The sequence below is a fragment of the Nannospalax galili genome, unplaced genomic scaffold (assembly GCF_000622305.1).
Source record: "Nannospalax galili isolate Female #2095 unplaced genomic scaffold, S.galili_v1.0 scaffold196, whole genome shotgun sequence".
Taxonomy (NCBI): Eukaryota; Metazoa; Chordata; class Mammalia; order Rodentia; family Spalacidae; genus Nannospalax; species Nannospalax galili.
Genome location: NW_008337421.1, coordinates 2,731 through 61,195, shown reverse-complemented (window position 1 = coordinate 61,195; position 58,465 = coordinate 2,731). Strand labels below are relative to the sequence as shown.

General features: G+C 40.0%; 2 protein-coding genes and 2 pseudogenes across 2 annotated transcripts; 2 read left to right on the top strand and 2 right to left on the bottom strand.

Annotated features, from left to right (window-relative positions):
• The first annotated feature begins 1,930 nt into the window (after positions 1–1,930).
• On the top strand, positions 1,931–4,190 carry LOC103733678 (annotated as a pseudogene).
• A 31,536-nt stretch (positions 4,191–35,726) lies between these two features.
• LOC103733677 (olfactory receptor 4K14-like) lies at positions 35,727–39,705 on the top strand. Its single transcript, XM_008832572.1, has 2 exons — positions 35,727–36,644; positions 39,625–39,705. The coding sequence occupies exons 1-2, from the start codon at positions 35,727–35,729 to the stop codon at positions 39,703–39,705; spliced, it is 999 nt and encodes a 332-aa protein (XP_008830794.1).
• Positions 39,706–39,794: 89 nt separating this feature from the next.
• On the bottom strand, positions 39,795–40,628 carry LOC103733676 (annotated as a pseudogene).
• A 9,839-nt stretch (positions 40,629–50,467) lies between these two features.
• On the bottom strand, positions 50,468–51,502 carry LOC103733647 (olfactory receptor 4K15). The gene has a single exon (XM_008832535.2). The coding sequence runs from the start codon at positions 51,461–51,463 to the stop codon at positions 50,486–50,488; it is 978 nt and encodes a 325-aa protein (XP_008830757.1). The 5' UTR covers positions 51,464–51,502; the 3' UTR covers positions 50,468–50,485.
• Positions 51,503–58,465: the final 6,963 nt, after the last annotated feature.

Below are 58,465 nucleotides of genomic sequence, written 5' to 3'. Positions count from 1 at the left end.
AATCTGAAAATCTTATGAGTTATTAGATTTTCTGTTATTTTCAATAATAGGATGAGTTTTTTGAATGATCAGAATAATTTTTCTTAATTGTAACCATTATAATAGACCATAGATAATATAATGGCACACTTTTCTACAGTATAATTTTAAGAGTATATTTCCTGTAAATTTTCCTCACAGGAGTCATTGATTCCAGTTCATCATGAAATGGTATTAAGTGAGTTTTCACTGGGAGGATTTGATGCCTCAAAAGCCAAAGCCTTCCAACTGACTAACACATTAAAATTTCATCTTCAATAAAATAAATTTTAATGAATTTTCTTTCATAATATTTCACTTACCTTTCCTAATGCATAGCTAGTACAAGGGTTGGAATATTCAAAGGCGTATTTACAACTGAAGATTTTAAATAGGCTTTTTTCTGTAATGGTGTATTTCCCTCTGCAACTGGTCTTTCACTTCCTTTAACAATATGCCCACTTGGCAGGGGTACATTTGTGTGAGGTCTGGGAATCCAAACCTCTGTGGGAGTAATTACAAACCAAGGTGACTGCCACTGTACCCTGACAGAAATGTATGCATTTAATTCTGACCCTGTAACAAGCTGTGGTTATATCTGGGTGGTACCTTGATTAAAACAGTCATGAAATTCTTGACAGATTGGCTGTGTCACAGTAACTTTAGGTAGATTTTATTTAAAGAAATTTCCTTTCCCTAACACCATTCCAAATCTGTCCTGTTAGCTCCCCCTACCAATTTTGTGACTATTTGTATCTGTAAGCAATATTTAGTACATCTTCAACACAAATAGTTTACATAAAATTTATTCATATAACATATATAAGAAATGAAAATTTTGAAAGATAAAAAATTGTGGACTAATACTGGAAGCATTGTCACACCCAAACTCAAGCCTTGATATTCTGTTCTCTACATGGGATGCTTGGTGGAGCTTTCCACTGAAATATTTATTTGGATTATTGAATTTTTTATATCGGATACAATTTGTTTTTCTTCAGTATTTTAACTTATTTTCTATATTCACATTTTAGCAAACACAAAGTTGTGCCTCTATAATTGCAATTTTAAATTATTCAACAGTTATTTTTCTTAATGTTATTGATTTTTTTCATTGGCAATTAAGTAAATGTATAAAATATTCTGATTACTGTAATTTCCCCAACTGATTCCTATCCTTTCCATCCCCATCAATCTCCCTTATCCTGTACAAGTCCCTTGATTATATTCATTTATTTTGATTATTTCATGGCCCACTGAGTTTAACCAAGTCAGTGTGTGACCATGGGTTTGGAATTGTCCATTGGAGCCTTTTGGTTTCACCAACTTGAAGACATAGATGTCCCTCTCTCAGAATTCACCAGTAGCCAATAGTTCAACAGGGAAAGATGAGGCCTTTGAGCTCCTGTCTGATTGATGATTGATTGACGACAGGACCATTATCCAGGTCCAGCACAGGCAGCCTCGGCTGTTTTGACATTATGATTGCAATCATGCCCAGAAAATTGCACTTCACAGCCTTTCTGTATATCTTCTAGATCTTACATTATTTCCACCCTCTCTTCTAGGACGTTCCCAGAGTTTTAGCGGAAAGGGTATAAACGTCTTGTTTAAGGCTAAACACTCAGTTATCACTTATTTTAAGCATCCTTAACAACCATGTGTCTCTTTATTCAGTGTCATTTGCTGAGAAATGAAACTCCACAGAGCATAGCCGAGGAGAGCCCTTGTCTAGTAGTAAAAATATTGTATAATTAGGCCCCTCCAGCGCAGCGTGCAATGCACAGGGCAGCAGCTGCCGCCTCGTGGCTCGGGAGCCCTGAAGGAGCCGAGGCAAGCCTAGCTGCTCCCGGCGGCCTGCGGTGCCTCTCCAGCCAAGTCAGCACGCGCGAGCCTGGGTCCACCTTGAGGCATGTCCATGTCCATGAGCTTTGAGGACGACGACTATGAATCGGAGCCGGACCAGAACCGGGCAGTGGGTCGGCCCAAGGGCAAGCTGGGCCCGGCTTCTGCGGTGAAGCTGGCTGCAGGAACTTGCAGGCGCTGGATGCGATGCCGCACGTGCGAGGCCTGCCTGAGCGCCTCTTCTGCAAGGACGTGAAGAAGGTTGGAGGCCCTGGGCGCATGGAGCAGAGCTGCATCGTGCCGCAGTGCATTGCACCAGTGCTGTCCCACACCGCTGTGTGCCTTGTGTGGCGGGGCGGGGAAGGAGGACACAGTAGACAGGAAGAAGGCAAGTGTAACCTCATGCTCATGGAGTGTTCCATCTGCCAGGAGATCATCCGCCTGGAAGCCTGAAGATTAAGGAATGGTCAACGCCTAGCTTCCCAGCTGCTGGGAGTGTCCGAAGTGTCACCACACCAGCGAGACCAGGAAAGCCGACCAGCAACACCGTGGCCCTGGCTTTGAGGACGCCTCCAACCTGCCCGGATCCGCTCAAGGAGCAGAAGATGAGCCGGGACAAGGACGGGTTGGAGCCTGCCAAACGGAGCGGTGAGTGTGAGGAGACGGCCTGGCGCAGGTCAGACGAGCACCCCAAGAAGGTCCCTCCTGATGGCATCCTGCGGAAAGTCTGAAGATGTGTACCTGAGAAGGAAGCGGAAACAGAAGCCCCAGGAGCTGAGTGGAGGAAAGCGAGCCTCCTGTTTCGAACGTCCCCGGTTCCTCCTCTCTCCTCTCCCGAGGCCGCCCTGGACAGCAGCCTCAGCCCTGGGTGGAGATCCGGTCTCACTTGCTTCCAGCAGCCGCGAAAACCTCGCAAAGAAGATGAGCTTCTCCGGAAAAGGTGAGGTCCCGGCAAAACACCGAGGACCGGCTGGCACTGGCCAACGAGCCCCTTCGGCGCTTCCAGCAGGAACCAGAGGACAATCTGCCTGAAGCCCCCCAAGGCCCGGGAGAGTGACCACTCACTTCTAGTTCACCCACCGCTAGGCCCAGCACTGAGGGAGCTGAAGGCCCAGAGGACAAGAAAGTGAAGATGCGCAGGAAACGACGGCTTCCCAACAAGGGGCTGAAAAGAGCTAAGGAGCTCAACTCTGAGATCCATAAGACACAGAGAAGCCTGGCCCATGAAAACCACCGGCCCATCAAGTCAGAGCCCAGAGTGAGAATGAGGAACCCAATCGACCCCAGAGCCACTGTGAGCAACCGCATTGCTTCAGTAAGGGCCTCAACAGCACCCCACCCCCACCCCAGCTATGGCACTCACTGGGGCCCAGCCTGTGCAGCCCACCCCGTGTCATCTCCCAGCCCCCACCCTCTGCATCCCCACCCAAGTGCATCCAGATGGAGCATTAGGTGATCCGACCACTCCATATCAGCCCCCTGACCTGACCCACTGCCCCTGGATGATGGGACAGCCCACGTCATGCAGAGAGAGGTGAGTATGGCCATCTTCAGCTATGTCAGCCTTCAAGACCTGTGTGTCTACATGTGGGTCTGCAGGACCTGGAACCACTGGTGCTGCGATAAGTGGTTGTGTACCCACATCCACCTGAACCATCAACCTGCAAATCTATCACACCCCTGATGCTGAGTGGCATCATGCTACACCAGCCTGTCTCCCTTGACCTCAGCTGGACCAGTATCTCCAAGAAGCAGCAGAGTTGGCTCATCAGCCCATAGCCTGGGCCCCAAGACTTGGTGCTGTCTGACTGTTCTTGGATGACTGCCTCAGCCCTCTGTAGCTCCAGCTGTCCATTGCTCAGGAACCTGCATATCCAGTGGGTAGAAGGATGAAAAGATGCCCAGATGTGGGATCTCCTATCTCCACCTACAGTCAACACCACCAGGTCAGACGGACAATCAGAGCAAGTTCTGGAACATTGTGGAACTGTGCCTAGCTGGTCTGGACATCACAGATGCCTCCCTGACTCTAATCATCTGCCACATGCCCCTTCTCTCCAAACTCCACCTCAGTGACTTTAACCATGTCACCAACGAGTCAATCAACTTGCTCACTGCAGTTGACAACACCCCCTGGACTCTGATAGAGATCAACCTGTCACACTGAAATTAGGTCACTGATCAGTGCCTGTCCTTTAAACGCTGTGCAAATAACTGACCTCAGGTGCTGCAAGCAAGTCACCAAGGAAGACTGCGAGCAGTGCATAGCTGAAATGTCTGTGAGTGTCCAGTTTGGGAAAGTGGAAGAAAACCTCTGCAAAAATTAAGTCAGTCCCAGGACAAGTATGTAAATATGGAGGGTGGGTTGGGGGAGGGGAAACAGCCTGAGAAGGGAAAGACTACAAAAAAAGAGGGCTTTCCTTTCCCTTTGGAATGTGGAACCACAGACACAGGACACAGTTCCATTTGCAGGTCTTGCCAAGGGAGAAGCTTTTCACCTACCCATTTGGGGAAGAGTGTAAGCCAGATACTTTATTCTGGCCTTTCTACATCATAACTGCACTGCTCTGGACCATTTCTAAGCAGCCTTTAGAAGAAGGCATTCGGGTTCGAGAGAAGGCTAGGCTTTGGAGACGTCGTCTTAGAAGCCTGAGCTTTAATTGGTGGTGTTTCTGTTTTGGGCAACTTGTTCCTCGCAATGCCAAGGCTTCTGGTGTCAACACAGAGTGGACCACACACCCCCATATGCAGCCGTCTTGACATATTATGTTTAGTTAGTTTTGTTACATCTTACATAATGCAGAACTATTTTTGTACAAATTTTTAAAAAAATATTTATGCAAGATTTGAATGCATACCAGTGTTTTTATTGTTTTGTTTGTTTGTTTGTTTTTGGTCTTTTTGTGACAGTATCTCTCTGTAGCCCCAGCTGTCCTGGAACTCACTATGTAGACCGGGCTGGCCTTGAACTCACAGAGATCTCACTGCCTCTGCCTCCCAAGTGCTGGGATTAAAGGCGTGTGCCACCACGCTCAGCTGGTTTTTGAGATTGCCAACTTTCCTTCAGGTAGGAGAGAACTTAACTTGTACTTCATCAACACAAAGAGCCCATCAGTAGATGTGCCCAGATGTGACAGGGAAGGCTACAACCTTCCACTTAAGAGTGTGTTTTACTGAGTATTGAGAGCCTACTTTATATGTCAAGAAGATACATATGCATGTTGTGGAAAAAAGTAAATTATACTCAAATCACTTTGCTAAGTTTCTTCAATAGAGTTCACCTTTTCCTCAAAATTTTATGATTTAGACTCCAGCCTTTGCACTCAGGAGGGTTTTGGTCCAAGCATGGGCTCTTGTATTCTATATAGATCTAATTCAAACCATGCCTCAAGTAGAATAAATGTGCCCACAGCCTTTCCTTTCCTTTTTCTCCCTCCTTTGAAGTGTTAGTTGAGTTCTCACTTAGGTTTGTTACCTGGCTATTTCCTAGTTGTCAAGTTCTGCATACATAGTGCCATTGTTGTACAGTGCTGTTTCCTAGATCTTCCCTGATGTAGTTTACCTTTGTTGCCTTTGTATAAAAAATTATACAAAAAAATCCCAAAACAAAAAATACCCCCAAAACAAATTGTATAATTACAATATTTAGGAGAGAGTTGACACTGAGATCATTTGTTTTCACAGTCAGTTTGACATAATGTAGAATCACCTAGTAAGGACACCTCATTCAGAAATTTCCTAGATGAGGTTGTAGTGTGGGCATGTCTTTGGGGGATTATATTAATTTTGATAACTGATGTGAGAAGAACCACCTACTAGTCATGGCACCGCACCCTACACAGGGTGTTCTGAGCTACGTAAGAATGGAGTCTAGTTGAGCTCAGGCATGCATGAATCTACTGCTCTTTTCCTCTAACTGCAGCTGTAATGTGGCCAGCTTGTCAAGTTATAGACACTGTGACTGACCTGCTGTTTAGGACTGTACTCTGGAATTGTGAACTGAGATTAAACTCTTTCTCCTTGAAGTGGCTCTTATGTGGGTATTTTATCAAACATAGCAACAGATACAGAAAATAAGACAAAAAGTTGGTATTAGAAATGAGGTCATTGCTGTGATGAACCTATGGTATTTTGTTTTTGGAACTCTTGTTCCAAGGGTTTGGAAATTTGGACTGGAAAAACTTGAGTACTATGAACAGAGCCTAATGGGCCATTCTTGTGTGAGTTTGGAAGCAAAGAATACTCGTATCAATGCAGCCTCTGGAGGAAAGGCTTGTGAGGGTTCAGAAGGAATAAAGAACTCTGTTGGGAACTCGGCTAGGGAACATATGTGTGATATTTTAACCACAGTTCTGGCTTAATCCTTCTCATACCCTGAGAACTTGAGAGAAGTGGAGATTAAATACAATGGAGTAGTTTGGAAGAGGAAATTTTAGGAAAAGAGAGAATTTAAGCTGGTACTGTGAAAGTAGCTGTGATTGTTGAAGAGATCACCACTGATGAAAAGTCTTCTGTGCTGCACTGGGACAAGAAAGAAGGTGATGTCCTAAGGGCCAAACTAATACCTAAAAGGTTTTATGCTGTGAAGACCCAAATTTATTTAAAGAAAAAATCCTTACGCTAAAGGAGTTTACTGATCCTCAAAGCCACTGCTTAGGAAAGTGGTTTGTTATTGTCAGCACATGAAAAATGGTACAGCTGCTGTCCAAGGGTGCAGCTGGGCTACATATCAAGCTGGTAGCAGAATATGACAGTATCATAAGTGTCGTCGATGTGGCACTTGTTTGAAAGGCAAAGATGCATGATTGAAATGGTCATAGAGAGCAGCTGAAGCCAGAGAGTGTGACAGGACGGAGTCCCAGCGAAGAGTCCGTGAGAAGCCATTACGTGAAGCTGTGAAGGTGCAGCCATAGGTGCAATGGAGACACCGGGATCCTGGAGATGCGCACACCACAGAATATTTGATAAAGAGAACTGTAGCTGCAGAGTGGAGTCAACCTTGGACTAACAAAGAAGCTGTGTGTGCTGAAGGTGTAGATCTGGAGGCGTGGGATTACTCAAAAATTTGAAGCCCAGTTGATTACATTATAAACTCGAGATGCTGGTCATAGAGCTGCAGGATTTGGTGTTCTCCTTTCTGGATTTTTGGCTTGCTTTGGTGTGATTGTTTTATGTCAATCATTCCGATCATTCCCTGTTAGACTAAGAATGTTCTTTCTGTACTGGGATGTGACTGACTTGCTTTTTTTTAAATTTAAATTTTGTTTTATGGGAACTCGTGGGTAAGTTACTCTGGACTTTTAAAGTATTGGAACTTTTAATGACTTAAGGGACTTTTGGTGTTTAATTGAATGATTTTATATACAGGATGATCATGAGTCTATAGGGACAAGGAGTAGAATGTTATGGCTTAAAGTGATTGTGTGTCAAGCTGACAAGGGTTTAATTCTGATGATGTGTTTTCATTGTCAACTTGACACTATCTAGAATTGTGGTTGTAAGCGAATCTCAATAAGAAGTTATCTAGCTTAGGTGCCCTGTGGTTCTGTGTGTGAGGAATTATCTTGATTATGTTAAGTTGATGTAGGAAACTCTACCTCTCTGTATGGCACCATTCCCTAAGTGGAGCATCCTGAACTGTACCAGAGTCGAGAGGGTGAGCAGAGCACATGTGTCCATTGCTCTCTTCTTCTGGCTATAAATGTAATGCAGTCAGCTCTCAAGCTCCTGCAACAGTGAATGTAACTAGGAAATAAATAAGATTCATTGTTCTGATATACCAACACAGGATGATAGATAAAGAAGGTTACTTCATACTAGTGGGAAGGGATCAGAAGGACATTGTCATTCGAAACACATATGCAACAAACACAGGCACATGCAATTTCACAAAACAAATAATATTATTTAAAGCCACAGATTAATCCCAACACAGTTGTGGTCACCGGCTGTGGCTGGTCTCCTCAGGCTATGGCCGCTCTCCTGCTCTCTTAGTTCCTCCGATCAGTCGTCTGGTCTGGACTTCAGAGCTGGTGAGGAGTCTGCACCAGTGTGGCCGCATTCAGACACAGGAGACCAGGTTCAGTGACACAGGTCTGCTTTATTGCAGGAAGGCACAAGCTTATATAGGGGTAGTGATCCAATCACAGCACAGCAAGTAGGATACCTTATTAGCATAACAGACTTAGCATGCTATTAGCATAACAGACTTAATGTCCTATCACAGAATAGCAGGTAGGATGCCTCATTAGCATAATGGGTTTCAGATTACAGAGCCTGGATTCCTGGAAACCATGTAACCCTGACTCTTGCAATATCTAAGTGTTGCAGTTTTGGATTCCAAGGGTAGTGATTAGGGAGTGGCGAGCTCTAGGCATCAATCTCATGATCTGCCAATGGGAGCAAATGTCACAAGGCGTTTCTTGTGGCTCCAATGGTTGGGTCATTTCCTTGAGCCTGCTGTATGGCTGTCAATAAGACTTTCACCCTAGGCTCAAGCCTTTCTCCCACATCTCCCCCTTTTTTTTATTTTTAAAGGTGAGGTATAGTTTAAAATATGTAGCATATTGATATCAGTCCAGATACATCAAGGCAAATTAGAATGGCTCGGGGGGTCATTGTATTAAGAGCTCCCTCCCTCAAGATGGTGAGTTTCCTTAAGAGCAGATTGTGCCAGCTCCATGCCAACCAGTGGGAGTCGAGATTCTTTGCTTTGGCATTGCTGTCTCCACCTCAAGTGTCACCCAGCATAATGGACTGTGCCTGTCTTAGGTTGTCCCGTCTGTTGGGATCTTACCCATCATTGACTACCAGCCCTTGAAGGGTGGGTCCTTTTGTGTGGTTTGGCAGAGGGAGAGGCAGTACATCCAATATTGGCTTGTTTAAAGGCCTCCTCAGGGGTCAAGAATTTGTTGAAACCCATCAGAGGCCAATTATAGGTTGGTAATGGCAAGGAACAGTGGTTCCTTATTTGCAGAGACATGCCTGGCAAGATCTGGAGGGTGGGCAACAGCTAACTGCACCAGAGAAATGTGAGTTTTAACAAAATTAAGGAGACCCTTGACAATACAGTGTCAAAAAATCAGGAGAAGAGTTAATATAATAAGGGGGCCAGCTAAGGCAGACAGGAGTGTGGTAAGCCAAGGGGAGATGGAAAACATAGATTCGTGCTATCCTTGAGACTGATGTCTCAGTCTCTCTCATTCTAAGAGTCTTTTTCTGACTCTATCGAATGATCTTTCTACAATTCCAGAATTATTAGCATAGAAACGACATACTTCTCCCAAGGCTACACATTATCCCTCTTGTTCGAGAAGTAGGAGATCAAGGCCTCTCCTGTTTTGTAAAACCATCTCAGCCAGTGAAGACAGGGATTGTTATAAATGGGAGACAGAATTTAACATAAACAAAGGTTTTCCTCTAGATTGAGGACATAGCTTAGCTAATATCTCTGTTTGTGGAGTGAGATGTTCGAGGTCTCCCCAGGTTGGTGGCTTTCACTGTCTGCGATGTTGGGTCGGTCTCTTGGTGGTCATTTTTTCCAGGGCCGTCATCTCTGTGGTCAGTGGTTGTGGAGGGAGGTTTTCTGTTGCAGACAATTCTGATGTTCTGGGCTGGGATACAAATGGGGGCTGAAACATTATCTGGAAAGACACAAGCATAGCCTTTCCATTGTGTTAATAATAGGTGTGGACCTTTCCATTCACTTGTGAGAGGGTCCTTACATCACACCATGGGGGCAGGAATGGGCTGAATGAACTCCCCCCAATGCTTTATTGCTGGTGGGAGGCCATTGGAGTCAAATTTTAGAAAATTTAATACAAATAGAGCTTGTTGTATAACAAAATTGGGGTTCTTATAGCAAGGGCCTTTATCATTGTCTTCCCCTATTTTCTGTATTTGTTTAATGAGTGGTAGGAACGTTCAACAATTCCTTGACCCTGAGGATTGTAAGAGATACCAGTTATATGCCTAATGTTCCAGTCAGAGCAAAAATGGCTGAAGGCAGCAGAAACACAACAAGGGTCATTATCTGTTTTTATTTGCCAAGGAACTCCCATAAGGACCATGGAATATTTGAGAGTCCTTATGGCATGAAAAGCCATCTCACCAGAGCAGGCCAATGCAAAATGGACATTGGAATAAGTGTCAATAATATGATGGATATACTTGAGCTTTCCAAAAGGAAAAAAATGAGTGGCAACCATTTGCCATATCTTATTTGGGACAAGACCTCTAGGGAGGGTCCCCGCAGGTTGTAATGGCCCCACAGATAGAAGAGGAGCACAAGAAGACCATGCACAGACCAAATTTTTACAGCTCTGAATTGGCAAGGTAGGGAGGAGCCTAGCTTGGGGAGAAAGATGAAAAGGGGCGTGTAAGTCTCTAGCTTGTTGAATTTGGGTGGAATCTAGAGAGGCGCTCATGACCAATTAGTCAATAGTGGCATTGCCCTTTGCCAGAAGCCCAAGAAGATTGGTATGAGAGCACAAGGGTTGAACATACCAAGGGGTAGAGCGCTGCTCCAGCAGTAGTTGTAATGAGGAGAGCAGTAAATCAAGGGGACTCTGCCGAGGCTGGAAGGCCACAAAATCCAGATGTTGTAGAGTCTGAACTACATAAGATGTCAGAAAAAAATATTACAGGGAGTTACAGGGAGATCCTGAAAAACTTGTAGTATGGCCGAGAACTCTCCAAGCTGTACAGATCCTTGGAAAGGGAAAATCTTATGGGAGGAGAGTTGTCCTTCTTGGTAAATCACAACCAATTTTATGTTTACTAGAATCAGTAAAGATTAGAGGAGCTTTAGGAGGAGGATTACGTTTTGGAAATGCCTGGGGAAATGCCTGGGGAAGCTGACATTCCTTGAAGGAGTTTATGTTTAAGATAATGATTGTTGTATTTTCCCTGATAGGCTAGCAGGGGAGTTTGGAAGCCAGGATTATCAAGGAACAATGACTGGAGCATGGGAGTGGAAGGGAGAGAACCAGGGATTCTGGGTCATGGCCATACAGAAGGCGAGAGGTGTGAACAAGTATAAGGGCTAGCATAGCCCATGCCTCAGTATCTGGCGTGACTTTATGAAATTGATTCCATGAGGAGTGGACCCATATCGGGGGACCTTGGGTCTGCCAGAGCGCTCCCAGAGGGGTGTTTTTAGTAGGGATTACCAGGGCTTGGATAGGCAATTTTGGTTGTATTCCATTTATAACTTCCTGGGACAGGTGTGAACTGATTGTTGTAATAACACACTGTGCCTCTGGAGAGACCTTATGGGGAATGGAGACCATATCAGTACCCCACAAGAGGTCAAAGAGTGGTGTAAGCTCTTCTGTGGACATGGGTAAGAAGGCCCGTATCCAATTTATATTGCCACAGAGGGTCTGGACCTCTGAAAATGTAATCTCATCTGGCAAGGTAAGAGCAGGAGCTATGGGGCAGATGCCATCTTAGATACAGTGGCCCAAAAAGGTATAAGGGGCATGTAACTGTATTTTATCTGCCACAATAGTAAGACCCAATGCCTGGAGATTTGTCTTGAGTTTTTGAAAAGTTCCAGGCAAGATCTTAGGATCCCTATGGGCCATAAGAATGTCATCTATATAATGTAAAATATAAACCTCAGTCAGCAAAGGTCTACAGTCATGCCCACATAATGTTGGCAGATAGTAGGAGTATTTTTCATGCCCTGGGGCAAAACCCTCCATTGATAGCACTGAACTGGAAGATTATGGTTAGTAGCAGGTATAGAGAAGGCAAAATAGGGCTTATCATCATCATGAAGAGAAATAGAAAAGAAACAGTCCTTCATATCTATAATAATAACTGCACACTCTTTGGGAATAGTGGTGGGGTGAGGCATTCCCATTTGAAGGGTCCCTAAAGGCTTCATATGCTAATTAATAGCTCTCAGATCATGTAAAAGTCTCCACTTTCCTGATTTCTTTTGTATAACAAAAATGGGAGAATTATGAGGACTAAGTGAGGGCTCAAAATGACCCAAGGATAACTGTTCCTGGACCAAGGAGATCAAAGGAACTAATGTATGTGAAGGAAGAGGCCACTGCTCCACCCATACGGGAGCTGTTGTGTTCCATGTTAGACTGATAGGGGGCAGCTTGGGCAGAGGAGCAGTCCTGTTAGAATTGGGGGTGAGGGTGGGGGGCATTACCAGACCGTTGATCTACAATGCAGTCGTCATAGAAGGCCTCATCATTGGTAGTTATAACAACCTCCATATTGCAGAGGATATCTCTCCCCCACAGGTTATGGGGAAGCCCTGCAGCTAGGAGCAGTTTAATAGCTCCTGTATTGCCTTGTGGGTCAGTTCAGACCACGGGACATTGGACCTGTAAAGTATTTCATAAGCCCCCAACATGTTATATAGGGGGTCCAGGCTTATGGTGCCAATGAGACAAGGCTTCTTCCTATCTGATTACAATAATATTGGCCCCTGTATCAATCAGGCCTTGAAATTTATGACCATCTAGTGAAAATGCATCCTAGGATTGTGCAGGTCAACAAGTACCCTCCATTGGACGTGGGGGTGTATTTCCTTATTTCCTCTCTTTGGGGTGGGGCTGAGAGGTGCCCCATTGCCCATTTAAAGGCACCTTTTGTGTGGGTTTACCATCTGCACCCATCTTAGACCTGCACTCTCTCGCCCAATGAAAGACCTTGCGGCATCTCAGACATTTTGAAGGGGGAACCTGCCTTCTTTTGGTCTCCTTCATAATCTTATTAGGACAGGTATGTGACCAATGGCCCTATCCCCCACAGGCCCAACATTTGCCTTTGTCCATCTCAGCCTGTGGCTGATGAGCTGCCAGTGCATCAGTGAGAGCCATGGCATGAGCTCGAGTGGTCCCCATATCCCAACAGGCCAGAATCCATTCAGAGACACCCTTGTGTCTAACGGATCCTATGGCCAGGAGACACTCAGTAGAGTAGCCTTCATATATAAGCTCCTTGAGCAAAGCATCTGCAGCCTCTGATAGCTGATTTTCCTATTAACGCTTTGTTTGCACCTTTCAATGAAGTCAGAGAAAGGCTTACCTTGTTTTTGTATCAATCTGGTCAATTTGTTATCATTACAATTCGGCATACTTTGGAAAGCATGGAGCATGTAATGCTGCACTTGTTCAAAGTAGTGAGGAGGTCCCTGTGCCTGGGCTTGTGGGGTTTCAAAAGTGCCATGCCCTACCAAGGCATCAAACCCAATGTTTTGGACATTGGCATTTCTATTTTGCTCTGCCTGTTGTTTGCATTCATCCTGATAAGCAGCCTTCCGTAAGAGAAAAATCACATCCCTGTAGACAGGCACGGGCAATATTCTGCCAGTCATAGGGAGTGTTGGCAACATGGCTGATTGTACCTAATAGTGGACCAAACCAAGGGGAATGAATGCCATCCTCAATGGCTGCCTTACGCAGCTTTTTTAAAGTATCATGAGAATATGGATTCCAGACATTAGGGTTCTGTAGCCTCTGATTGATGGTAACTGGGAAAAACTGGAAAATCACCCATTGTATCATAGGAGAGGGGCCTAGGCAGGAGGGGCTTCCAGTCCTCCTCTGGAAGGGAGGGGTAGATGGACTGCGGGGAAACTTCTGTAAAGCTGGTGCAAGATGGCGTAAACTAGCATCACCCCATAATGGCGGAGTGGAGGCTGCCTTAACTTCCCATTATTCATCAAAGCCAATACAAGATGGCGGAGGGTAGCCACCACCCCGTAATGTTGGGGCAGGGGCGATCTTGACTTCCTGTTCTTCATCAGGGGGACCTTTGGACCCTAATTCCTCATTTTTTACCTCATTATCAGCAGTCATTGTTTCTTCATCAGAAGAGAAATCAGTTAGTTTGGTTTTGACTGGAAATGCCTGGGACAGGCCATCCCCACCATCCTGTTGCTTTATTTGTTTATCTATGTTTTTTAGTATGAGATTGTTCTGCTCAGGGGCATCAGGGGGAACTACCCAAAGCAAGGCCCAAATGGCAATCACAATGGGGTAGAACAGCCCAGATATTGGATACCCCTCCCTGACTTCTCTTTTTCTGGCCATGAATAGCACACAAGCCCATTGCACCAGATTCCAACAGCAGGAATCTGTAAACCAAGGAGCAAGAGCTAGCACTTCATCTAATACTTTAGTTGCTTCCTTCTCTGTTACCCTAATTTGCCTACTCCTGAGGAGAGAAACCAGTGCAGCAGCATGGGAGCTGGCAACAACTGAATGACTGTTCCCCATACTGGAGGTCACTCACCCTGCAAGACGTACCCAGAAGGATGCAGGAGCCATTCAGGAAGATGATCAGTGGAGACAGGAACTACATGCCAAACTGCGAGCCAGAAGAGGAAGCTCAGGAGAATGAAAGCGGCAAGCACCCACGGAAGAATCACTGGCAAAGGGAGCATCAGGAGCCCCAAGTGTTACAGCTCCAAGTGTTACATCTCAGAGTGTTACAGCTCTGTGGAGCAGGAATCTTCGTGCCCCACGTTGGGCGCCAGCTGTGGTCACTGCCAGCAGTGGCCACTCCTCTGTACTCTTGGTTGCCGCTCCTTCGTTGAGGCTGCTCTCTGCTTGCTCTGGGCTGAGGCCACTCTTCTGCCTGCCCTGGGCTGTGGCCACTCTTCTGCTCGCTTGGTGCTGAGGCAGCTCTTCTGCTTGCCCTGTGCTGCCTCCTGTCATCATACTTCTGTCCAGTCCCGGACCCCAGGGCTGGTGAGGAGACTGTGTCAGTGTAGCCTCATTCAGACTCAGGAGAACATGTTCAGAGACACATGTTTGCTTTTTTGCAGGAAGGCACAAGCTTATATAGGGGTAGTGGTCCAATCCCAGCACAGCAAGTTGGATACCTTATTAGCATAACAGACTTAGCATCCTATTAGCATAACAGACTTAATGTCTTACCACAGAATAGCAGGTAGGATGCTCATTAGCATAATAGGTTTCAGATTACAGAGTTTGGATTCCTGGAAACCACGTGACCCTGACTGTTGCAATATCTAAGTGTTGCAATTTTGGATTCCAATGGTGGCGATTAGGGAGTGGTGAGCTCTAGGCATCAGTCTCATGATCTGCCAATGGGACCAAATGTCACAAGGCATTCCTTGTGGCTCCAGCAGTCGGGCCTTTGCCTCAGGCCTGCTGTATGGCTGTCAATAAGACTTTCACCCTAGGCTCAAGCCTGTCTCCCACAGAAGTTGATGAGGTGGGGCTACAAAATGAGTCAATGAACTCAAATCATTGTCCTCAGCATGGAGAAGAATCATAGGTATGGGATAGTGTCCCTTCCTCTTGAGCAGAGATGAATGAATCTTAAGGGGCAAAACAAACCAGAGGTAAATATGATTCCCTCAAAACCCCATGAGCAATTCACATACAATGTCTTAAAATTAGTGCATATGTATACCTCGGAGCTGTTGGCAAGGAACACAGTGCCAGACAGAAGACACCTCTGTTTGGGTGGTTGGTGAGGTTTGTTTAGGAGAATCCCACAATAACACAGATTATTGCCAAACCTCTTGGTTATCTCCTAGAACTAGTAGATAAAACCCTACTGCTGAAGACAAGTCATACTTAGGATGCAGGACTTGGAGCAATGGGGCAGGAACTGACTTGGAAGCCTTCTAACTGAAGTTCAGTTATCATAATGCTAGATGATGGATGATATGCAAACTGCCGAAGGAGAAAGTCAATCAATGGTCCAAGCCAGTCCTAAAGCCTAATAACCATAATGACCTGCATGGCAATCTACCTCTATTGGTACAGTAGTGGCACTGTTATCTGGGGTTCAATCCACAACTATTTAATTGAACTTAAAGCCCTCTCAATGGGAGGGCACTTTAAACTCAGCCAAATACATTTGGCAGGAGATAACATAGATCCTGGAGAAAACACTTTCATATTTCTAGACAAATGAGTTTTGTTGTTGTTGTTGATTGCTTTTTGACAGGGTCGCCTTTGTCACAGCCCACCTGGAAGTCAGGATATATATGAGGGTGAAAGTCAGGACGGGATCCACCTGCCTCTGCCTCCCTGATGGCTGGGATTAAAGGCACATGCCACCATGCCTGACTGAAATTTCTTACTATATGCTAAATATTAGTCCTTACATTTACAGACAAGCATACCATACACTATTCATCAAAGAAGATTATTTTTGAAACTGATGGAGGCTACTGAAGAACTGCACATCTGCTTAGATACAGAGAACATACACCTGAGAGATGTCCTGTTCTAGGTGGCACATCTACAGTTGAACCTCTATAACGAAGACTCATGGAACATACCAAAACAAGGAGTGGAAAGGAAACTAATGCATCCCTCAACTCTCACCAGTGAAGCTTCCTTATACAACAGAGTGTGATTCACACGGAAATCCACAATTGGCCAAGGTTTAAAGAATAAGAGACTATAGAATGTAGGGTGGGACTCCTGTATGGAACCTCATTCACCACAGCTCAATACCATTGCGGTTAAGGGGGAAGAATGATTGTAAGAGCCAGGGCTGATTCATGAACACAGAGGCTTCCAGGTCACTGGAAGTTTGCAAATGTGAGTTTGTGGCAGTGGTGGCCAACTCACTTAAACAAAGGCTCAAAGGGGAGGAGAGAAATAAGTGGTGGGCCAGCACTAGACTGAGAACTGGAGATAGATTGCTGCTGGGTGAGGCAAGGTATGATTTACATATGATCTCTAGGTGGGCTGTCTAGACTCCAGTGGGCGAATTACACTGAAGGACATTTGGGTATGAATGCCTGAGTGGATAGGACTTAATATGTATGGTGGAATACATGAGGTTCAGTGGGGCGATGGGGGAAGCATAGATAAGGGAGGGGTCTAAATTTGGTGAAGAACTGTTATATGAAATTACAAAAGATTCCCCCCCCCATATATATACACATATGTATGTGTGTGTGTGTGTGTGTATATGTGTGTGTGTGTGTGTTTGTGTGTGTATCCCACCAAGGTACTGAATTCCATAAAAAAGAAGACAGTATGTCTAAGAGAGGATAGACTATCAAATTAAGGGAAATAGTGTTCGGAATTTAAGTTAGAAGAACACTATCTAGAAGGTGGTTTCATTAAATGAGAAAACAGAAAAAATACATATTATAAATATTATGAAAACAAGTTAGCAAATGTGCCGTATGTGTCACATTGGAAGAATCAGGGTGGTAGGTTTATCTAAGGTAAATCAATAAATTGCTCATCTCACTACCAGTGGGTACCTGTTAGTGTCCCTTGTGTGGAGCATCTCAGCAAATGCCGTTGTTGAGAAACAGTTTCAGTTCTTTCCTTCAGCTGTGGTATAGAACGCAATAGTAACAGACATCTTGAAAAGCAAGACTGTATGGCCACATGCAGTACTAAATCTCATGTACGTACATACATACTGTATACATATATATTTAATATTATATACACACATGTTATGTATGGGTGTGTGGGGGCGTGTGTGTATGTGTGTGTATGTGTGTGTGTGTGTGTGTGTGTGTGTGTATGGTGTCCACTGACAAGGAACCTAGATGTTTCCAGCTCTAGAAAGATCAGAGAGGGAATGCAGAACATACACATATAAAAGCCCTGTGAGGCTGAGACAGATGTAAGAAAAGGTACCAGAGACAGTAGGAGGAGGAGTGAGCTGGCAGTGTGCTGTTCCAGGCGTACTGCAGTAGGAGAGAACCTGGAGAGTTTCCTGTGGGAAGCACCAAATTGAGAGGCAGTTGATCTATGGTAGTGTGAGGAGAAGGAACCCTGAGGAATTCCCGACTGGGAAAGCAAGTGGCTGTTTTGCAGGTCAGAGACTATGAGAAAAGAAGAAAGGCGATTTCTCTGTTTCAGGTAGTTCCCCCTCAAGTTACTGTTCATAAACATTAGCAAGTGCAAAGCGAAATTACTTTAACTAATGAATATACTTATCTTAAAGGTTCCTCTTTTATGTATCTTATATAATATACTCAGACCTTTATAGCTTGTTTAGACACTCAAGCTTTAACATTTACCATACAGAAATTCTGCAATCGCATCCCTGTTCTTTCAAACTTCTAGTATTCCATGAGTAAAAACCCACATTAGAAGGAGAGAACAGATGCCCACAAGTTGTCCTCGTTCCTACACATATGTTCAGTATCATGTATACACACACACACACGCACGTGCACACACACATGCACACACACATGCACACACATGCACACAGGCACACACACATGCACACACACACAAACCTAAATAACTGTAAAAATTTTAATTGGAAGATAATGGCAGTGTACACTGAACAGAATAATGAATTCCAACTACTGTACATTGAGATCGGGTATAGTAATCTCCCCTGCGTTGTTATTTGTGCTCAGGGTTGCTTTGGCTCTCCGGGGTCTTTTGTGCCTCCATATGAATTTAAGGATGCATTTTTCTAATTCTGTGAAGTATGTCACAGAGATTTTGATTGGGATTGCATTGAATCTATATATTGCTTTTGGTAGGATGGATCTTAAAAAATTAAAAATAAACCTACCCTATGACCTCGTTATACCACTCTTTGGCAAGTACCCAAAGGACTCATCCTATTGTAGAGACACTTGTACAACCATGTTTGTTGCTGCTCTTTTTGCAATAGCTAAGAGATAGAAGCAACCTAAGTGTCCCTCAACTGAGGAATGGTTAACAAAAATGTGGTATATTTACACAATGGAGTTCTATTCAGCAGTAAAGAAAGATGAACCAATGAAATTTTCAGGTAAATGGATGGATCTCGAAACTGTTGTACTAAGTGAAATAACACAGGTTCAGAAAAACAAATGACATATGTTCTCCATCATATGTGGCTCCTAGCACAAAATCCTTTAAAGTCCAGGTCCTTTTAATAAGAAGATGCTATACAGCAGTCTTTTCTGCATGAAATAACTACCATCATCATGACTTCGGCTGAGCCTGATCGCTAAACAGTTATGTTGGGCAAAACCTGAAGGCAGGTCAAAAAGTTAGAGACTGCTATTTCCATGAGTTCAGTTGATTTGAGATTTTTACAGGCAAGTGGGCAAGCCCCTGCTTTTTCCAGGTGGCTTGACTGATTGAGTCTCTTCTGTGCAGCTCAGAATATTTAAGAGGATCCTCAGCAGTCCTTAAGGATAAAATTCGCTTGGTGAGGGAGAGAGTAAATAACCTGATAGGTTTCAGAGACTTTCTAAAGCCTTTACCTTGTTTACTTCCTGAACTTTATGAGCTTTCTTGCAGGATGGAATATTTCACCTTCAATTAGAACATCCTATGTCTTTTTAAAAAATATATTTTATTTATTATTTTTATTTTATGTATATGAGTGTTATGCCTGCATGTAGAATCATGCACCCATGTTGTGCTATACCCACAGAGGACAGAAGAGACTGTCAGATCCCCTAGAACTTGACTTCCAGAGAGTTGGTAGTTGCCATATGAGTGCTGGGATTTGAACCTGGGCCTTCTGCAAGAATAATCAGTGTTCTTAACTGCTGAGCCATTTCTCCAGGCCCCCATGTCCTTTTTAAACAATAGTTTTACTGGTTCATTGAGAATTTCACACCGTGGATTTTGATCAAATTTAGACCACCTCCACCACCTCCTCTCAGATCCACCCCATTGCCCTACCCATCCTCACTTCATATTCTCTATTTTTTGAGACCTAATGAGTATAATTTATTTCCTCCAAATATTTTGGAGTGTGGGTTCACTCGCTGTAGTTTAATAAGCTTTAACAGCATCACACCATTAAGGAAAATGATTCTCTCTCTCCCAGCAGCTATCAATTACCAATAGTATGGGTTGGAGATTTAGTCACAGGTCCCACCTTCATGTCAGGAATTTTCTGGCTTGGGATTGCATAGGTCCTATGCATGCTGTCACAAGAGTTGTAAGTTCCTATGGGAAACTGCCCTGCTGTGTCCGGGAAGTGCCATCGCCTTGTATCTGTCATCACCGTTGGCACTTACTATCTTGCCACTTCCTCGTCCTCAGTGATTCCTGAGACTTGGGAGCAAGAAGTGGAATATAGGTATCCCATTTAGGGCTCATCCCTGCACAGTCTTATTATTTGTATGTGTAAACCAGTTGTTGGTCTCTGTAGAAATCACCATTTGTTGCAATAAGAAACTTCTGTGGTGAAAGTTAAGAGATTCACTAACCTACAATTATAAAAACCGAATCATAGGGTGTCAGTTTAATATTAAGTCCATTTAGCTGAATAATAGTACTAGGCTGTCACCTACATCCCATTGAGCTATCTAAGCACAGATTCTTAGCCAGATACCTGCTAGGTGTGGGCTCTGATAGAAATGAGAAACTCTCTGAGGCAAATGTCTCGCCCTAGCCCCACTGTTAAGAGTTAGCCACAACCCTATCAGGCCTGATGGAGTGCCACAGCTTCAGAAAATTCAGACAACCCTCTCTTCCTGCCAGTATGTTTCTCTTCTGTCCTTGTGCCTTGTTATCAGCAAGTCATAGGAGCTCAAAACAGCTTCTTTGTTCTGGTCAAGCAAGCCGCTCCAGGAAAAGGGCCCGAGGACACCTTAACTCAGACCGCACAACTGTGCTTGCTCTCTTTAAAATGTACCACCACACCCTCCGATCTTCCCATAGCTTGCTTTTCCTGAAAGAGGCTGTTGCCAACTCACTGAATGAATGCTGTTCAGTTGGCAGAAAGGTCTGTCTCTAGTCATTTGTCTAAACATTATTCCAATCATAATGTGGAATCATAATATTTACACTTTCCAGCACTATAAAAGATAGCCAGTAGAAATGAAACTTCTCTGCTTTTTTCCTATGACCCAAATATGTGTTATCTTTAGCATTAGTCTGCTGCCATCAAGTTCTGTCAGGTAATTAAGAGCAATTATAATAGCCACTATCGGAGCATGGTGGTGCAGGCCTTTAACCCAAGCACTGTGGAACAGGGGCAGACAGATCTCTGTGAGATTGAGGCCAGTCTGGTCTGCATAGCAAGTTCCAGGCCAGCTGGGGCTACAGAGAGATACTGTATCAAATAAAAATAATAGATAGTAGCTAGTATTTTTTAAGGCACTATGGGAACCCACTGGTCAACTACTCAAAAAGCGGGAGACCATTCTTTGCAATGTAATTTATATTTACTAATCTATAGTGTATAATACGTGCATTGTGTATATATATATATATATATATATATATATGAAGCTTCAATGGTATGGATGGGGGACTTCACAGGTCCCACCTCTATAGGAACAGCTTGGTAGGTTTCTATATGACTTTTTGGAAGGCCTTCAGTGTTGGTTATTCTTCCCCATATCTCCCCATTTACTCTTCTCTGACCTTCTCCATCCCAATTTACCCTTCATAAAAAGGTCTTGTACAACAAAGCATACCATCATTTGATGAAAAGGGAGCCTAGAGAACACCTTTACCAGCTACACATCTCACAAAGGGCTGGTACCTAGAATATATGAATAACTGAAAATCCCTGAAGACTGAGAAAATAAATGTCCCAAATAAAAATTGGGGCAAGGAGCTGAACAGAAACTTCTCAAAAGAGGAAACACAAATGACTGAGAATTATTTTTTTAAAGTGTTCAACATTTTTAGCCATCAATGAAATACAATTTAAAACTGCTTTGAAATTTCATTGCAACTCAGTCAGAATGACCAATAGTAAAAAAAAAGATGATAAGTGCTGGCAAAGTTGTGAGTAAATCAGAGCAATTATTAACTGCTCTTGGGAGTATGAACTGGTATCGCCACTATGGAAATCAGTGTGGAGGTTCCTCAAGAAGCTAGAAATAGATTTATCACATGGTCCAACTACATCACTCTTGAGCTTATACCAAAAGGACTGTGTACCCTACTACTGTGATATCTGTTCATTGTTCATTGCTGCTTTATTCACAATGGCCAGGAAATGCTAGTAGCCTGGATGTCCATGAACTGATGAACTGATAGTGAAAAACGTGGTCCATTTACAAAATGGAATATTGTTCAGCTCTTAATAAAAATGAAATTCTGAAATTCACAAGTAAATGGATGAATTTTGGAATACCCTAAGTGAGGTTACTCAGACCCCCAAAAATAAAAAGCGCGTGTTCTTCCTCATAAGTGGATGCTAGCTTTGAACCTTTAGATACGTGTGTTCACCTGGAAAATCCGTAGATGTCAAGAAACTAATAATGGGGTCAATAGGAGGTGTTTCATAGGAAAGGAGATAGAATGCATTGGTATAAAGAGGGGAGAGGACTAATGGAACATCATATGACTTAAGAAGGTTCTGTTCAAAAAGCAAGATATTATTTCAGAGTTACCAGGTAACACCTCTGTCCTCTCTCCAGCTCTTATATTCATTCTATAGCTGCTTTTCCAGTGGTTGCTGAGCCTTAGAGGGTGACATAGGGTTTGACTATGACTATATAATCTAGTTTGATGCTTAAAACTTTGCTTTTGGGAACTTTCTTTTTATTTGCCCCCCTATTTCCAGAGTACACCTGGTGGCAAATCTCAGTATTATTTCTTTTGTTGTTAGACACAAGTAAGGAAAAGGAAGAAAATGAGAAACAGAAAAATATCTAAGTTAATACTGATGGTCATTTATAAAAATATACCTAGTTGTTCTGAGTCCAGTTTGATACTTCAATGCTTTTAAAAGGACTGCCACTGTCACAATCAATTCTTTGAGGATATCCATATGCAATACTTAGCTCACTGAGACACTTGATCACAGCCTAACGTGTTGAATTCCAATGTTTGTAACATGCCCGTGGCATTGTCTGCACAGGTAAGGGCATATTTGCCTCTCTCACTGCCAAACATAGACCCTATGAAATCCACCTGCCAATTTCCCCCAGAAAATGTCAAATAATGTACATGTCCCATCAGAGCATCTGTTCACTAGGAGTGTAATTGGAAACAGGCCTCATGTTGAACAGATATCACAAGAATGGGAGTAGCCTTAGCTATTTTCCAACCTATGTTGGCTCCCATATGGCTAGGCTTTATAGAGGCTAATTGGTCAGCTTCCAAGGCTACCTAATGGAAAATAGCCTATACATTGTGTAAGGGTGCCTGTCTCAGGGAGACTTCAGGACTGTGGGCTGCCTCACGGAAAACTATCAGCTCTTATTCCTGTTGAACACTGTTATATATTTCTCCCACATCTATAGTGCCCACAGCAGTTGGCCCAGCATCTGAAAATCCTCCTTTTCTCACTGGATCATCCATAAAGTGAGACCTCTGAATACAGGTGAATTTTCAGTACAAATTGTCACAGGCCAAGTATCATGAGTTACTACTCCCCATACCACTGTAAACTCAAGCTACTGGCTGCATTGCATTTTCCTTTTTTTCCAGTCACATGATGTCTACATTCATTTATATTGTAACAAATCCCCATTCATGTATGGTGCTTATACTTATACTGTCTGTGTCCCTGGCATCTACAAATATTGGTGGTGTCCCTTAAAGCACATTATGTGGCTTAGCGGTTGTTTTAATTCGATGTAAAAAGGACACTGATGTTAGGACAGCCTGCATGTCATTGAGAATGGTGCTTGCAGACACCTTTGGAGAGCTTGGTTCTTTGCCACACTATAAAGAGTTTTGACCAGAAAGCCTTTCACCCAGCCTTTGACAGGTGAGCTGTTTTGCAGCTGCCGAAGTGGCACCAGTCATGGATTTTACTTATGGCAACGCTCTATATACAGCTAACAGTTTCTGTTCTAACAATGTATACTGAGCTCTGCCGCTTTCCAGGACTGAGATCCAAACCTTATTGGAACCATTTGCTCGGATTATTTTTGTCTTAGCTTCCAGCTTTTGAACTTCTGGTGACCCCTAACTGGAAGGAGTGCTGGAGTAGTGAGGCACACAGCTGTTTACTGTCTTGCCAGGATCTTAGCCTACACAAAAGCCTCTTGATCTTTCCCATCCCCACCCCACTTGGTACCCCTCTTTATCCTTATACAGAGAATGGGCAAGTTGCACAAGATGGAGTATGAAAATCTGATACTATCCCGAGTGCCCTAAAAATACTTGCAGTTCTTTTACATTTATAGGCAGCAACTTTTGTAGGATTTTTTTCAATAACGTCTGGAATCCTACGTCAAGTATCGTAGGTATTCATGGCCCTTGTACCTTGTGTGGATCAATCTCCCATCCTTGTTCCTTTAGTTACCCTATATCTTAATTAGACAGTTTTATAATTCTGTAAAACTCTCAGAGGTTTATATTGTTTTAACTATGTACTGAAACCTTTTTAACAAAGACTGGCAGAATAATAAGGCAAGGTCAAGGTCCATGATTCCAAGACAAACAATGGGACTATGAAGGTAACCTTGAGGTATTCTAAAGGCACATTGCTGACCAATCCAAGTGAATTAAAATTGGTCTTGGGAATACTAAAAAATGCATTATCAAGGTCTACTACAGTGTGGAAAGACTCTATTACCTATCAATTTGTTCTGTCAATGGAGTGATGTTGGAAACAATGGCATAAGTGAGTACAGGGGAATTAGCTTATTTAGCTCTCTATAATATATATCCTCTAGGAGCCTTCAGACTTTTTTATAGGCCATCCTTGGCTATTGAAAGGGCTCTGGGCTAGGCAAATAATCTCTATCTCTTCTAGCTCTCTGATGATTTCTGTAATTTCATCATATCTATCTACCACCACCCCAGACAGTTTATACTTTTTGATATGCATCTCCTTACTAGGAGTGGAAAACTATATTAGTTACTTCCCTGTTGCTATGATAAAACATTGACTGTAGCAGCTTATTGAAGGAAGAGTTTACTTGGTTTATGGTTCCATAGCGATGAGTTTCCATAGACCTTCACAGTATCAACACTATTCAAACTTAGAGAGGAGTCCAAAGTCTCTTGTGAGACTCAAAGCACTCTTTTAACTGTAAATCCCTGTAAAATCAAAAGGCAAATTACATATTTCTAATGGACATTAGCACATAACACTATTCCAAAGAAAAGGAATGTAGGCATGTTGTCGATATACCAGACCAATGCAAGACCGAAAACCCAAAGCACAAACATCAAATTCTGTAGCTTCACATCTGATACCTGGGAATTTAGTTTCAAAGGGCTTAGATGTTTCAACCACTCCAACTTTGCTGCCTGCAACATATCCCTCTCTCTGAAGCTGGTACCACTCCTTGTATATAGCTCTCCTTGACAGATATCTCATGGCTCTGATGTCTTCAATATCCTGATGTCTCCATTTCCAACCAGACAACTTACAGAAGCTTTTGTTATGGAGGAAACTGCTACATAACACCCAGCGGTGAACCCTTACAGCTACAGTAATGACTGCTCTGCCGGGATATGCCCACTGGAGCAATAGCAGCTTACATATTATGGAGTAACTGCCACTTTCTGATTGGGTTTAAGATGGAACTCATACCTCACTGTTATCATGTCTCTGGCTAGACAGACTGTAGACCCTGGGGAAGATCCTATTATTCTACTGAAATGACATAGTAGGAAACCAACTGATAATGACTTCTCTCTACAGCCATAGGTAAGTTTATCTCTCAACTCTCACTAGAGATGCTTCTTTTTGCAGCAGAAAATGATTAACACAGAACCCCACAAATGACCAACATGTAGAGAACAAGAGATAACAGAGTGCTCAGATATAAATGAAACATTTATATCACACTCTCTCCCCAAAGGCTCAAGAAGCATCCCAGAGTTGGGGGTGGAAAGACTGTAAAAGCCAGAGGTCGTGGATGACTACAGTGGAGCAGGGATTTCTGGCCACACAGGTTGATACACACAAGAACTCACAAAGTTTGTGACAGCATGCACAAGAGTTGAGCAAGCCCAAGTCAGATAAAATCATGGATTGGGGACATTGGGCATGAAATCTTACCCCTAGATGAGTTAGCTATTGACAATTGATAGTTTACTGGAGGAGGAAGTGTTAGTTTTCCTTAAGAGCTCAACCCCTTCTAAGACAACCATTCTCCCAGGAATGGTCTCACACTCTAAAAGCATTTGGGCATCACAAATTGGGCTTGGTGAGCTTAAAAGAAAGTGCACACGAATTTGGCTAGGTAGTAAGGTTGAGGTGGATCTGGGGGAAGTTTGGGGGAAGGGTGTGAATATAATAACAATTGTATGATATTCTCAAAGAACTAACTAAATTTTTTAAATAAATTTGAGAAATATCATATATCTTAACATTCATCCCTTAGAGTGTATAGTTGACTGAGTTTCATTATATTCACAAAGTTATGGACTCATCAATCTATGTAATCCAGAATCTTCTTCCTACTTCAAGAAGATGCCCTCTGTTTGTGAGCTGTCATTCCGCTCACCCTTCAATGCCTGATTTCAAAGTAACAACACAAGCTGCTACTTTATAGTAATTACTATATATATAGTAGTTATATGTAGTATATACTACATATATATATATCAATTACTCTTAGTAGCTTTTTAAATGTACTATTTACCTATTGCAATTCATAAGTAATGCGTCCAGTCTAAATATCATTCCTGAATCTCAGATTCTTTCTTACTCGAGAAATATTGTCTCCCCCTTTTGATTCAAGATTAGTATTTCAAAGTAAATGATCCAAATCCGGTCTCTTGATCTTCCTTCAAAATCATCTATGGGTGTAATTTCTGCTGTTTTACTAACTGGTGGCTGTAAATTCTCCACTGTTTATGCTTTCATATTTGAATGTTTGTATTTGTTTATTTTATTTACAGTTGGTAAAAATCCTCTGGAACGCCTTGACCTCTACTGTCAATATGTTCCACCATCTGACTACCTGAACTGTTCAGCACGTCTGGCCTGACTGGCCACACCTGTCCCTGTTCTCTCAACTTCCATTCTGGTCTTTTGAGGAGACCACTCAAACATGTGCCCTCTTACCATCCTAATAAAAACTCATCAAATAATCTGCATTTCACTCAGAACAGGCAATGGGCTGGTAGTGTCTGAGTCTCTGCCTCACCTGTATCCCATCTGCAGGTGCCTAGCAGAACTCACCTCCAGTAATTTTCCAGTTGTTTCAGTCACGTTAGTTCACTGAACATCACTTACTTGTAAGAGTAGTTCTCACTGTATGGAATTGCCAAATTAATTGCATATACAACTTTTAAGTTTTTAATCAATAGTCACCATCTCAATGAGACCTATTCTCTATAAACACATTTAATTATCATATCACATCTCATGGATATGTAAATTTTTTCCATATTTATAAGTTACTAAATAGTTAAGGAGATGCAAAAATTAACTAACTTTGCTTGTTACATACTTTATGTACCAAATTTTCACAAACTATAATTTGTACAATAAAACAATTAATTCTAGTAATAAAAGTAAATCCTAATTTAAATAAAATTCTTATAGTATTTTCATTACTCTTTACCCAGTGTGATTTTTCTTCCTTAATATTAATCGTAAGTGACTCATTTATTTGTTTTATATGCTTGCATTTTCTGCCAGAATGTAAGTAGCATGAGGGCGGAAATTCTAATGTTATATACATTTAATATACATATATATGATAATACATATTAGACAGGGTTTTGTGTATCCCCAGCTGGCCAGGAACTCACTATGTGGACCAGGCTTGCCTGTCTTACAGAGATTCATCTGTGTCTGCCTCTTGAGTGCTGGGATTAAAGGCATGTATCACCATACCTGGCATTTAGTTATATTTAGAGCCTAAGGATTTACACAATTTGTAATTTTCCAATTTCCCATTTTCTTTAATAAAATGGTATTGCCTTCATATGTTGAAATGATCTTTATTAAAAACATTTTCTTATGGTTTAAGGTCTTCAATCACACAGACTCTTTGATTTTGAACACTGTGACAAATTTAAATTGTTTCTATATTTGATCTATTAATAACTATATTAGAGACATCTTTTAACATAAGAATGCCTAGATCATTATCTATTACAATTCTTTTTAAGATCTTGTTGTATATTTTCAAAGTACCTGCAAAGAATCTTATTCTATGAAGAACACTTATTAAGTATTAAAATTTGCTGTAAGGGAGGAAAATTCTTATTTGGAGAATGTAGATTCTAGAATCTGCTCTTGAGAACTTTTCTCTGCTAAATCCTTAGTTTCTATTTCTTCACCTATAGATCAAGACTGGTTGTGTTAACCTCATTAAACTTTTGTGAATATTAACTGAGAAAACTTTGTTCTGGAACTGGGGAATAAAATACATGTCAGGCATTAATTTTATGTTTATTGATATTTTTATTATATTTTTTCATCATGTCTTAACAGTTTGTTGCATTTATTCTGAATTTGATTTATGAATAAAGTTATCTGTCATTTGTTTTTATTTGACGCTGATAGAGGCTCTGTATATATGCCTATCATTCCCTAATATTACACATTTTGCTGAGTTCCTCACTCATTATTATAAGGGGTGCTATAGACACAGTGGAGCTTTATAAATCTGATGCCACTAAGTAAAGAGGGTCTAAATATGATTAAGTTGCATTGTATGAAATTCACAAAGATTCAATATATATATTGAAAAAAAGTTGGAAAAAAGATGACTAACTTTGCCAGACTCTCTTGGAGGACTGCATTGTTTATCAGGCAAGTTTATCACAGCACATGCTAGATGTTAGTGCCCACAAACTTTTTGATCAATAGGCTTTGTCTTCGAGCATCATGTATAACTCTAAGTAATGGCTCAGTACAACATAATGTGGAATGTGGTTAACCCATTTACAAATGGGTTTCTGTTATCATTATGATGCATTGTGAAATTCGAAGATTTAATGTACTCCTATATCATTCTGCTTTCTGTATGCTTCCATTGTTGATTTTATATTTAGTGTGTTATGTTTCTCCAGAGAACCACAACACACACACACACACACACACACACACACACACACACACACACACTAGAGGGAGAGAGAGAGAGAGAGAGAGAGAGAGAGAGAGAGAGAGAGAGAGAGAGAGAGAGAGAGAGAGAGGTAAAGAGATGTGGAGGAGAGGAGAGGACAGGGCAGGACAGGACAGGACACAGAATCTTGTCCTCTCGCTTGGGAAAGCTGTGCTTCTTGTTCACTCCAGGCTTTCCAGTAACTAGATTCACAATCTACATTATGGACAATAGACCTCTTTGCTCAGGGTTCATTGACTTAAAAATGATGTCAGCCAAGACACTCTCTAAGTTAACACATATAACTACATATCAAATGTTAGCAATTCCTTCCCAATCTCCCATTAAGTGTTCATCTCAGCTGGTTGTTAGAAACTTCTCTAAAACTATAAATATACATATCTGTGTGTATCCAGAAGCAAACAGCACTGAAGCTCGTGGCCAATTTCTGTGATTTTGTAAAATCAATGTTGAAATAGGGGCAAGAACTTAGATCTTGTGGCTCAGTTTTAATCAAAGCACAATTACCCAAAGTCAGCTTAAACTGGAGAATTTTATTGTTGTCAGATGCTGTCTTCATGGTGAATATCTTATGAATTTCATTGTGATTGCACATCTCCTGGAGGTGAAGGTCTTATGAACAGGTGTAAAGGTCATAGTCTTTAATTAGAATTCTCTGTGTGTATGTCATCAGCAGAGGGTCTCTTGGAGAAGAGGCTGCACTAACCTTAAAAGATTTGATAAGTAAAACAGCTGTTGATAATACATAATGTATAAATTAATTCAGACTCCTGGAAAATTTTACTTCTCCTAATCGTATAAATCAAAAGGGATCGACTCTTTTGTCACATGCAAATTGGTGTTTAGTGAGACTATATCTACTCTGAAGTGTTATGCTGGATGAAAGTTATATGCCTTTCAAGGACTTTCTTTTCCCCTTAGAGACAAGTGTTATGTAATTTGGGAGTCTTTTAGATAGACCCACTGAAGGGGACTCCAATTGCCTCGCCCTGCGTCCCTGTTCAGCATGGAAGAAGCCAGAGCGGTCTGTGTCCCTAACCCTACTGGCAATTGGGGTAACCCCTTCAGAGGATGGCCTGATAAGAATAGGAGGGAGGAATTGGCTAGGCAGTTATGGTAAAAAGACACCAAAGAAATGTAGCCAGTTTCTGGGCTAAAAGTCAAAAGGTCCTTGGGTCTGTTAGCAACACACTCTGTTCCAAAGGCAAAAAATGTCAAAATGTCAAAAGTATTTGGGAGCTTGTATCTAATCCTTAAAATATTTTAGGGTTACCTCTTCAGAGGGTGAAATGTTGGAGCAGAGAGAGTAGGCATGGATTTGATCAAAACATCTTATATGCATGTATGAAACTACCAATAAAGTTTTTGTAAAAGTTAAGAAAGAGATATGAATAATATTCAGGGTAAGCAAATTTTCAGTACTTTAAAAATTTTCAAATTTCAGTATTTCAAATTTTAAGAATACAATCAGTTAATTTATTTAAAGGAAAATATTTTATACTCAATTATAATTGGAGAATTATATTTTTATTCCATTGAAATGTTGAAATTGCAATTATGTTTCTGTCATATGACAATCTTTAACATTCTGTCTTTGTCCTCTGGAGAAATGACTGATTCATTACTACAAATTTCCACATGAAATTGTTTTCTCCCCAGACGCCCTTATGGCAGTTGAACACAAATGGACTCATTCATTAAAAGATTTCTTAAATTGGTGGAAATGAAGACGTTGTGTGTGTGTGTGCTGTGTGTTTATTTATATGCTGTGCCCCAGAAAGCTCGTCTGAAGTTCTCTAGATTCATAAAATTATGTTTTCCTAAATTATTTTTAAGAGACAGGAAAAAGAGATTTGTAAGCTTTCTGTGGACTGAAAATATTTGTATTTTCAAAGTTCCACTTAAGCATAATAGATGCAGAACTCAAGTTGGTCAGTCTGTAGATTTGGCCCTGAGGACCTCAGCTCCTGGTGAGTAAAGACCCTTTGGAATATATTCAAGCAAGTGTCTTAAGATAATAGTAAAAAATGCAGTAATTTATTTCAGTATCTTGTTCACTATGTATGGTCCATTATACCATAATAACTTTTCAGTCAAATTTTGTGTCATTATGAGTTGTATTTACTTATATATTTATATTTTATTTTTAAAGTACTAGGCATTTATTTACAATATCAATCTCAATTTTTCTGATTCTAAATTTAATATTAATTTCACTAATTTTAAATCTTTGAAATTAAAATGCTGTTTTATTACACTTATTTTAGTATCTACTTTAGAAAAATCTTTATTGTGTTATTACTTTATACTGTAATTCATTTATTTTAAATATGCAATTCAGTGGTTTGCAGTATATTTACTGGGTTGTACCCCTATTACCCAAATCTAGTTTGATATATATTTGACTAAATAACAAAAAACTTTACATTTATTGCATCAATTTAACTTCTATAAATTACTGTGTTCAAATCAATTATATTTTAGATTTACTTGTATTTTCATGAGAAGAAAAAAGGAAATTATCACAAAGAAGCCTAAAGTTTTCTGACATACAGTATTCGTGTTAGGATGGATGCCAGCCTTCATAACCTGTGTAGTGGAGAATTCTTGATTTGTAACTTTGTTAATGGTATCTACAGTGACTTTTAGTTTCTGATTTAAAATGCCAACCTAAGAAGGGTAATGTCTAATTATAAAAATTTTCATTGAAATGTTTAAATGTACTGTAGTTGTGAGAATTACAGAATGACAAAAGTGATCCTGAGGTCTCATTCCCCTTTGGAACTTCTGAGCACCCTGGGCAGCACAGCAGTCTCATGGATAGTCCAGCTGAGGTACACATTATGTAAGTCACCTAAGTCAGAAGCGGCAGCCGTCATCACATGCTGATTTTTATTTTAAGTATTAATCCAGGCCCCATTATTAGAAAATGTCTGTGTAATAATGTGCCTCATTTCCCTCTAGAAATCTTACAACACTATTCATTTTTCATGCTATATTGCTCAATGTCTATAAAAGACAAGCTTGTAGGAAAAACAGTTCAGTATCTCTTGTAAAATTGTTCTTGAAGAAGTCTATACATTGCTATTTATAAAAAGTTATATGCAATATCACCTCTTAGAGAGGAGAATGAGGTTCCAGTTCAGTGCTCATGATGAATTCATAATGAAGTCCATACTTCTCCTCCTGCTTCATCTGGAGCTACAGAATGATGTACTTCAATATACCATGCTGAACTGAACTCCTATGTATTTGTGCAATTATCCCCCAAGGTCGTCACAGAGATTTTAGGGTTTGGTACTTGTCATAATGACTTAAAAGACATCTCTTCTATTAATGTCACATTAAATTCCTCTCAGGGGCAATCAATCAGTGGACAAATACTATATCTGTATATGAGTTAGATCAATGACTACCAAATTCCAAATAAATCATTAAAGAAAACTATAACAACAATAAAGATGTTGAGGGTGAGGCTAGATTTTGAGACTAGCTTAACTGATTTGTTTCCCTTTGACTTGGCTAGATTCTCACTGAAGCGAAATAAAAAGTCGTACTCATGTTAATGGGTGACTTTGTGAGCAAATGAGCAGGGAAATAACAGTCTGACTATTGCCACAGTTTCTAAGAGCCACTAAGGAGGAAAATCCCAAATCAAGAGCAAGAGCCAGGTATGCTGGGCCTGTCTCTGATGTCCCAGAATTTGATTGCCTGAGGGATGAAGATGGTCAGAGTTTGAGGTCAGACAGACCTGCATAGCAGGTTCTAAACTCCAGGGTTAGAAACTGTCCAGTAGGAAGAAGAGGAGGAAGAAAAGTAAAAGGAGCAGGAGGAGGAAGAGGAAGAGGAGGAGGGGGGGGGAGAAGGGGGAGGAGGAGGAGGGGGAGGAGGGTTGATTTGTACTTCAAATTTTATTATAGGAAAATCAGATCTTAGAAAATTGATATAAAAGAAAAACAGGAGAAAAGATATTACAAGAAGTCTTAACACAGGAGACACACCAACTCTCTTGGACTTTAGGAAGTATTATCTTAAGTTGAGCTTTAATTCACAAGGAAACACGAATATCTGAGCCGAATCTATTGTAATTAACCACAAATATTACAGTAAAATACATCATAATTTTATTTTCTGAAGCTAATAATTTTTATGTAACATTTAAATCATAAAAGTAAAATGTTCTAATTACAATTATACAAAAGAAACAATACCAAAGATATAAAGATATACAAGTAACAGACTGTATCTGTTACTGGGGTAAGAAGACCTCTCTCTCTTGGATTCTCCCCACCTCTTGCTCTCTCACCCTCTTGATTTCTTACTCTGTCTCTCTCTTTCACTTTCCAGAACTTGATTACAGCCCATATTTTGAGTTTTCAAACTGTTTTGTAAGTGAACCCTGCCACGTTAGTGTTCTCTGTGCATTTGCCAATTATGGAAGAAGAAAAGGTTTACAGTTTTAGGTTGTCCTTGCAGACAGATGGCAACGGTTAAATATATACACATATATATGGCTTTTTGTTGTTTTAATAACAACAAAAATTAAATATAACAAGCATCTCTATACAGCTCTATATAGTTATGCTATCTTTTCACACTTTCCTCTAAAGCACTATTTAAGAATATGATAAAGATTGGAGAGATGGGTCAGTGGTTAAGAGCACTGGCTGCTCTTACAAAAGACCCAGGTTTGAATCCTAGCATCCACATGGCAACTACTAATGGTCTGTAATTTTTGTTCTGGGGGATCCCGTGGTCTCTTCTGTCTTTTGAGGGCATTTCACAACCTGGGTGCACTTACATGCATGAAAGCAGTACACACATACACATAAAATAAAATAAAAAATAAAAATAAAAGAAATTGAATAAATCATACATAACACAATAGTGGCCCTACTATAAAATTTCCAAACATATATGCCCAGCCCTAAGTGACACATCTACAGTGGAACCTCTATACCTAAGACTCATGACACATAATAGAACAGGGCGTAGAAATTATTCCAATACATCCCTCAAATCTCACTAGTAAAGCTTCCTCATATCACACATTGTGATGTACAGGGAAGGCCACAACTAGCTGTGTTTTATAGAATAAGAGACTGCAGAGTGTGTGTTCCTGGATAGGACCTCACTTACCCACAGTTCAGGGACCATTGCAGAAGAGGTGGTAGAAAGAATGCAAAAGTCAGGGTTGGTGCATGAACATAAGGATAAAGAGGCTTTCGGGCCACTGGAACTTTCTCAAGTGAGCTTGCAACAATGGTGACAGCACGCACAAGACCCATGCTAGCTCAGTCAGACAAAAACTCAGCACAGAATAACGAAAATGGTCGGCAGGCCCCAACCCTAGCCTAGGAACTACTGTCAGCTGATTACTGTTGGGTGAGGAAGAGCAGATCTTTAAGGGAGTGACTCTAGATAGGCTGACTAGACTGCAGTCAGTGAACTTGCACCGATGGACAACTGGGTGCAAATGCTTGACTCAATAGGACGTAACATATATGACAGAATACATAAAATCAGGTGGGGGTTATGGGAGGCATGAATGAGGAGAGATGTCTAAACTTAAAATCTATTATATGAAGTGCACAAAAAATCAATAAAAGTATTTTTTAAATGTCTAAACACACACCATTTGTGTTCCAGTTCTGTGAGCTAGCCTATATTTATAAATTAAATTTAAGAGGCTTTTATACACAGAATTTATTTATTTTTTCCCTTTTGCTAAATGAATTCTCTAAACATCATCATCAACTATTCTTTTGTCTTTAAATCTCATATCCATGTTAACTTATGTTTAGATAATTAGATACAGCTGCCCATCAAAATGTTTGTGCTTGATTTTCTTTCGCTTTTGTCATAAATAGAAAGGATGTGAAACACTGTATTGTAATAAGGCAAATATGCATGTTAGTTCAAAGTTCTAAAATCATCTTCCATATAGTGCATGTTAGACTAGCTTAAACATATTAAAATTGTACTTAGATAACCTCTAATTGATCGAGTTCATATGCTTAGCAATTTTCGTATATCCACCACTTCTTTCCTTCCCCGCTCCTTCCCACCCCTGCCCTCCTTTCTCCTCCCTCCCTCCCTCCCTCCCTTCTTTATTTCCCTTTTCACATGTTTTATTTATTCTTTGGAAATTTCATACATGTGTACAGTGTGTCTTAATCATATTCACCCCTCACTCTCTTCCCCAACTCTACCCAGTAACTCTTATTTCTTCTCTGTCTCAATTCTGTGTCCTTAATTTGGACTACTTGCTTGATTGACTGATGGTATAGTTAAGTCCAGTTACTGCTGGCACAGGCATATGGTATTGGGCTCATCCACTGGGGCATGGACAACTCACCAAGTAACTACAGAAAGCTGCCTAATAAACCATGAACTGCCAATAGTTCCTCAGCTGGAGGGGCCCAGGGGCTCTCCCACTCCATGGGGGAGTCTGGTGCTTCTCCCTCCTCTCCTTTTTAAGTTAGCAGTACATGTGCACGTACGTGGCATACATGATCTTCTCATGTGTATACTAGATATCAAGCTTTTAGCACTTGTGTTATACAATTATCAATATCCCAATGAGAACATTAAAATATACTTTCAGCTATTTTGGTTTGGGGTGTTGGATTTGGGTTTTGTTGTTGTTGTTTGTGTTTTATGAGACAGTTTCTTCCTGTAGCCCCAGCTGGCCTGTAACACACTATGTAGACGAGGCTGGTCTCTTTCATGCCCTTTGTCCTACTTTATCTCAACCTCCACTTCACTCTCAACCTAATAACCCATCACTATTTTTATAAATTTAATGTTTTCAGATTCCTTGTGTTAGAATGTCTGTCTTTCCAGGCAGGTTTATTTTACTTAAATGGTGTCCTTCATGTCTGTGTATCTTGATACAAATTCCAAGATTTTCTTTTCTTTTTATAGATTCAGACAGCACCTAAAACCATAAACAATGGTCCTGCAGAATTATTCTGTGGTATCAGAATTTGTGTTGCATGGACTCTGCTCTTCACGACAACTACAAATGTTTTTCTTTATATTTTTCTCTGGGATCTATGTGGCCATTATGGCAGGTAATCTCCTCATTGTGATTACTGTCATTTCTGCCCCCAGCTTGAACTCCTCACCTATGTACTTCCTGCTGGGGAATCTGTCTTTCTTGGACATGTGGTTGGCCTCATTTGCCACTCCCAAGATGATTTCAGATTTTCTCAGCGTTCAGAAGCTCATCTCCTTTGAAGGATGTATGGTTCAGATCTTTCTCTTGCACTTTACTGGTGGGGCTGAGATGGTACTGCTGGTCTCCATGGCCTATGACAGGTACGTGGCCATATGCAAGCCCTTGCATTACATGACAATGATGAGCAGGCAGACTTGCACCAAGCTGGTGTTGGCTTCATGGGGCGTTGGATTTCTGCACTCCATCAGTCAAATAGCCTTTACTGTGAATTTACCTTACTGTGGCCCCAATGAGGTAGACAGCTTCTTCTGTGACCTCCCTCTGGTGATCAAACTTTCCTGCACTGATACCTACGTCCTGGGCATACTCATGCTCTCAGACAGCGGGCTGCTCTCCCTCAGCTGTTTTCTGCTCCTCCTAGTCTCCTATGGTTGCATCCTGCTCACTGTCTGGCAGAGCTCGTCAGGGGGTGCATTCAAAGCTCTCTCTACTTGCTCAGCACACATCACGGTGGTCACTCTATTCTTTGGACCTTGCATTTTCATATACGTGTGGCCATTCAGCAGCTTCTCTTCAGACAAGCTCCTGTCTGTGTTTTACACAATTTTCACCCCACTGTTGAATCCTCTTATTTACACACTGAGAAATGGAGAGATGAAAGCAGCTATGAAGAAATTGAGGAACAGACAAGTCATTTTTCACTGAATTCTATGGCTTTATACTCGCTCCAAATGATTCTTGGATGGGGTTTCTTAAAACCATGATTCTGCTAAAAGAGTTTCTTCTAAGATTATGTTCATGCAATGTGAAATATGTTATCATCAACTGATCTCAATAAAATACATAAAAGTATAATTGCACACACACACACACACACACACACACACACACCTCCACACACACACCTCCACAACTCCACACGAGCATTTTGGAATGAATTCTGCAATTTTATTTTTTCAACTGGATTTATGTTACTAGTTTATTTTGCTTAAAAAGGTGATATAAAAATAAATTTTCATTTCAAAACTATGAGCCAATATAACAAAAAGGGGAGATCTTCAAGAAATCTAGGTGGGGATTAGAAAACAAATATCCTGAAAATCATACTGTCATTATTCCTGGAAACTGGAGGTATGTGATTTTAAAAGTGTATGTTTTACCCATTGTGGTGGCCAACTCCTTTAATCTCAGGACATGGGAGGCAGAGGCAGGTGGATCTCTGTGAGTTAAAGGCCAGCCTGGTCTACATAGTGAGTTACAAACCATCTGGGGCTACAGGGGAACCCTGTCTGAAAGAAACAAAGAAAGGATATGCTTCCTGTAAGGGAAACTCCCAAGGCTCTTGATCTCTGTCATTGATCAGAAACACAGGGTGGACTCCGTACTCTTCTATGACACCAATCGTATACATATGCATAAACATCAGTCACTATTTAGGATCAGTTTATACCTATTTATATGAACATTAGGGATGTTAAAAGAAGTCCACTTTTGCTCTTAGAATCACTTTCTTTAGTTGTTATTGATGCAGCACTGATTAGCGACTTGTTACAGACTTTGGATATACGGTTGTTATTTATTTATTTTACTTAAAATTGCATTTACTTGTTTGTTTGTTTGGAGTGTGCATACGTGTCATCATGGAAGTGTGGAAATCAGAGGACAACTTGCAGAAATAGGTTCTCTCCTATCATTTGGGTCCTGGGTATCGACGCAGGTCACCATAGTTGGTAGCAAGCACCTTTATCCAAGAGCAATCTCGGTGTTCATTATTTTAATTTGAGTAACCTATATCAATCACACATGTCAATAGGGCTTTAGGTGATATTTCAGCACGTGCATACGGTGTGCACCGATCAAATACAGCTTCTCTTTCCCCTTCTGATGACTAGTAATCACTATTCTCCATTCAGATTGAATTCCTTCTTGTAAATGTGCCGGTTGTGAAATTGCATTTCCTCATAAGAAAGTACATGTGTTACTTGTCTTTCTCTGCCCGATTTGTTCCCTAAAGCATGATATCCTCCAGCTCCATCCATTTTCTTGCAAATAGCAAGACTTCATTCTTCCTTATGATTGAGCAATATTCCATGGTGTGTGTAAATGGCATTTCCTTTATCCATTTACCTATTGGAGGTACTGACATTGCTTCCATTTCTTAGCTGTCCTGCAGTAACACATGAGGAGGCAGGTATATGTCTCTGGTATGCTACTTGTTTACCTTCAGATTGCACATCCAGAAGACAAAGAGCTAGAATGTATGGTAGCTCTTCTTTCAGTATTTTTTCCAGAAAACACCAGACTGTTTTCCATATTATCGTTCTGTTGTTTATTATTATTTTTTGAAACAGGGTTTTATTCTGCAGCCCTTGCTGACCTGCAACTCACTAAACTGGCATCTAACTTTTAGCAAACCTCCTGCCTCAGCATGACAAACCAGGATTACAGGTGTGAGCCACCTCATATGGCCCAAGAAAGATGGGTTTTCTTGTTAGTGCTAGGGAGTGAATTCAAGACCTTGGGTATGCTGGACAAGTACCGCTCTACTGTGCTACACCCACAGCTCAGTGTTTCCATTTTTATTCTTAAGATATGACAAGAACTGTCAGTATATTTATTTATTCAATATGTGATTTTTTCAAACATCTGAAGTTGAATATTCGGCTATTATAGAAGATTAAGTACTTAAAATCACACTTTCTCAGATTCATAGACCTTTCATTTTAATGAAACAAAGGAAAGTATAACAACCACAAAATGTAGAGAAAAGTGAAAATTACTGCTAGTTTTCATATGAAAAAAAACAAACAAAACCTGAGGACATCATGAAGCTTCAATTATCAAGAGAAGAGGTAGAGAATTTTAACATATCTCTGATATTCCAAAATTATTTTACCTTTGACGAGCCAAAATTAACAAAACCAAATACAGAATACTGGTTGTTTTTGTTTGCTTCTCTATCTGTTGTTGTGATAAACCACTTTGACCAAAACCGGCTTGTGGAGGAAAAGGTTTATGTGGCTTAGAAGTCCCAACCCCAGTTGTCATTGAGGGAAGTCAGGACAGAGCTCATTTCAGAAACTTGGAGGCAGGAGCTGGAGCGTGGACTATAGAGGAACACTGCATACCGGCTTACTTTCCTGGCCTGTGCTAGCCTGCTTTCTTATACAACCCAGGACCAGCTTCCCAGGGGTGGCACTAGCTGCACTGGGCTGGGCCCTCCCACATCATTCAGTCAAGAAAATGCTTCACAGACATGCCCCACACACCAATCCAATAGAGGAATTTCTGCAGTTTGTGGGGTTGTGGTTCTTCACAGGTCTGTCAAGTGGACAACTGAAACTATCTTTCATGCTAATGAATAAATTTATTCAGTGACTTGTTTTCCATGAAGAGTATTGCTAAGCACCACAGTGAGGAAGGACTTTCAAATCACTGGATGAAACACTTTCTGCCAGTTGGGCATATCATTTTGCATTTTACTATTCATTAATGCCCATCACAGAATTGTCTTCATGTGTTATCAGATATACAGAATGAATTTTAATCAATGTATTATATGTGTGTGTGTGTGTGTGTGTGTGTGTGTGTGTGTGTGTGTATACTATACATGGCTTTGAGATGAATGGTTATTTAAAAGTCAACAATTTGTGTAGTGCTGCTTTTTGAGGAAGAAAAAAGAAGTTGGTATCTGAAACCAGGCCCAGTTTCTGCAGTCATTAGAAATCTTCTTTTCCAGGAAACAATGTAAATTTACTAGGACTTGTAGCATTCTCACAGTGCTTCTAGACATTTCCAGAAGGAGTCATGGTAATCATTATGAGATGTGAGACAGAGAGATTAACTGGTGTAGAAGACAGCCAGGATCTTGTCAATGGAATAGCTGCTGAAGGGCCACACGTAGATGAAGATGCACGGTCCAAAGAACAGCGTGACCACAGTGATGTGAGCAGTTAGGGTGGACCGGGCCTTGGCCATGCTCGCGGAGGAGCGATTCCGGACTGTAATGAGAATCACGGTGTAGGAGACAACCAAGAGGAGGAAGGAACTCAGGGAGAGAAAGCCACTGTCTGCAACTATTAATAAGCTGACAACATAAGTGTCTATGCAAGCTAGCTTGGTCACCAGCGGAAGATCACAGAAAAAACTGTCCACCTGGTTAGGACCACAAAATGGCAAGTTAACAGTGAACACCAACTGGCTAGTGGTGTGGATGAAGCCCACACATCAGGAGATGATGACAAGAGTGATACACGCGCGGCGGCTCATGATGGTCATGTAGTGGAGAGGCTTGCAGATTGCAACATAGCGATCATAAGCCATGGACACAAGGATAACCATCTCACTACCAGTGAACAGATGAACACAGAAAATCTGCGCCAGGCAGGCTTCAAAAGAAATAGTTTTACGTTCGACCAGAAGGTCTGAAATCATTTTAGGAGTAGCAAAAGAGGCAACACATATATCGATGAAAGAGAGGTTGGCAAGCAGAAAGTACATGGGGGTGTGAAGGCGGGGCTCTGAGGTCACAGTGAGGATGATGAGGAAGTTGCCCAGCAGTATTGCTAGGTAGAGCAGAGAAAATATCATAAACAAGAAACGTTGCACTTCCTTTGAACTGGACAGTCCCAGCAGCACAAACCCTGTCACTCAGAAATAATTCATTGTCAGTAAAGAATTTATTTCAAGTTACCTGAATTTTGAAGAGAAACAGGTCAATTACTCAACTTAGTGTAGGTTCAAAATCCCAATTTTCTTTAATTTTAAAGAATTATAACTTTTATTTATGTGAATGAATCCCAATAGCACTCTATCAAAATAAAATGAGCCAGACTAACGTAGTGATTTAAGACTTTGAGGAGGTGAATACTTAGGCCATTCATAAAGAAAGAATTCTAAGCAATGAATTCATTCGGTGAGAAGAATTCAAGAACTTTTACTTCCCAATAGACAAGTGAAAATGATATATGAAAAGTTACTTGCTATCATAGAATTACAACTGTAATATCTGTCGTTTGTTAACAAAATTATATAAGAACTCAAGAAAAATATTGTGAACTGTTATAAAGTAAATATAATTTCACCCAATCAGTATGGTCTTTACATTAGAAACAAAGTATACATGTGGAAGCAGTTTCTTTAAAGGAAATGCAGAGAGAAGACAAATCCACAGTATTAGAAATCAGAATATATTGTCGTTGAAGAAAGTCACAGTGAGTGAGTCATGGAAGGATTGTTGTGCTTGCATTTCTCCATGGGACTGACAGGTGTGACTTTCTTGGTGTAGAGAAAAAAAAGGATCTTTGGTGAAATATTTTGAGATTTCTAAAGATCCCATCCCTCTGACCACATGAAGACCTCTTTTCACTGCTCTTAAAAACACAGTGCCTACTTCAGGAACTCTCCCTCCACAACTCAATATTCATGCAAATAGTATTTACATACCGAGTAATTGAGATTTGCTGAATAAACATTTGTTTCCATTTTTGAAATTTCTCCTCCTATACTGAATGGGTTCTGAATAAAAGTGGCATAAATTTTGGCTATCTTTTTGTTCCAAAGGGAGAAAGTTGCTAGCCAACAGATAATATTTTATATAATAGCTTTACCACTGACCAGCTAGGTTCCCCTAGGTAAACTCTTAAAGCAAGTGTTAGAATCTGACAGGTGTTCGGCATCCAAAACTCTGTCTTTTGCAATATAAATTAATGTTTTTAAATTCATTCTCAAATGAGCACTTTTCCAGTGCTCTGTGTTACATGCTTGTGTTAGAGCAGTTATAGTTACTTTCAACCTTGGAATAGACTGTGAACTTTTGCTTCCTTCATGGTTAAGCAATTAGATGAAGCAATATTTTACTAATTAAAAGAATGGCCTACATGCAATGTAATCACTATGTCTTCACACAGAGATCTGCCTGCCCATATCTCCATAGTACTGGGATTAAAGGCATGGGCCACCACACCTGTCTTAAACACTTTTAATAATGTATCCTTTTAACTCAAAATAAGCATTGCCTTTCTAAAAGATAATACTTATTTAAATTCATGTGGCCTGATTTACAGAAGAGTGAGTTTTTCATTCTATGTGGGTTGAAGTAGATTTATTTTCATTTCTTATTGTGTTTTCAGGATAATTAGTTCAAGCCTACAGGATTCTGTTAGGTTACTTGTGAGTTTTGAATATATTTAAATCCTTTAAAGTCAGCCTTTGCCCCAGTTTACTTTTATCTTTAAAATAGCATGCTTCTTATATAAAGTAGGTATAATTGCAATTGCCAGCAAGATTTTCTATTTAAAGGAAAATATTCATAAGTGTTCTTTACCTTTCAATCCCTCCATCCCACCTCTGACTCTGTTCTCCACAATCACTGTGGGATAGAGACCAGTGTAGATACATGGTCTGTGCAGAGGTACTGACAAAATGTTTCACTTTCCTGAGGCAAGAGAGACAGATGGTGTACAAAAATCTTTTAGTTCATAGTGATTAAGTCTTGTAATGGGTTTAATTTTCAAACACAACATGCTAGGAAAAATATTGTTATAATCCTGAAGGCTTGACCCCAAAACAATATTTTTTAAAGGAGAAAACAAACACGGGTATTGATTCTTACATCTGTTCTCAAGATTGGCCTTCCAAAGGAGCTGAGACAGGGCTGCAGACAGCTTCTTAAAGTGGCCTTTGGTAGAAGAGTAACAACACATTTCTTAGGAACCTGAGAGAAAAAGACTTGAATAACGTAGTTAAAGAAACAGTGACAGCACATGAAATTTGCTCACATTTTTCTACATTGCTTTTCTGTCACAGTACAGCGACCACAGTTCAAGGCTGATGTGCTTGGGGACCCCGACGGATAGAAATCAAGACGCAGTGAATGCAGAGGTCTGTGTGCAAGTGCATGTTCATTGTGAAGTAAAGCAAGCTTATATAGGAATCAGATCTGGAGTAACCAAGGAATAACTAAGGATACATCACTAAACAGAAAGTAACCAAGGAATAACCAAGGATACATAAGAATACATTACTTCACCAATCGAAACTCACCCAATGTTTAAAGTATCCAAGATTCAGCTGCATAATATCTTAGCTATAAGGTGTACTGTTTGTGATTACTCTTAGCAACTACTATAACTCATTATTTCTATATAGAAACCAAGCTAACGGTGCTGAGAAACTCTGGTGTCCATGAAGTGAAACAGAACTCTTTAGTTACGTTTCCAAGACTGCCAATTAATCAGGGAAGCACAGCCTGTCAACTCAGACCACAGAAGCAGAGAGCAGGGAAACTCCCCAGGTGGAGGCATTCTTTCTCCAATGCTTAAGTCAAGGCAAGCTGCCACAGCCTAATGCAGCAATGGCTGTGCCCATAATAATAGTAGCTCCTAACATTTTTCTTTTTATGTAAAAGAGGAAAAATATTTAATATCATAGCAGGTTAAGATTCCTACAGAAATTCAGATCTGTTATACTTACTAAAAGTCACAGGGAAGGACTGAGTTCCCAGTCCCTGTACCAGCTGTATGTCTATGGAAAGGAAAGGGCAACCTCCCAGCTTAACCTCTGGAAGCAGGCACAGAGTTCTTCAGACGGTACCTATAACAGGCTATGCAGAACTTTGAGGTTTTTCTTCTGAGTCATTTTTTTTCTGAATTAAACTTATTTTTATTCAAATTATTTACATATAATTTGTCTTCTGTGAAGTCCCTGAAATACCAGGAAATTTCATCAGAATAAAGCTGAGAAAAAAGTATCAGATGCTTTTCTTATAATGAAATAAGTGATTTAGCTATATTAGTGATAAGAGTCTCAAAGACAGTGTCATATCATCATTTGGTGAACAAGGGGTTCTATTTTTTATTAATTGTTTTTATTATGAAAACACTTGGTATTATTTATTATATCAAACATTTTTAGTGTACAGTTCGGAAATCAAAATATAAATAGTTTAATGCTGTTTCATCTAACAAATTGAAATTCTACTCCTATTGAACATTAACCTTTAGGTATCAATATTAATTATGTAAAGCATTTCCTTATTATTCATAAGTTAAATTTGTTCATTAATTTAATTAATAAAATTAATTTTTTACTTTAAGATCATTTATCCTGCCTTGAGTAAACAAAGTTTTGTAAATTATAAGCTTTGAAACAGTATGCAATACAAATGTAAGATTTGTGCTGTGGGGTGAGCTCAAGCCTAATGGGAAAAAAACCCCTTATTCTTCTCCAGCTCACTAAATACTCATAAATTTTGTGGTAAATCACATAGACATTCAGGCAGTGATGTTCTCTTTTTTTTTTGGTCTTTTTGAGACAGGGTCTCCCTGTAGCTCCAGCTGTCCTATAACTCACTATGTAGACCTTGCTGGCCTTTAACTCAGATCTGCCTGCCTCTGTCTCCCGAGTGCTGAGATCAAAGGCGTGCGTCACCACACCCAGCTGAAGTTCTCTTTTAAAGCAAGGTTGAGGGGCTGGAAAGATGACTCAGTGTTCAAGAATGCATGGTTGCTCTTGCAGAGGACCTGGGTTCATTACCAGCACCTACATGGCAGCTAACAACCATAGGCTCTCTCTCTCTCTCTCTCTCTCTCTCTCTCTTCTCATCTCTCACTCTCTCTCTCATCTCTCTCTCTCTCTCTCTCTCTCTCTCTCTCTCTCTCTCTTTCTCCCCCATATGTGTGTGTGTGTGTGTGTGGTCTTCTTATGGTATTTATAAATATATATATATGTAATGTATAAGTAACAATAACAATCAAAGGAAAGGGCAGGAAATTGAGACAGTGGTGGGGGACCTGAGAGGAGTTTGAGGGAACTGGGAGGGATGGAAATAATGCAGAGACAATCCTCACGTATGGTATTCACAAAATAACAAGTAAAGTAATAATAAACAGTAAGTTGGTAAATATTTTCTGCTCAAGTGTAACATTGATCCTCTGAGTCTTGGAAATAATAATTTTAATTAACAAATCAAAATTTAAAAACAAGCACATGAAACCCTAACATTTGGTCATGATGAAACAGATTTTAGTAATGACTGAAATGCTACCTGAAACAAAACATTCTGCTCTATCAAAAATATTCAGGCATCAACTACTTTTCAGTGTTGGTTATTTGTATACCTTCTAACAGACAATATAAATTCAGAACTTGAGAAAATTCAAGGAAAAGTGAGGCATTTGTGCCTCTCTGCTTCTCTGTGTACAACAAGCATCCAGGAGTGGCTGTCTTTGACACATTATAATTTCTGCACCTGCCAAATGATCAATTACGATCCCCAAATCCATAAAATAAAGAATAAAGGCAGAGAACACAAGTCTAATCTTCATGTCATTGGAGTATCTTTGTCTTCCACATGAGATAAATGAAAATACATGACCTCGGTTACAAGGTACTTGAGGATTCATTTTGACAGACTGTAGTAATCAATGCAAGTGAAAATACATGTGTGCATGGGGAAAAGTAGACAATTATTGTAGGGATGGTGTGGAGGGAAAGAAACAGAAAGAGAAAGAGGTCTGAAAACTGACAAAAGTGCAGGGCTAGAGAGATGGCTCAGTGGCTAAGAGCACTGGCTGCTTTTGCAGAGTACCTGGGTTCAAATCCCAGCACCCACATGACAGCTAACAGCTCTAATTCCAATTCCAGGGGAGCCAGCACTCTTTCATGACCTCCACAGCCATTGCATAGCATAGGTGCACTTACACACATGCAGGCAATGCACTCACATATATAACATAAAAACAATAAATAAAATACTTTTTAAAAATTGACAAAGTGGCATTATCATGATTTATTCTATTGTTTCAGAAAAATAATTTTGCATATGTAACATTCTACTATATAATCAAAAGGAGATAATCTGCCAATAAAATAGAGGAAACAACTAAAAAATCCTCCCCAAATATATCGCTCAAATATCTAATAAGACATATGCTACAATCAAAGCTATATACTTCCTTTTTATTAAAGCAGGAAATACTGGAAAAGAAGAACAATGGTTTTCCACCAACAAGTTAGAGAATTGGGGCAGATTATCCCCAAGGCTGTTGTCACTGCTAAACTTGAAGTACAGATGCAGTTATGTAGTGGGACTATTCAGACTTTTAAAAATGAGATGCATAAAAAATTAATCTTACAGTAATAGAAACCTCAAAAGTAAAAATAGACCACTTACAATATAGGCAAACTTCATCCTTCTTGTCCTTGACTTACAACCTTTGCTTTCCTGTAAGCCTAGAATAAGTATTTTTAATAACATCCAATTAATCATCACTGCGCTTTAAGCAGAGTGATGATTTATTCTCAGAATTGATAATAAGAATGTTAAGAACTGTACAAAGACTCACTGAATAAACAACAGAGTGAGGTAAAAAGAACAGGTGTCAGATGTAACACACTTCCCTGGGCTAATGCTGCAGAACTCAGACCCAGAGAAGTTGAACAGAGACATTTACCTTTTCTAGATGGCGTTTCGAGACTTACCATGATCAACAATAATCTCTGCTTTGTTATATTCTAGTGTAAATGTTGCATCTTTAAAATATCAAATTCATGATGTTTTCTAAACAAATAGTAATTTTGAAATGCAACATAATACTCAAACATTCCTGTAAATCTCCCAGTCCTTACAGCTCAGAATCTCCTAAACTTCCACAGACCGAAGAGTTTTGTTTTGAATATATTTTCTATATACCTGATGCATTTAAGTTTTGTCCTCTGCACTAAGATGTGCTAAAGGAAGCCCCGCAGGTCTTGTGATGAGGTCAGGAGGACTGTGCATCTCTGTCCTTCCAACGTGCAATTGGAATGTTGAAAAATGAAAGAATATAGAGGCTTCTATCCTAATGCTGGGGAGTGTATCTTACCACAGAACTGAGGAGCCACCCTTTAGAAGTCTGTGATGTTACCATGCAGTGGGAATAATTGCATGTGACATTTTTGTCAGTAAAATAGTAGTTTTACCAACTAGTTGGTACATGTGAAAACAAAATGTTACCTGACATCCACTAAGACACTGAATAAAATAATTTATCAACCTTCAAATCTGTCTTTAAACACTCATCAAATCCTCTCAATAGTCACCAAGTCTCAGGACTATTTCTTTCATGCACAAGGCGCTCACTGTTTCAGGATATATCGTAATCTATTTAGAAGGCTCAAGTGGTTTTCTCAATTGTAGTGTGTTACTCTCTACTTGCTCAGCACACATCACGGTGGTCACTCTATTCTTTGGACCTTTCATTTTCATATACATGTGGCCATTCAGCAACTTCTCTGCAGACAAGCTCCTGTCTGTGTTTTACACAATTTTCACCCCACTGTTTAATCCTCTTATTCACACACTGAGAAATGGAGAGATGCAAACAGCTATGAAGAAATTGAGGAACAGACAAGTCATTTTTCACTGAATACCTAGTCCTGAACATAATGGTTCTTCAAATAATTTAAAGTGATTTTCACTTCTTCTTTACAGCAAATCTTCTACTTAGAAAACATATAAACAGATTTACAGTAGTTTGAATTTTTATTTATTTATTTTTATTTTAGTTATATGAGTGTTTTGTCTGCATAATGTTAGCGCACCTGTGTGCAATCCACATAGAGGCCAGATTAGGGTGTCAGAGACCCTAGAACTTGAGTTAGGTACCATTGGTAGTTGCCATGTGGATGACGGAAACCAAACTATGGTCCTCTGCAAGATCAACCAGGTAGTGATCGACCATGAAAGTGGAAAAAGAATTACAAGAGGGTTGATGAAAAAAATTCTTAATATAACAGTGCAGATAATTAATGGCATAATTTAAATCCAGTCCTTTGTTTCTTCAGCATCTCTGCTAGGTTGTTTAGACCATGACACAGCCACTTAGTACTCATTGAATGCAAGCTTGGGTAACTGAAACCTTTACCATCGAGGAGCAGTCAGGTCAAGATACTGATCACTAACTATTTCACTGGGCAAGGAAGTACAGAAGTGACTCCAGGGGGTCTGTTAAATTCCAGCCATATTCTTCCAATCCACATGAAATCATAGTTCCTCGAGGTAATTACGTGTATTACTCATTCACTCACTCTTTCATTTTTCACATATCTTTCTTCCTGACTATTCTCATATGGCCACAAGATTGTCAAACAAATTTGTTGCTTTTTTTCTGAGATATGGTGTTCCTGTAGCCTTAGCTTTCCTGGAACTTAGACCAGGCTGGCCTCTGTTCCACAGAGATCCACTTGTGTCTGCCTCCTGAGTGCTGGGATTAAGGGCATGCATCATCACACGTGGCTTTGTCAGACATATTTTAAGACCTATACCACCCTGCTGCTCAAAGATTGGTTCTGTGAAAATCATAATCTACTCACTAAGGGAAGTTTTGTCCTATGAGTCAAGAGACTCATCTGTAAGTGGAATTATAGTAAGAGAAAGAAAAAGAATATTCAAAAGACGATGCCCAAGAATGATGGGCATAGGAGTCAACCTTAATTTTTCTCTTATTCTTTGGAACTGTTTGTTTTAGTTATTGATAACACAGCACTGCATATTAAATTCCACTTCATTGAGTATATCACACCTTCAAGTCTTCTGTCAACAGAGACTGTGGTGAGTTTCACTGAGTTGCACTAAGGCATGTGCACATTTAATGATACTGTCTGCACAGGAAAAATTCATTCCACCAAAGTCCCACCTACTGTCACACCGTTATCACTGCAAATGTATGCCATGACAAAGGCAATCTTTGTGGAGTCCATCTTTTATAAATAAAACTCACTCAGTAAAATAATAGTGTTCCAAATAAAATTGTCATCAGAGAGGAAAAAACATGGCTGGACTAGAAATCAACTCCAAAAGGGACAAGACATTACCACCTCTGTGCAAAGATTAATTTGATGTAATTGATTAGTCAATAAATGGCAAGGTTTTCAGATTCAAATCTCTTCTGATGACAAATCAAGTCTAGAGGATCAGTAATAACAACAGATGTTTAAACTTTAATTAAAGGGAATCTAATGTTCTCAAACATATCACAGCCTAAACCATGACATCTGTGTCTGTACTCTAGACATGAACTGGGAGAACAGACAACAAAAATACCTGACTGGTAATCCTGCTCTCCTTTTTCTTTGTTACCTTGTCTTTGGAGGACAGCATGTGTGTGTGTGTGTGTGTGTGTGTGTGTGTGTGTGTGTGTGCATTGATGTTGTAACTAGGACCCAAAAATGGTGCTGATACTTACAGGTCTGTCTTCATTTCTCTTCACATGTTTTATCCGATTTCCCAATGTTACTGCACTGTTACTCCTATTATTACAAACTAGCCACATTATTTCTTCCTACCCATAAATTCTCAATTATTTTTATCCACATCCAAAGTTGGCCATGAAGTAAAGTGCTCACGGGCATGCATGAATCGAAAGTATCTCACCCACTTACTTTCTGGTCGCTCTGAGTGAACTTTCAGTGTAGCAGCAGCACATTTATTGTCATAAACCAGTATGTATGGAATTCATTTATGAGAACAAATATAAGGTTTTTCTTTTCTGTGCAATGACCTTGGCAACCCTTTCATGAGTTTAAAGCTCTGAATTGAAGCAAAGATGTCTATGTGACAGAGTTACACGACGTAGGGTGAGGAATACTTGGTCATGCAACTTAATAGTGCCTTGGAATCTGCTTCAGCCCAAGTCATTGTAGGTGTAACACTTACATTGTTTTGTTGTATTTATTGTTGGAAATTGTGCCTTCTAAATAATGAGCAATCTAATTATAAAATAGTATATAATCTATTGTCAGACCTCTTGTTCTTATAAAGACCCATGAACATCTTAGCACTTACTTTTTAAGCAACAGTATAGGTCTGCCTACAAGCTGCATGGACTTCTCCAGGAAGCTGATACTCTTCCATACCTCTTGGGCCTTTCTAAGGGACCTATACTTGTCCCCACCTATTGCCATTGTCTAGATTTAATTTGATTTTTTGTTTGTAAAACACAGCTATTAGAGATCCTGGTACTGAAGAATGGACTATGTGTAGGGAGTCATTAAATGAATTGTACTGTAATTGATCAAATAGCGGAGTCAGTGCTCAGTATTCACAAGAAGCTGTATTGTGGCAGAAGGAAAACAGGAGGATAAACTGGAAACAGGAGTAGCTGCTCATCACTGCTCTCTTGCTTTTAAACTTATTTTACAGAATGTATTTCTTTATCTACAGACAATTTGCTTTATTGCTTGAATTTAAACAATAAATTATTTATCTATACAAGGTCAAATGTGTTGTTTAATTAAAAAAATGCTCTCATCACATCAACTTGAATCATAAAAGCTCTTTATTTTAAAACCATATTAAATTTTAAAACAAAAATAAAGGAAATAAAAAACAACAAAAATGACAGAAAGAAGATAAAATTTAATGAAATATGTTGTAATTTTTACTATCACAGCCTACAATTTTAGTTGAATTCATATGTTGACTATCTTTAAAAATAAAAACAATTTACACTGGAAATTCTACAGACAAGACTAAAACAGTTCCCATCCTATTAATTCACTTGGTCCAGAAAAAGAATGTTCCTTATTACCCCAGAAACCTGGCCTGGTTTCAGATACCGGCCCTTCAGCTTTGACATCGCTGATTTCATTTCTTTGTTTCTTAGAGTGTAGATAACTGGGTTTAAAATGGGAGTAAAGATGGTGTAGAACACAGCCAGGATCTTGTCAATGGAATAGCTGCTGAAGGGCCACACGTAGATGAAGATGCACGGTCCAAAGAACAGCGTGACCACAGTGATGTGAGCAGTTAGGGTGGACCGGGCCTTGGCCATGCTCGCGGAGGAGCGATTCCGGACTGTAATGAGAATCACGGTGTAGGAGACAACCAAGAGGAGGAAGGAACTCAGGGAGAGAAAGCCACTGTCTGCAACTATTAATAAGCTGACAACATAAGTGTCTGTGCAAGCTAGCTTGGTCACCAGCGGAAGATCACAGAAAAAACTGTCCACCTGGTTAGGACCACAAAATGGCAAGTTAACAGTGAATGCCAACTGGCTAGTGGTGTGGATGAAGCCCACACACCAGGAGATGATGACCAGAGTGATACACACGCGGCGGCTCATGATGGTCATGTAGTGGAGAGGCTTGCAGATTGCAACATAGCGATCATAAGCCATGGACACAAGGATAACCATCTCACTACCAGTGAACAGATGAACAAAGAAAATCTGAGCCAGGCAGGCTTCAAAAGAAATAGTTTTACGTTCGACCAGAAGGTCTGAAATCATTTTAGGAGTAGCAAAAGAGGCAACACATATATCGATGAAAGAGAGGTTGGCAAGCAGAAAGTACATGGGGGTGTGAAGGCGGGGCTCTGAGGTCACAGTGAGGATGATGAGGAAGTTGCCCAGCAGTATTGCTAGGTAGAGCAGAGAAAATATCATAAACAAGAAACGTTGCACTTCCTTTGAACTGGACAGTCCCAGCAGCACAAACTCTGTCACCTGTGAATAATTTGTTTCATTCATTGACTTTGGAAGTGATTTGTCTTCAGGTATCTGAATAAGAACAAAGTAGAAACTGGTCAATGAAGTGACCCTGACCTGCTTTGCCAGATCCAGTTCAAATGTCTAAGATTCTAGTTAGTGTCTTTCTATACATGGGGTTTCTTGAATGATTAAAAATTATAGAAATAATGCAATAAATTTTGTATGAATCTTGTGAAATTTCAAATACAGGAAAAATTAACATATGCTTGAAAATCCCAAGTACACTCATCCTTGAAATGGGAAGAGGGACAGGTAGTAAGTGGACTGCCGTGTTTGTACCACTGCTTCTTGACGCAGCTGTAGCAGAGTTCACTGTGTGAAAACTTACTGAAATGTCCACTTGTTATTGACTCTTTGCAAACATGTATTGTGTTTATAAAGTTTATAACAGTAATGAGAGAACACTGCATTTATGGTAGTTAGTGAATCCACAAAATCAATCTTCCTCATGAGGAACTATAGTTTATTTCCTCCTCTCCAATTACAAACTTTGTAAATGAAAATCCTGAAAAAAACTGGAAAAGCCAGCACTCCACAGAATTCTCCTTCCTGTAACTCAGCTCCTTGTGGATGCATCTTTTAGTTAGAAATCTGATGTCTTTGTAACTTTACACACAACTACCAGTGTTAATGACCATCAGAATTTTATTGGGTTCTGCATAATATTTTAATTTGGAAATTCTTTTAAAAATTATTTTGAAAATATTGGGTACTTATAGTAGGAATTTAGACTGTGATTTTTTTTCTCTTCTACCTAGTTAATTTGTTCTGTTTTTCTAAACTTATTCCTTCTTGAATAAGGTATCTAGAACTTCCAAACACGTGGAGAATTAAGAAAAATGGAAAGCAATTTGCAAAGAAGCATTAAACTCTATGAATTTAAAAATCACCTCAAACTTGGTCTTGATACATATCTCTGTTTTTCTTATCTTTAGCCACTGGAAATTATCGACATCAGTGTATTCTTAAATCATAATGCAGATTTTCTAATATCTGCTTGAGTCTCCTTCTTCAGAAGTCTCAACTCTTAGACTCCCTGTCATAAAGGATTTCTGCAGACAGGGTAGGAATTGAGACCAATAAAATCTACTTGCTAGCATGAGCAAAGTAAAAAATAACCAGAAAGAACTTTCTAGGTGGAGAAAGGGTGGCAAAAAGCATTTGGGAGCAGAGGCTTTATATAGAACATATAATCCAGTTATGCAAGAGAATCAGCACAGGAATCACCCTCTGACAGCTCCTCCACACTCCTGCTGAAAGGACTTCTTCCAGTTCCACTAGGTTTTGAGGATTCTTCAAAAACACTGAATCCCGCATTTCGTGGACAAAATTGTTGGGCAAATCAAGAACCAAGTTTCTTAATGTCTACAATGAAAACAGTAGACACATGAACTCTAAATTTATTTCCTACATAAATCCTCTTTTATTATTTTCTATTTTATAAGTACTGGAGTGACCCTGAGCTATTACATTTAAAATTGGTTTCCCTAGATATAAATTTCCAGGATTATTGATCTCTTGTTCATTCAGGGAAGTTGATGAATTCAATGCCCTTCTCAATAGCCCATTACATATTAGATGAAATTGACTATTTTATTCTCAGTAAATTAACTGTAAATTTTTAAAAGCAAAGCTACTGTAATAAACAATGATATGCTGAAAAATCACAATTTCTGTAATTGGGTGTCTATGAGACACTGAGTCAGTGTTTTAATATTTTAGGTCTCATCATCCTTAAATATTAAATACTTAGCAGATTACTCCCAGAAAACAAAAGCACCAGAAATATCTCCATTTATTATTTATGTAAGAATACTGTAATGCCTAAGAATTTGCAATTAATCCAAATGAAATAGTGTGCTATCTACAATTAGGAGAAAATTTATAATCTAATAATTTTGCATGAGCTACTTTGACTCATGCTAGAATGAGTTTCCAGTTCCATACACTCTTTAAGACCAATTTCTATTTTCTGTAGTATTTGAAGGTGAACTAATGATTCATTGTTTTGCAGAATGGTCCTCAAGTACCTCAGTTTTAAATTTTTAATAAATCCTTCTCCAGTTCTTCATATTTTCTAAGAAATAAGACATACAGCTATGGGGATTAAGTTATAAACTCTACGTTTCAAAAGAAGAAGAAATACATTCATTGTCTGTGGCCAAAAAGAACTGCTTTCCAGGAGGTGAGAGATACTTGGCTGTGGGAATTCTAACAAGCTGGGCGTGAACTTGAAGCAGTCAAGAATCTGAAATGAGGGAAAATGGTATTTAAAAGAAGTTTTATGATGTTTCAAAACATTCTGCTTCAGGGTTTTTCAAAACAGCGAGCCTACCCATAATTATGCTGCTTCTGTTCACAATAACGATTAATTATATGATTAAAAATAACTTTCAGAAGTTATTAGTGACATTGCATAATCATACAGCATAGACATTAAAGCCAATCATATGTCACTGAAAGTGATAAGAAATCCAAAGGATTGCTCTGCATTACAGCTTTCTGTGTAGAAATTTGCTTACACATCATAGGAAAATACAGCTTCCCATGTTAATCTCATTTTATACATCCAGAAAGTGGCATTGTTTCCATCCTTAGTTTTAGAATGACTTACCAAGAATACCGCAATTCTGCAGGAACCATTAGATGGGTGACAATGACTGGGAACCCATGCCGATCCCAACTGCAATGTTCAATCTTCACACTTTGGAACATCAATATTTTCAACACAGAGCTATAAGAGAAGTCAATGCAATGATTAGAAGCTAATTGCCAATTGACGTCACTGGACCGTAGTGACCAAGAGGCCCACAGGGGATTTGGGGTCACAAAAATTGCCTTCATTAAGGATAATTGCATGAGAGAGTTTTATTGGTTCACAAGAAATATAGTGAAATAACTTGAGAATTTTACAACTGGACCAAGAACCAGGACAAACAGAAATGTGTTATCTTGTTAGAGAACATATAGCATGGAAAGGAAAACAATAAGCAATTTTGTCAGTTTGTCTGTTGTCCTTCTGGGAGCTTTAGGGAAGGACTAGGGAAAGTGTCAACAATTGAGAAGCCATTGAAGCACTAATTGTTTGACCTCAGTTTTACTGACTGCTACAGACCCATCTTCTAACACCTTGCTTAACCTTCTTCCAACTCAACCACTCTGTGCCTCCCATAGGGATGAGCTTTGTGATTTATGATTCTTTACCTCTTTCCAGTTCCATCTTCAATATCCTTTCTTGATATCTGTTTTTTCCTACTCCCTTTTGCAGGCACTCTTAAAAAGTCCACAATTTCTTACTGTTTTTCTAGTTGTATGAAGGATGCCATTGGAATTTTGATAAGGATTGCATTGAATTTGTAAATTATTTTTGGAATTATGGCCATTCACACAACGTTAATTCTGCCAATCTATCATCTGATAGCTTTTTAAATTCTTTTCATTTTAATTTCTTTCTTCAATTTCCTACAGTTTTTATTGTCTGATCTTTCACATTCTTTGTGAATTTAATTCCTCGTTTATTAATTTAACCCCTAAATTCTTCTGAATGGCATGTTTTTCCTACTTTCCTTGTCTGCAAGTTCACTATTGATATACACAAAAACTGCTCTAATGTAGATTTTGTATCCTGAAAATATATTGAAAGTGTTTACTAAATCTAGTTTATGGTAGAATCTGTAGGATAGTCCAGGTATAGAAATATACCATCTTCCAATAGAGATAATTTCACTTCTCCCTTTCCTAGTTTCATCCCTTTTATACTTTTCCCTTACAAGACTTCAAGTACAATATTGAATAAGAATGGAGATAGTGGGAACCCTTGTCTCATCCAGATTTTAGTGGACATATTTTCAAAGTTTTCCTGTTTAGTATATATTATGGACTAAAGATTCGTCGTGTGTGTGTGTGTGTGTGTGTGTGTGTGTGTGTTCTGTCTAGACCTAATTTCCCCAGGACTCTTATGATGAGGGCATATGGAAAGACAAATGACCATGCATGCTCAAATCAATCAAAAGTTGAAAGAACACTCCTGGAGGTATCACAGTACCTGATCTCAAATTACGCTGCAGTGACAATGATAAAATACAGCCTGGTACTGCCACAAAAACAGAAATATAGATTAATGGAACAGTATAGCGGACCTGAAAATAAGCCCATACAGTGACACACCTAATTTTTGAAAAATGGTTAAAGATCCTGATGAAAAGACAGCTTGTTCAACAACTGTTCTGGCAAAACTGGGTATCTGCAGAAAAATGAATGTAGATTTACATCTCTCACCCTGAACAGAAACATCTATTAAAACGGAATCAAAGACCTTAATTTAAAATGTGAAACACTGAAACTGCTAAAGGAAAACAGAGAGAATGCACTTTAAGTTACAGGAATGGGCTAGAACTTTCTGAACAGGCCTCCATTAGCATAAGTATGGGAAGAATCAACAAATGGCTCTACCTGAAGGTAAAATGGGTTTGCCCAGGGTCTAAAGAGATGCTCGGTTTTATGAGCATGGGGTGATATTTTCCTGGATCCTAATACATTCTCTCCCTATTTATGTGAAATCAGTAATTCATCATTTGTTAGTTTATGTTACATTTTTGGCCCAGCAGCCATGTTTTTATATAATTTGAGATCTTTGTTATGATTGCTATATTACAGTCCTTTTATCAATATGCTATAATGTACTTGTTAATTCTTTTTTCATTTGGTACATAGCTTGATACCAATTTACTTGTACAAATAATAGGACTGCTGTAAACATTCTGTAACTCTCTTAGAAGGAAAACTCACCATGTATTATGCACATAACTTGTCCAATGTTAAAGGTGGGGCACCAAAACTCAGAAGGGCCCCACGACACAGGTGAGTGGACGTGGCCCACAAGGCAGAGCTTGAGGATTCGCCTGGCACTCAACACTGAGCGCAGCCAGGTGCGAGTTGGAGGTCAGATATGGTGGCTGCATTTCTTCCTTATCCCTCCCCTCTCCCTCTCCCTCTCCCTCCCCCTCCCCCTCCTCCTCCTAGACAAGCAGCTATGACTGCTTTTGCTCACTGATGCTCTGTCTTCTTCCTACAATCTTCAACCCTAATCACTCTATCATGCTAAGGATACCTTTTAAGACAAGCAAACTGAAGAGACAGTGACAAAGCAGAGAGTGTCTCACTTTCCAGAAAGATCTTGCTTAGTGATAATAGCTGGCTTAACTGAAGAAAAGGTTGGACTTGGTCCCAGAGCACGTCAGGAGTTCTGACATCAGCTCCAGTACTAGGAGCATAAGCATCCGCCCACAACCTGAGATTCCTCCAAGTGTGCAGGCTCACCATGTCCACTGCTCTGCCATAGCAGCTGTCCTTTGCTCTGTCCAGCTGGAACTGGATGAGGAGCCCCTGCCCTGGCTTTTGCCTGAGGCTCCCAAGGTCTGATGGCAGCAGCGGTGGGCCCAGGACCAGCCATATGTCATTCATGTTGGAAACATCTAATTTCCTTCAATCTCACCAGTTCTTGGGAGACAAGTCCCTCCTGAGTACTGAGCACAGAGCACCAGGGGAGCAGGATGGGTGCCTGTAACTCACACTCGCTCAGGCTCTGGTCTGGTATACAACAGATTCATGAAGGGCTTGGCAGACACAGACTGTGCCCTGAATTTTTTTTTTACTAAATTATAAAAATTATTTTTATTTATTATTTTTATTTTATGTGTATGAGTGTATTGCCTGCATGTATGTGAGTGCACCCATGTCATGCAATGTGGCCTAGGTCAGAAGAGGACTTTGGACTGCCCTGGAACTGGAGTTAATGATGGTTGAAGGCCACCATATGGGTGCTGGGAATCGAACCTGGGTCCTCAGCAAGAGCAATCAATACTCTTAACCACTGAATCATCTCTCGAGCCCCCCAAAATTTCATTTTTAAACTATTAATTTTCTATAAACTTACAGTCCCCAGGAACTAATATTCTCTATAAAAATGGCCAGGCATGGTGGAACACACTTATAATCCCAGCACTCAGGAAGCAGAGTCAGAAAGATCACTGCAAATTTGAGGTCAGCCTGGTCTACATAATGAATTCCAAGCCAGTCAAGAAGAATTGGGGTAGTTATTATGCCAGGCTTCTGAATTCTTGAGAGTAGATGTAATTCATGTCAGTGCTGGAAGAATGAACAGCATTAATTCGAATGTATGGGTTCTCCTACATTCAATGCTAATCAAGGCATGTGGTATACAGCAGGCTCACATAGTGAGTTTGTTTTCAGAGGGCAAGGGCCTTGGACTCTTTTATTAAAAAAAAAAGTACCTAATTGACCTGGAGTTCCAAATATTTGGGAGTCTGAGATATGAAGATCACAATTTCAAAGGCTGCATGGGTTACCCCAAGAGTTCAAGGCCAGCTTGGGTAACTTAGTGAGACACTGTCTGAAATGAAAAGAGGGTAGAGCTTATAAGAGTGGTAGAACAGCTGTCTATTAATGTGGAATACCTTGTGGTTAATCCTTAGTAGTACCATTACCACCACCACTACCAAATTTGCTTTATCCAGAATTTAGAGTGAGCTGAGAATTGAGAGTAGGAAAAGCCCAAATGATGAATGTGGGGCAGCTCCAAACTTGTCCTCTGCACTCAGATCAAACACCAAATGTTTGTAAGTTTCTACATCTTCCTGTATGCAGTGGTAGCTGTGCTTTACGCTAATGAGATTATAAATGACACCTTCTGTATACAGGCATTTGTCACCTTGCTTTCCTTAGGAAAATGGAGTTTCCCTGGCTTGTTATGATGAAGTAATGACGTGGATTTCAAAGTGCAGCTGGGCAGCAACCTGGCATTATACAGGTTTTTATTACTGCTTATATCAATAAAAAATAGTTACGTCTGCTTTAACAATGAAGCTGGAGAGTGAACTAACACATCACAACTGCACGAGCCATGTACACATATGTGACTTACATTTACTACCCTAATTAGTATTATGCATATTTAGTAAT

Excerpts from the sequence above, each read along its gene's own strand:
- LOC103733677 (XM_008832572.1), top strand. The coding sequence starts at position 35,727 with ATGGTCCTGCAGAATTATTCTGTGGTATCAGAATTTGTGTTGCATGGA. Across the intron at positions 36,645-39,624 it reads AGAAATTGAGGAACAGACAA|GAAGAAAAAAGAAGTTGGTA; the intron begins GTCATTTTTCAC and ends CTGCTTTTTGAG.
- LOC103733647 (XM_008832535.2), bottom strand. The coding sequence starts at position 51,463 with ATGAATGAAACAAATTATTCACAGGTGACAGAGTTTGTGCTGCTGGGA.